Here is a 70,093-nt window from a genome sequence, read left to right on the forward strand (position 1 = left end):
CTGTGACTGGTACCCGCTGCTCCTGAGCCCTGGTGTGCCCTGACAGAATCTCTGAGGTCTGAACTGTGCAGCAGAGATCCTGGCAGCTCTGATCTCCTACCCTGCATTCCAGCACGGAAAATGAAAGTCACCTCGTTTTGATTCTCTTCACAGCCTAAAGCACCACGTGGGTAATGACACTGGTCAGGAAACATCAAGATGAATCACGGTGGGACTGGAGACCTCCTAAGCACAGGACAACGTCACCCTGACTTGTCCCATGGGCCTCTGCTGCAGAGACCCTCAGCTACAGCTGTCTCCTGCGGCACAGGGGCAGGGAAGGGGTTTTGGGAAAGGGACCGATGGGGCACTCTCTGGTAGGGTATCACCAACCCCAGGGTGAGGCTGGGTGACATTTTGCTGAGCTGAAAACCTCCAAAGGTGGAGATCACCGAGAGTCCCTGGGTGTCCTGCTGCAGGTCAGCACCACCCGCCTGGTGTCGCCTGCTTTTCCAGTACCCTGTGCCTCCCCTCAGCAGACTAAAGAGGCCCAGTTGGCTCAGCTGCTCCACAGAGCTCATGTGCCCCTAACCCCACCATGACAGATCTTCCTCTGTACCTTCACCAGTGCCGTGGTTTAACCCGAGCTGGCAATACAACCACGGCAGCCGCTCACTCACCCCCTCCCCGCCCAACAGGGGAGAGAATCAAAAGTGAAGGGAGAAATTTGGAGTGAGAGAAACACAGATTAATAAAATAACAAAATACTACTGGACTACTAGTAAATATACATGAAACTCCCAGCAACTTCTTCTTTGGTAGAAATGGCTTCAGAAGCTGATGGAGTGAGTAGATGTTCAACCTCACGGCTAAAGCTGGAAGGAAGCTTCCTGGACTCTCCCAGGCAAACAGAGCTTCCGTCAGTGCAGTTCCCGTAGGAGTGTTTCTGATATCCAGTTTTATCCAGGATAGAACCACATTTTTCACTTGCAAAGGTCCATGTAGAAGATGCGTGTTAGGAGCAAACTCCCCTGAAGTGAAAAATTGTAGGCTACTGGAAATCTCTGAAAGACGTTCCCTTTAGAAACCCATCATTACAGCTTCCTCATCTCCCAGAGAAGGTGGTTTTCTTTGGTTTGGTTTTTTTTTTTTCTCTTGATTCTGCAAGTATTGCATTAAAAGCCATCCCCGACACATCTGTCTCCCTCCACGTGCTGCTCTGAATCCCGGCGAAAGCCAAAACCACTGGATTTGCTCACTCCCAGCTAGAAACAAGTAAACACCTGGAGTTCCGTCTCTGTCCCAAAGAGCTGATGGTAGAAGTTGCATTCACACCTCCTAGGATGGGAAAAATGGAAAGAGAAATAGGAAGAGCATTCCAGACAAGGGAAGAAATAGAAAAGGAAAAACACTCTAGGAGAAAAAAAAGTTTCCAAGAGGAATCCACCTGTCTTTATTATCATATCAGAATAATATATGCTCAGTGATGATGTTTGCAACACTAGACGTACAATGTGGCATTCTCTGTGCTGATTTAAATCTTTCTATTAAATAGCATTATTAGACAAGTAAGATAATGTAGCTTTTCAACTGGCGTATGTGAGCGTATGTGAGAGATTCTAATATTATTTCCAGAGGAACCAGCGACCAAGTGATCGGCATCTACGAATAAAACGTAGAAATTAACAGGCAGAAAAAAGATCACGTTTAGCAGGAAACTACTGGGGTTTTTGAAAAATTTCTACGTTGGATGTCAAGCAAGAGCACTTTGAGTTCCATGTGCTATCACCCCACTGTGCCCAGGTGGCCAAGAGGCCACCAGCATCCCGGCTGGTCCCAGCACTGGTGTGGCCAGCAGGCCCAGGGCAGCGACCGTCCCTGTGCTGGGCACTGGGGAGGCCAAACCTCGAATCCTGGGGCAGTTCTGGGCCCCTCTCACCAAGAAAGGCCTTGAGGTGCTGGAGCGAGCGGAGAGAAGGGAACGGAGCTGGTGAGGGGCTGGAGCACAAGTGTGATGGAGCGGCTGAGGGACCTGGGGGGTTCAGCTGGAGAACAGGAGCTGAGGGGAGACCTTCTGATCTCTGAACTGCCTGAAAGGAGCTTGGAGCCAGGGGGGTTGGTCTGTCCTGCCAGGTAGCATGTTTACAGAGGAGGGGCCGATTGAAGTCTGGCTGGAGACACTGGTGAGAAATTGTTTAAAAAAACTCCCCAGCCTCCAACCTACATAAAACCTTTAATAATTCCCTTCACCCCAGCAACCTTTCATAAAAACCCCAAACAAACCAAACCAAAAATCTGAACAAAATGAACCAAACACTCCCCCAACAAACAAACAAACAAAACCACACAGACACAAAAACACTCTCTTTTGAAAAACAAAAAAATCCCAGAAATTGCAGAAGCTGGTTGCTTTTAGGCGCTCCATGTGTGCACGTGCACACGCTATTTCACGAACGTATTTCTGTGACAGAATCGAGTAATAACAGTCTGAAGTTCCTCCCCACCTCCTTCCCTTCACAAGTTCTGTGCCTGTGCAGTTAATTTCATGTATTTTATTGAACACTCTGAGCACTCGGCAGCTCCGGCTGCTCCCCAGGAGCTGAACACTCTGCCCGCGGCCCGGAGACAGCGCCGTGTGCGGGCCCAGCTGCGGGCCTGGCTGCACACGGGATGAGCCAGGCTGGGCCCCCGCCCTCCCCCGGGCCTGCGGGGACACGGGGCGGGGGGTCGCGCCTCAGAGTGCCGAGAGAACGGCTGCCCCGGGACTTCTCCTGAGGAACAAGGGACAGGAGGAGAGGAAACGGCCTCACGTTACACGGGGAGGTTCAGCTTGGATCTTGGAAACATTTCCTCACGGAAAGGGCTGTGGGGCACTGGAACAGGCTGCCCAGGGCAGTGGTGGAGTCACCATCCCTGCAGGGCTGAGCAGACCTGAGATGAGGGTCTCAGGACACGGGGCAGTGCCGGGGTGGGGAACGGTTGGACTCCATCATCTTAAAGGTGTTTTTCAACCAAAATGATCCTATGATTCTCTTGCACAGTCTGTTTGTGCATTGTAATAGTGCCCAAAGGTCACAGCCAGGGTTTCTATTGTCTTGTCCTGGTAGTTTTGCAAACGGGCAGAAGTCTGTCTCAAAGAATGTAATGAAAGGAAAATACACGAAGATGGGTAGAGTGAGCAATGGGAAGGACGGGGGGCCAAGTATGAAGGTGAATCCCACCGAGAGCGAGTATTGATAGATCACTAGTGATACGCATCACTTGCAGGCTGTAAATCATTGAAACGTTTTTGTTAGTAATGGAAATGTTGAAATCAGATAGAGTGAATGTAGCGTTAAAGAAAACCAAGAGACACGTAGATAAGCTGAATTCTTGCATCACTGCAATTCTTTCCCTTTTAACCCAATGAAGAGAAGAAAAAAAAGATGACAACACATTTTAGTCAGGTTATTAAAGCCTGTATCTGGGCCAGCATGTTCTGGATCACTTCAGCTTTGTACAGACAAACTAAATGCACAGCTGCCACCAAAGGAGCAAGACGGCTCGGGGTCAGTGAAGCTGGCGCGGTGGCATTTCGGGTGGCTGCTCATGGACTCGGAAGCCTGTTCCAGGGAGCTGAATTCCACACGGATCTTTAGCATGTGAACTTTTATCACTGACCGCTCTCCCTGTTTAGAAAAATCAACCAACCAACCAACCACCAAAGTTGTGTGGCTGGATCATCTGCAATAATCTCTCCTTGTATTGACTCCTTTTCTCGATGTGTAAAAAAGATTTGACCAGTAGCGGCCGTGGGTCAGATGGTACTTAGTGCAGAAATAAGGGTTTAGCTTATGGCCTGAGAAGCTGAACATTGGACGATTATTTCAGACTGGGCTGTGGCTCATTCCTGCTGTTAGGAACCTGCCTCAGGTCTCCCAAACAAGTAGTTGTGGTGTTTTGACTACAAAAGGTCTCTGAAATGTCAGCAGAAACTTGTACAAAACTTCAGTGAACAGAGGTTTGGGTCTTATTTTCGTCTTGCTTTCTCAGCCCAATGAGAAATTAATTGGCTGCATTTCTGCAACAATTACAGCTCTGTTCTGTTTTCCAAAGGTATTTCCAAGCACGAAGGCTTGAGTGGTCAGTGAAATGAGCTGAAATACACAGGCACCTTTGCCAGGCCAAGTCCCCAGCTGATTCAAATGTTCTGACTTCGCTGCAATCAGTGCAGCTGTGGCAGTGTGAGCCAGTTCTGCAGGAGGTGTTTAGAACTTCCACATTGTGTTAGGATGTTTCTACACTTTCTTTGGGATCAAAGGCAATAACATAAGAACTTGCTTTGGTGTAGTGGCCAGGCTGGTATTTTAAAGACTTTGAGAAGCACATTTCCTACCTCTGCCTCCTGTTTTTACCAGGAAAAACATCTGAAAGTATTTTGAGTATTTGAGTATTTTGAGTATTTTTGGGTTGTTTGTATCAATCTCCTTCAAAAATACCATGACATAAAAATTTTTCCCCTTGGCTACGCAAGAGATACAGAGGTGTCTCTTATGTTGCCAGGACTGTTTAGCTGAGAGTTCTTGTAGGGCATCAAGCCTAAAGAATTACGCCACAGTGTGTATTTTAAAGTAAGAGAAACCAAATCTTTTCCTTTAAATACCATACTAGATTTAGATCCAAGTTGTACTGTAAACAAGCATTTCTTCCTGTGGGCAACAGAGATCCAGGCTGATTTGGACACCTGTTTCCCTCTAGACGCTCTTCAGGGAAGTTGTGCCCCACCACTGTCTGGGCTGCGTCTGGTCCCGAAGGGACAGGCAGGAGAACAAGCACCTGGCAGGGAGCATCAGAGCCACCATCTTGCCGTTCAACGCCATCACCAACCGCGTGGTCAGCACCATCCTGGAGAGCAAAGAGCTCGAAACACAGCAAAGAGACAAGATTGTGGAGAAGTGGATTCACATTGCACGTGTAAAGCGTCTGTTGGCGACTGTTCAATGATCCTTGTGCGGCTGCCGTGGAGCTGCGAGGGCAGAGGGGGGTTGTACGTGTTGGGCCAGGCCAGCGAGCAGCTGAGCTGTCGTTCCTTCTGGTTTGGACCGACTGTCTCTGTCACAGCAGGTGCGGTGTTGCCCTTCCTGTCCTCGCAGTTGTGGTTCAGATACATTCTCATCTCCATGCAGCAATCAAATGGGCACGAGCTTTGTGCACCTAAATTTGCGTGTACAGACCCCTGTTTGTGAGAGTTTGTCTGGTTCTCGAGCCACCAGCAGATGTCCAGGAGAGACTTGAAGAGTCACGGGCCAGACTTCCCCCAGCTCCCCTGGCTTTATTTTTAATTGACACTTAGATGGCCAAGGGTTGACATTTTAAATACCACATAAAAGAGGCAAGTGGACGCCCTGCCCCTCCCGGCCTGGGTGGTGGGTCACAGGAGGCCCTTTGTGACCCGCTCTGTGACACCACACGGTGCCATATACAGCCGGCGTGGCCGCGGCCCTGCACTGTCTGACAAGACAGCGACGGGACAGGACAGGAGCGTGGAGCTGGCGAGGAGACCCCGAGCACAGCCCACGACTTTCGCTGCCAGCCCCGGCACTTCAAAGCACAGAGGCCTTTCCCTGAAGTTCCCCCTTGCCCCACAGCACAGAGGCCTTTCCCTTGAGTTCCCGTCCTTCCCCCCCACTTCCCTCCATTTCCACTTTCACACAATGGCAGAGAGGACCCCCCCAACACCCCCAGGGTGGCCTGGGAAGAGGTGGAGGCTTCCCAGGAGAGCAGCTCTCTGCTGGATCCCTGCGAGGCCACCATGGTCCAGCCGATGCAGACCGGTGAGTGCAGGGCCGCCTCGGGGCTGGGCAAGGGTCCGGGCCAGTGAGCGCGACCAGCTCGATGCCGGGATCACGTTTCCTTGGCACAGCGCAGCCCTGCAGGTGGGGGACACGGCGCTGCTTGAACACCAGGGCTGCCCAGAGCAGCTGGGAGCCGGCCCCAGCACCGCCGCCCTCCTCAGCCGTGCTGAGCTTCAAGCTCTTTTCATGCTTGGGGAAGCTTGTTGGCAAAGGTGCCGTGTCCGACTGACTCTTCTGTGTTTCCCCTCTGTGTAGATGAGACTCTGCCAGAGGAGAAACCAGAGCTCCAACCCGAATGGGACGCTGCCAGCACCTGGTCGATTTCTTCACTGGACAGCAGCAACATGGCCAGGGTAACGAGCTCCCGCCCTTTAGGGACTCTTGTCTGTCATGGTCAGGAGACGTGTGCGAGCAAAGGGACCCAGAATCAGTGTGGCTGGCGTGGCCTCACCGTCCCTGGTGAGGGGGTTCCTGCTCTCCCCAAGTAGGGAGTGCACGAGGGTGGCACTGCAGTGTCCCAGCAGCCGCTCCAGCCGTCCTGGACACCAGGGAGCCCTGGTTCCCTGCAGGGCAAACACATGATGCCCCTGCTCCCAACCCTCCTCCCTCCACCTGGGGAGCCTCTGCTCTAGTCCTGCCCCCTGCAGTGACGGCACACCCCGTTTCCAGCTTCCCTGCAGGCACTGCTGACAGCACTGCCGGGCATCTCTGGCCAGAGCTGCTCGTGCTGCTCAGCCAAGCAGCACCAGCACGACGTGTCTTCCCTCCCTTGCTTCCTCCTGTAGGTGTTTGCAGAAAACCACCAGCCTGCTCAGATGACAGACATCTCAGAGCTTTTCACATCCTTCCCAGCAGTTCTTTTCACTTGTCAAAGTGCCATGTCCAATCTCAGTTTAAAAACCTCCACGGACGGCGAGTCCACTACCTCCCTGGGCAGCCATTCCAAGGCCTGATCACTCTCTCTGTAAAGAATTTCTTTCTAATATCCAGCCTAAATTTCCACTGGCAGAGTTGAAGCCCATGCCCCCTTGTCCTATTGCTGGCTGCCTGGGAGAAGAGACCAATCCCCACCTGGCTATAACTTCCCTTCAGGTAGTTCTAGAGAGTGCTGAGCTCAGCTCTAAGCCTCTTCTTCTCCAGACTAAACAAGCCCAGCTCCCTCAGCCTCTCCCCATAGGGCTTGTGTTCAAGTCCCTTCACCAGTCGTGTTGCTCTTCTCTGGACCCGCTCCAGCACTTCAATGTCTTTCCTGAACTGAGGGGCCCAGAACTGAACACAACACTCCAGGTGTGGCCTCCCCAATGCAGAGTACAGGGGAAGGATCACTGCCCTTGTCCTGCTGACCACGCTATTTTTGATGCAGGACAGGATACCGTTGGCCTTCTTGGCCACCTGGGCACACTGTTGGCTCATGTTGAGCTTCCTGTCAATTAGTACCCCCAGGTCCCTTTCTGTCTGACTGCTCTGCAGCCACTCTCTGCCCAGCCTGTAGCGCTGCAGGGGGTTGTTGTGACCAAAGTGGAGCACCCGGCACTTGGCCTTATTGAACTTCATCCCATTGGAATCAGCCCATTTTTCCAGTCTATCCAGATCCCTCTGCAGAGCCCTCCTGCCTTCCAGCAGGTCCACACTCCCTCCCAACTTGGTGTCATCAGCAAATTTGCTGATGATGGTCTCAATCCCCTCATCTAAATCGTCAATAAAGATGTTAAACAGGACTGCACCCAACACTGACCCCTGGGGACACCATTAGTGACTGGCCGCCAGCTGGATGCAGCCCCATTCACCAGCACTCTCTGGGCCCGGCCTGTCTGGGATTGGCTCAAGGAGCACAGACATGAGTCCACCAACCAACTGTACGAGCAGAGCCCATTTTAGTTGACATAAGTAGGCCTTAGTTTGCTTGTCTATTAGGCCGTGGGAAAGGGGGGAACGGAAAAGTACTAACTAAGGCAGGGTTAGGATATTTTTGAAGAGATAAGAGTCAGAAGAATGTGGGATGCGCATAGCTAGCTAAACCCAAGTAGGTGGAGTAAGTAAATGTGCTTAGCCTATTAGATAGAGACAAGTATGCATAATTATGGCATTTGGTATAAATGCACGCTATCTCGGGCAATAAAGTTGAGGTATGCTTATCACTCATATTGGGTCGACCGCATTCCTTCCTCCGTCCGCTCGGGTTTGGAACTCTGATGGAATTTTTCTCTCGGCAATTGGCGCCCGAACCGGCGATCCGAAGCGGCGGATAGAAGCAAAAGGCGCCGGGAGAGCAGCGACCGGCGGGCAAGAGCGACCGAACACTGTGCTGCGGTGTGTCATCTCCGAAGCCTGAACCGACTGAAGTTCGCCAGTGCTGGGCTACAGGAAACAAGGGCTGCAAGAGGTCTCTTAATTTAGCAAGAGGTACCGTACTATAATGATGAATAACGGAGAAATAGATTAAAAATGATGAATAACGGAGAGATAGATAACAGAGAAACGGATTAAAAGTGATACATAACAGAGAAACGGATTAAAAGTGATAGATAACAGAGAAACGGATTAAAAGTGATAGATAACAGAGAAACGGATTAAAAGTGATGAATAACGGAGAAACGGGTTAAAATGATGAATAACAGAGAAATGGATTTAGAAGTAGCCCTAGATTTATTACAAAGCTTTTTAGAAAAGCGGGGGTTTGATTATAGTTGCGTTAAACAGCTAGCTGGTCTAGTAGCAACGGGGAAAACTAAGGGGTGTTTTCAGGATCCTGATTTATTGTTTGATGAAGGAGAGTGGAGGAAATTGGGGGACGTGTTGTGGGATATGGTCATAGACGAGGATAAAACAGCTAAGAAACTGATGAAACTGTGGAGGGAAGTAATTAATAATATTAAGCGTCATAAAGTGAAAAAGAATTTAGCCGCGGTAGCTTCACAGAAACTCGGCAAAATGGAGCCTTCCGCTCCGCCGATGGAAACGGGCATATCTGCGTTATCAGCGAAGAACCTTAAAAGACTATTAACTTGGTGCAGAGGCAATAGGTATCCTGCTGACCTGTCAGGAGTTTTTCAAATAGAGACTTGGAAAAAGATGGGAACTGTGTTGTGGAAGGCAATTAGTCACCATGAAAAATATATTCTCGGCCTTGTAACCATCTGGAAACTGATAAATACTACAGTGAAGCAATTAAAACCTGAAAAGACTGTTACGAGCATTAGTGACTCAAAACTTGAACTTTGGGACAGTATAGAGCAGAAATTATGGGATAAAGTCAGCAATGGAGATACAGAAGCTAAATCATTAGTAACTACATGGAAGCTTGAACGGTCTGCTGCTGCCGGAATTTTTGCAGCGTTGCAGCCTGATGCATTTTAACCCTCTAACTTCCACAAGAGAACAGAAGAAGTCACTGAAAATAGAACTGGACAACAGAACTGTGTGACAGATTAGATCAATTAACAGCAAGTGAATCTGACAGTCGGCAATGTGGTCATGATAATCGTGACGGGAAAGGGGGTGCTCCTGGGGACTCAGGGTATAAAACTTAGAAGTTAAGGAAGCACTGGTTTTGGAATTGGCAGTAGAGAATGCTAAAGTTTGCTATCAACATGTTATTTGCGAGTTTTACAGTGCATATTATGTGCTGCTGTTTATTGCCTCTCTGAAAGTCAAGCAGCTTGTCAGGAATGTGAGTTAATTGTTTTACTGGTTGTTGTTAGAATTGTTTCTTTGTGGTATAAGTGCACCGTAAAACTTTCTCTCCACTTTTCCCACTCACGCTGCAAGCAGCCCTGTGCTTTTCCATGGGGTCAGAAATTACTGTTTTCAGTCGTGTTCATAAAAAATCGGTATTGGGAGGTGTTTCAAAACATAGGAAAGCACTTGGAAATATGAGGAAAGAAGATCTTGTAAAATATTGTAATTAATGGTGGCTGCTGTATAAGTTAAATGATTGGGAAAAGTGTCCGGGGAATAGAATCTTGAAGTATAACACCTTATTGCAATTAATGTTGTTTTTAGGGCGAGAAGAGTAAGACAAAATAAATCCCTACAAGAGATCATTAAATCATTTCAGACAGCTGAGAGAGAGTTAATTGATAACACACAGGTCACAGTAAACTTGCCGAAGTCTGCACAATGTTTTCCTTATTAGCCTGTTTTCTTTGTGGGTATCTGTTTAAGCATGTTGCAATTTTGGTAGGTCTTTGTTATATGGTACAGTAGGTTCACAGAGATTCATGAAAATTGGTTGACTCAAAAGGTGCGTTTTGTGATAGTACAAAAGATCATGAGTAATTTAGTTCCTTACTGCGTGAATGTGATGTTAAGATTTTATGTGTAGTAGCTGTTATATTTTTTTTTTTTCTAGCGTACTAGCTTTATTCCAATATCCAGACTTGCGCAACTCTGTGACAGGCTGTCTCTCATCTCGGTGCACTAAATTTGGCCTTTTTGTATGCACATCAAGTGAAGAATCATGGTTTTAGAATAACAGTTGTAGCACACCAGATGAGACACTAATAAAAGGCCTTGCCCAGTCCAGCTTGCTGCGGGGGGGGGGCGGATGCCAAATGGGCCTCCAGCGCGCACTGACCCATTTTGTCAGGGAGACCCAGAGGTATCTCCACCTGGCTGAGCAGTAAGCGGTTCAAGGTGCAATGCAAAACATTGAAATATTGTCTTAAATTGGTGTAAGTGTGATCCATCTGCTTATTTGAACTTGGTATATGGTTCTCGTATCTGAGCTCAGTATTTTAGTTTGCATATTCATATTCGGTACCAAAAGAATCTTGTTTGGGGAGATAATTACAATGGGAACCGGTTCCACTGCTAAAATTCCACCTTGCTCCCCCTTAGGATGCATCCTTACACATTAAAGTAATCGCTTATATTGTTAGAAAAGCATTTAAATTGTTAAAATACTATGATAGATGTGAACTTGGGGTATTGTATGAAGTTATGAAGTTGTATTTAAAGGTTGCTGGAATGTGAACTGATTTGGATCTAGGAAAATAGAATAATGGATTTATGTTTATTATACTGGTTTATACTCTAAATTGTAAAAGGTAAATGAAGCTAAGGAATGTGACTATTGCTGAGCTACTTGAAATTGCATATAAAGTGTATTATGGCTGGAATGAAATGGGAAAACAAAAGAGCAAAATATCCCAGGCCTATGTGCAGCTCATTGTAACTGAGAAGTTTCCCAGAGCCTCCTACTTCGTACCAGCCAGTGTGCCAGCTGCATGACCTTGGTTATATCTACACTGCACAGAAAGAAAAAACAACTGGAAAAACCTGGCTGCCTGCTTTTAAAGCAGTGAAAGGGGGGTTCTCTCTCCCCCCACTGCAGCGATGTAATACTGAATGGAGCCGTCCGAGGGTGAAGTTTAAAGGCATCCTGAGCAGACCCGTAGTTCTAATGAAACTGGACAATTAAACCAAAAATTTGTTGATGGACTTATCCTATGGTAATTAATTGTACGAGACTTCTTAGTAAATTCACCATGCTAGAGACAACGAAAGAAAGGCCGTTTTTTGAGACAAACGGAATGCCAGATTTGGAACAAAGTTTTAATACATGAATTCTTGTATTTCCCTAAAAGTCCTATACCTCTCTTGGGTCAGGATTTGTTAAGTAAATTGTAAGCTCAAATAACGTTTTCTGAGAATTCTGTTTAGTTGCATATCCTACAAGAAGGTGCTTGGATGGTGCAGATCTGCTTGTGCAAGTGAGAAATCTTCAAGGAACTTTTGAATGCTGTATTTCCACTAGTATTAACAGCCAATGTTTTTGATAAAGCAAATACTACACTGATAGATCTGAAACAGGACTTCAATCCGGTAAGGGAAAACAATATCCAATAAATATGACAGCCAAAATGGAGTTAGAAGCTTTGAGGAATGAATTTATGACAACTTTACAGGATGACTGCATTTGATTGGACTTACAGATTTGTCTATGAAACAACCTGTGGCTATTGTGGGACAGTATGATGAGAATGCTAACAGACTAATATACCAATTGTCACTCTGATCAAGAAAATGCAGGGAATGAATTTAAGGCCATGATCCTTTTGTCATATATGTACCATTTGCGAAATTTAAGGAACCTCTGAATTTGATTTGCGATTTTGAGTACGTAGTCAAGATCCAACACACGTATCTGATTCTGAACTGTGTTTTTGTTTTGTTTTGTTTGTTTTGTTTTGTTTTGTTTTTTAAACAAAAAGGGGAATTGTCAAAAGGATTGTATGTGATGAATCACTTGTATCTAAGTGGTACAGCCTAAATTTGCCCTGTGATGAAACACTTTGTAACTATGACCCAAAACCATGCTAAATCAGAAAGAACCTGCATTAGTTATGGTCAAATCACTAGTTAACGTTCAATGGAAAAGGCCACACCAATTGATAACCTGGGGGAGAGGTTATGCTTATGTTTTTACAGATCAAGAGCTGCAATGGTTGCCAGCATGAAACGTGAAACCTGTGTTATCTTCCTGACAATGATTGTTGCAGCTGCTGTGTTTTGGATGCCTGCACAGACAAAGACTAACATGTGGATTACTTTAGCCAACATGACTGACCATCTATATGCCTAACTACGATGTCTCTGGAAAAAACGTTCCACACATGCTTGGTTGGTGTCTTCCTTGATGACTACAGCAGCATCACATGACTGTTTCAAATAGTGGTTGATGCAGAGGCATTGCAACGAACTGTAATAATACTAACACGGCACTTTGGATTAATTGCCACCTGGAAGCAGACATCGAACCACAGGAACTGGAATTGCTGGCATCTATGCCCATGGATGCTTGTATTCAGCCGGTTTGTGAAAAGTGTCAGAACAGTATACAAGAACATGAATGGACAAAACTACAAAATGTTAATGCTACCCTTGGTGACTACAGAAATGAAACTCGACGGTGTAATGCTTCACAGAAGAATGCAAGGGATGTCATTGACAGCAACCCTAAAACCTCCTGTATGGTGTATTCTTGATCTGTGAAGATAGAGCCTGACCAGGAATTCCTTCTAACGCTGTTGGAGGACTGTGTATTTTGGACTATTAACTCTCTTAACGCCCAATGTATCTATGATAATAGATCACAAAAGAGCAAGACGAGAAAAACACTTTTTGCGTGTATATGAGTCAAAATGTGATGATAATGTAGATTATTGAGGATCAGGGTAAGGGTTTTAGGATCTCTTGTATCTAGTGTTGGCACAATTAAAGCTTTAAATACTTTAGAAAAGTTAGGATGCTGGCTAGTTAAGCAAATAAACAGAACTTCTAAGGCTTTAAGTGGACTTTTGTTAGATGTAGATTCTGTAAGACATGCTACACTGCAGAATACAGTCACAGGAGACTTTTGTTATTAGCCCATGGCCATGGATGTGAGGAATTTGACGGAATGTGCTGTATGGATTTACAGAATAAGTCGAGATCCATCCACGAGGAGATTAAACAACTTACGGACCATTCACAGAAGATCAGAGAGGATGTGGCCCTCTTTGGCTTAGAGGGCCTCACGAACTGGTTTGGACTAGGAGGATGGGTAAAAGGGCTTTTGCAGAGTGCTCTGGCTCTCTTAATCATAGTAGTAGTTGCATTAATATCCTTGAGTTGTGCTATATCATGTATTAAGAAGATTTTAGAGCAGACACTTGGGCAGGCTCTGCTCATTAAAAAAAGAAAAGGGGGGAGATGTCGGGGATTGGCTCAAGGAGCACGGACATGAGTCCACCAAGCAACTGTACGAGCAGAGCCCATTTTAGTTGACATAAGTAAGCCTTAGTTAACTTGTCTATTAGGCCGTGGGAAAGGGGGGAACGGAAAAGTACTAACTAAGGCAGGGTTAGGATATTTTTGAAGAGATAAGAGTCAGAAGAATGTGGGATGCGCATAGCTAGCTAAACCCAAGTAGGTGGAGTAAGTAAATGTGCTTAGCCTATTAGATAGAGACAAGTATGCATAATTATGGTATTTGGTATAAATGCACGCTATCTCGGGCAATAAAGTTGAGGTATGCTTATCACTCATATTGGGTCGACCGCATTCCTTCCTCCGTCCGCTCGGGTTTGGAACTCTGATGGAATTTTTCTCTCGGCACCGGCCCTCCAGCCAGTTCTTAACCCAGCGTAGAGTACACTTGTCCAAGCCATGGGCTACCAGCTTTTGCAAGAGTATATTATGGGAGACAGTGTCAAAGGCCTTGCTGAAGTCCAGATAGACCACATCCACAGCTTTCCCCTCATCCACCAGGTGAGTCACCTGATCATAAAAGGAGATCAGGTTGGTCAGACAGGACCTGCCCCTCCTAAACCCATGCTGGCTGGGTCTGATCCCTTGTCCATCCTGAAGGTGCTGTGTGATTCCATTCAGGATGATCTGCTCCATAACCCTGCCAGGCACCGAGGTCAGGCTGACAGGCCTGGAGTTGCCAGGGTCAGCTCTGCAGCCCTTTTTGTGGACTGGGGTAACATTGGCCAATTTCCAATCATATGGGACCTCCCCAGTGAGCCAGGACTGCTGGAAGATGATGGAGAGCGGCTTGGCAAGTTCTTTTGCTAGCTCCCTCATCACCCTAGGATGGATCTCATCTGGTCCCATAGACTTGTGAGGATCCAGATGGCTCAGTAAATCCCCAACTATTTCCTCCTGGAATACAAGGGGCCTATTTGGCTTCCTATCTCTGTCAACCACCTCCAGAGATGAGTTGTCCTGTGGGCCACCTGTCTTACTGGTAAAAACTGAGGCAAAGTAGGTATTAAGTACCTCAGCTTTCTCCTCATCTTTGTTAACTATATTTCCTTCAGAGTCCAACAGAGAATGGAGGTTTTCCTTGCCCCTCCTTTTGTTATTAACGTATTTGAAGAAGGACTTTTTATTATCCCTGGCAGAATTGGCCAAATTAACTTCAAATTGCACTTTTGTTTCCCTGATTTTTTTTCTGCATGATCTAGCTATTGCCATAAATTCTTCATAAGTAACCAGCCCTTTTCTCCACAGTCAGTAAAGTCTCTTTTTATTTCTGATTTCATTCAGAATCTCCCTGTTTAGCCAAGCCGGTTGTCTCCCCCGCTGGCTAGCCTTTCGGCACACTGGTATAGCCTGTTCCTGTGCACTCAAAACCACCTGCTTGAATCATGTCCAACCCTCCTGGGCCCCCTTGTTTTCAAGCATTGTTTCCCAGGGTATGCTCTGAACTAGACTTCTGAATAGGCAAAAGTCTGCCCTCCGGAAGTCCAGCGTAGAGGTTTTGTTAATGGTTCTCCCTGCATCTCTGAGTATTGAAAAGTCTATTATTTCATGGTCGCTATGCCCCAGGCGGCCTCCAACCACTACATCTCCCACCAGCCCTTCCCTGTTTGTAAACAGTAGGTCTAGCGGGGTCTTGCCCCTGATGGGCTCATTTACCAGCTGATGAAGGAAATTGTCCTCTATACACTCTAGGAACTTCCTAGACTGCCTCTTCTGTGCAGTATTGAGCTCCCAGCAGATATCCGGCAGGTTAAAGTCACCCACAAGAACAAGGGCCGTTGATTTTGAGACATCTGCCAGCTGCTTGTAGAATAATTCATCTCCTTCATCGTCCTGGTTGGGCGGTGTCACAGAGCAACCCACAGGTCAATTTTAGGGACCACAAGGTCCAAAACCAACTTTTATTAGACCAGCGAGGCACAGGGTTTTAGCACTCCGAATGTGACTTAAATACAGGTTCGGATATCAGTGGAGGAAATTATTGAGAGGGGCAGCCACTAATACAACAGGAGGTCCACAGAGTGCATGCACGTGGCTTCACCAAAACAGTGCCGGAGCCGTCCCCGAGTCCCGGAGGAGTACACACTTGCCTAAGCACGGTGTGGGATTATTTTTATAGAGATACACGTACTCGCAGTGAGTACGGAAAGTGTGCACTCGCGATGTCGCGAGAGTAAATTTATAATACGCTCGCAGTCCTGCGAGAGTTATTTCACACGTGCAAATGTGCACGGAATCCTACACGTGCTTATGTGGAAGCACGGGAGGAAAATATACTCGCGATTGTGCGAGGGGCTCTCGGCGGCCACTCGCGATTGTGCGAGGAAATAAAGTACTTGTGCAAATGTGCACGGAAAGAAGATATACTCGCAATCCTGCGAGAAGGTTTACTTACACCGTGGCGGCGAGGCAAGCGGAGTCTCCATCCCGGGGAGGGGGGCTCTCCTGGCGGCAGTGGCTAAGCTCGTGCTCCAAGAGACCCGCGGCAATGGGCGGAGTCTCGACGAGAGTCCCGTTTTGTTATCTGATCAGACCTGACTGTAGGCATTGTATAAGCTTCTCTGCACCCCCCACACTGAGTGTGGGTGCCCCTGAAGCCCTCAAACATCCCCCACACTGGGCGCGGCCCAGTGTGCCTTGGCACTCCCTTCTTCTAATGTCCCAGGAGCCAGGGTGCTCTGGGCCAAACAAAAGAAGCTGTTAGCCTCAAATAGCAGAGGAAGAGAGAGAGAAGTGCCGTGCTGCAAAGGAGGGGGAATTGCAGTCTGTCACAATCCCACCCTGTGACTACAGTCATGGTCTGACAGAACTCTGGAGTGCTATGACAGTTACCTCTTGCCTCCAAAGTAAAAAGAGGACACTTCTGCCAGTGAGCCTTAATGTCCACTGTGGATCACCATATAACATATGTTGACTTACCCCTCCAAACAGTTATTAATAACAATCAAAAATAGAATTGAAGTAATTACAACAATCAACAATTGCCCAAGGTAATTATTGAGTCCCAGCATCAGTCACAGTTCGTTAGTGTTTCCATTCCTGTGGCTGCCTTCCTTCTGAATGGCTTGGTGGTGTTAGCTGGATCCTCTTCCACCCTGTCATTGTTGGTGTTGTTTCCAAGGCATCTGGATGCTCTTCCATCCCTTGCTGGTGTTAGGTGAATCTTATTCCACCCCGTCACACGCATCTGTACTTCTCTTCCACCCTGTCATCTTCCTTCGCCCTGCAAGAAAACACAAAACAGACCTCGGTCCCTTTGGAACCGGGCTTTCATAGTTAACATGTTGAACTAGCTCAGAAGGTTCTGAGCAGAAAATATCTCTTGGACCTTTTGTTCTGGGGGTGGGTCTTTATCGAGTGGTTTCCTGTTATTGACTCTTTATCAAAATCGTTAATGACCTCCATAATGCCCCATTTAGCTGCAGTGGAGTGCCAGTAAATTTTTTTTGATAGCAAGTAATATTAGCAGCTACTTTCAGTAAGCAGCAGTGTTGAGGCACATTGCCGGGTCCTAATGGGAGCTGCTTCTGACCCTCAGAGAGCACTGAGCCGGGGCGGGGTCACTGGTCCCAAGCCTCGGCTTTTTTTTCCCTTTTTTTTTCTTTTCCAGTTCGCAAGAGTGGGGGGGGGCGCTCCCGCCCGCAGCGAGCCGGGGGGAGGCGGCCAACCCGGGGAAGGTGGTTGCCTGCCAGCGCTCGCGAGGCCGGGCTGCCCCGCCCCACACCACCAGGACTTGGATGCCAGGAATGGTGGCGGGGGGGGGGCGGCCAGCCGGGAGGCGACAGAAGTTTTACGGGGGGAGGTTTTGCCTCCGTTTCTCGGGTTATGCCCGTACTGGACATGTGTTTCTAGCAGCTCTCTCAGGCTGCTCCGTCTCGCGCCGCCAGTCCCGGGGCAGAGGCCGGCACTCACGGGGTGGGGCTTTGCTATGCCGGACCGCCCGAGTTGCCGGTACGGGGAGGGGGCCGTCTGGACACCGCGGCTAATTGTTTGTCTTTCTTCAAGATCACTAATAACCTCCGTAGTGCCCCGTTTTGCTGCTTTTGGCAGGGGGTATCGTGGGGTACAGGTTATTGTAGATGTGGGTGGAGCAGGAGCAAGTTGCAAAATCCTAATGTCAGTGGTTCTTTCGGGCTGCAAGGGTGCAGAGGTAAATGGCAATATTCTAATACGGGCTACCTCTGCTCTGTGACTCCCAAAGCTCCAAATCTCTCCATTAGGTAAGCACCACCGTCTACCTGCCAAAATATCAAATCCCAATATGTTCGCCTTATAAGGGCTCAGGGCAACTTCCACAGGCGTTGTCCGCTTTTCCCCAGGCAGCAAAAGGTGGGTTCGAGCTAAAGGACACCTCTCTGCTACACCCGTTACCCCCACTATATTGATGGCTTTCCTTGATGGTTTAATCCCAAGTTTGTCAGCTTGCCGCCTGTTCAAAACACTGATTTGTGCGCCCGTGTCAATTAGAAATCTCACACTTATCCGCCTTGGACCAACGGGGATATGTATGTATGGTTTTTTATCACTGGACCATTGGCAAGAGAATACAGAGCGGGTGGGGCGGTCCCGGTTCCCATCCGCTTTTACTAGTTTTTTGACTCCCTTTGTGAGGATACGAACGGATTAGTGTTTCGCTTGTCCTCAGGGAGGGGGGCGGTTACCGGTGCCTCCTCTTGGTTCTCTGATCTTCCCTCTAAATATTCCACTAGCTCCTGTAAATGCTCAGTGGAAAGCTTATGTAGCAGTGTTCGGGGCACTCCCAAAGCGGCTGCGCGGCGCCACAGGTCGCCCCGCTGCAAGCTGCTACTCTGATTTGAAAAACGCTCCGGTTTCTGTGATGGGGGGGGCGGCCTAGTGGGGGGCGGTCCCTGAAGAGGCTCGGCTCGGCTCATCTTCCGGACCGTCCGGCTTCTACACGGGCTGCCGCTCGGGTCTACCCACCCCATCTCGCGCCCATGTGTAACCACATTGTGTAAAATTTCCGCCCAGGTTAATACATGTTCAGGAGGACTTCGGGGATTTTGCTTATTACGATCAATAGCCCCCTGAATTTTTTCCTTAAGGGACTGGACATATATTTTTAAGGCATCCGGTAGTCCTTTAATAAGCAGCCGAAGGTGGACCGGATCCACCGGCGCCGCCATAGGGGGAGACTGCCGGCCTCTTTCATACATTGCTTGTATACAAGCCGCCTTTTGAACTCCCTCGGCAAGATCTGATAAACCTTTTATAACAATTGCCACTGGCTCCCCACGTTCCCTGGGGTCTATACCACCAGCCCAGTAAGCGACACGAGATGTAATGGACTGATCACCATCTGGACCATCACTTAAAAATACCCCTGGGCCCCAGAAACCTGTGGCCTCATCCTTACTCAATAATATTCTGTCACCCCCAGTAAGCGAAACGCGCCAAAGATATTCAGTCTCTGTTTCGCCCGGCTTCCGTGAGAATCTAGTTTGTAAATCCCCTAGCTCCAGTCCTGAATATGGCGTGCTATGGGTAGCCGTGCGTGGATTTCTGCCTCGTCCATCCGCATGTGTCTCAGTTCTAATAAGAGGACGCACGTCCTTTGTTTCTACCCCCCACACATCAACACTGTTTTCAAAATCAGTACCTTTGTCGAGAAGCGGGGGGGCTGAGGCGCATGCCTGAATGGGGGAGACACTAGAGGCGGTTCTTATATTAAATAACAAAAACTCAAGTTTCTGTTCCAAAAAACCAAGTTTCTGTTCTAACAAGCCAAACCGCTGTTCTAAATAATCTGACCGTATGCTTTGCCGCGAAAAGTCCTGAATAAAAGACTCAAACTGTTCGCTTTGCCGCAAAAGGTTTTGTTTCAAAGAGTCAAACTTTTCGCTCTGCTGCGCAAAGTCCTGCTTAAGAAAGTCAGACTGCTCACTCTGCCACGAAAGGCTTTGCTTTAAAGAATCAAACTGTTTGTTTTGCCACGAAAAATCCTGCCTTAAAGAGTCAAATCGTTCACTCTCCCGTGAAAGGTTTTCCTCCATTCGGTCCTTAAGTTTACACAGATCCTGTGTTACCTTTAAGTAAACACTCAAACTGGCACACACCGCAGACCCTATAACTACAAGGCCACAGATTACTGCAGAGATATTACTCAACCCTCCAAATAATTCCTCCATCTCTGATATCCTGCCGACTACGCCAGAAATGTCACAGAGCAACCCACAGGTCAATTTTAGGGACCACAAGGTCCAAAACCAACTTTTATTAGACCAGCGAGGCACAGGGTTTTAGCACTCCGAATGTGACTTAAATACAGGTTCGGATATCAGTGGAGGAAATTATTGAGAGGGGCAGCCACTAATACAACAGGAGGTCCACAGAGTGCATGCACGTGGCTTCACCAAAACAGTGCCGGAGCCGTCCCCGAGTCCCGGAGGAGTACACACTTGCCTAAGCACGGTGTGGGATTATTTTTATAGAGATACACGTACTCGCAGTGAGTACGGAAAGTGTGCACTCGCGATGTCGCGAGAGTAAATTTATAATACGCTCGCAGTCCTGCGAGAGTTATTTCACACGTGCAAATGTGCACGGAATCCTACACGTGCTTATGTGGAAGCACGGGAGGAAAATATACTCGCGATTGTGCGAGGGGCTCTCGGCGGCCACTCGCGATTGTGCGAGGAAATAAAGTACTTGTGCAAGTGTGCACGGAAAGAAAATATACTCGCAATCCTGCGAGAAGGTTTACTTACACCGTGGCGGCGAGGCAAGCGGAGTCTCCATTCCGGGGAGGGGGTTCTCGTGGCGGCAGTGGCTAAGCTCGTGCTCCAAGAGACCCGCGGCAATGGGCGGAGTCTCGACGAGAGTCCCGTTTTGTTATCTGATCAGACCTGACTGTAGGCATTGTATAAGCTTCTCTGCACCCCCCACACTGAGTGTGGGTGCCCCTGAAGCCCTCAAACATCCCCCACACTGGGCGCGGCCCAGTGTGCCTTGGCACTCCCTTCTTCTAATGTCCCAGGAGCCAGGGTGCTCTGGGCCAAACAAAAGAAGCTGTTAGCCTCAAACAGCAGAGGAAGAGGGAGAAGTGCCGTGCTGCAAAGGAGGGGGAATTGCAGTCTGTCACAGGCGGTCACCCACGAGGATGTCAGCCTTGTTGGACTTCCCCCTAATTCTGGTCCATAGGCACTCAACCTTGTCACTGCTGACCTCAAGTTTAACAGAGTCGAGTGACTCTCTAACATATAAAGCCACCCCTCCACCTCTCCTACCCTGCCTGTCTTTTCTGAAGAGCTTGTAGCCACACATAGCAGCACTGCAGTCATATGAGTCATCCCACCATGTTTCTGTGATGGCAACTATGTCATAGCTTTCCTGCTGCACGATGGCTTCCAGCTCCTCTTGTTTGTTGCCCATACTGCGTGCATTAGTGTACACGCACTTCAATTGGGCTGCTGATTTCCCTCTTATTCGGGCTTTCCATCCTTAGGCTGATCTTTGGATAGCCCGGTTTCAATCCCTTCCCCCTTCAAACCTAGTTTAAAGCCCTCCTGATCAGCCCTGCAAACTTATGGGCTATAGTCCTCTTGCTCTCCCTAGAAGGTTGAAGCCCATCTGATTTGAGGAGACTAGGTACCACGGAGCTTGCCCCGTGGTCAAAAAACCCAAAATTTTGATGGTGACACCAATCCTTAAGCCACCTGTTGATGAGATGGGCTTTTCTGCTCCTCTCTTTATTTAGCTCCTCATCCATCCCAGCTAGCACAGGAACTGAGGCAAATAATGCGCACTAGAACACTTGCTTCTGGGTGTCAGACAAAAGTGTAGCCATTGATGGTAAGAAGTATGTTGCTCTATGAAAAGCTTAATGACCAGTCTTAGGAAGCATTTGGTTGTAATGAGGTTCAGCCCTCCACAGATGCAGTTCACGCAGTAGAATTCGGTGGGTGAAGCTGGCGTCTGTCTCCCCGAGCAGGGAAAGGACAGGACGCCCTCCTGCCCACACTGGGCCCATACGGGCAGGTCCACAGCAGCCAGCGTGGGGCAGGAGCAAGTACGCAGCCAAAGCGGGTGCTGAGGCACACGTGTGCTCTGCACAGAGCTCCGTGTGTCCCGGCTCCTCTCACCTTCTTTGTGGAGAGCAAAGCAACAGAATGATGTTGGGAGTGGCCCCTGGCTCCCGCGGGGCTCAGCTCTTGTGCAGCCAGCGCTCAGGGCCACGGCAAAAACACCTGTAAGGGGGCAAGCGGGACCGGCTGTAGTTCAGCTGAAAGGGTCAGGGTAGGGTGTGATTTCTGCTTCCCTGTTGACTTTTCTCTGGCACAAAAGCACACAAATAATCCAGAGAAGCATTCTGCTGGAAACACAGCCATGAGCAAGGCTAGGGTGAAACCTTTTTCGGTATTTTTGATGAAATCAACATTCTACCTTTTGATCTACCACTACAAAATTTATACTTTGCATAGGATAAGTGGAAGGACAAAACAGAAAATATATATGATGTGGTTGTGATTCTTTTAATTATATTCCTTTCACTGGAAGGGTATGAAATACCTGTAAAAATAAAACTGGATGCAATATAATATGAAGCTAGAGTGGGGACTATGGAAGGGGTTATAATACCCCTATTTGTCAAAAAATAAGACAGGGTCTTGTATTGATTTTTGCTCCAAGAGATGCATTAGGGCTTATTTTCAGGGGATGTCTTCTTTTCCATGAACAACAATCTACATTTATTCTTGAACAAATAATCAACATTTATTCAAATATAGTCATATCATCACATTCTGGAACTCTCCAAACCCTGAATTCCATAATGAATTTCTTGTGACTCTGTTTCGTTTAGAACCATTGGCCCAAATCTCTCACGTCTATCAATAGTGGTTTCCCTAAACACCCTGCTCATAGCGCATTGACAGCGCAACTGTCGTGATTTTATCCCATGAGCTTCACCCTGGTCACCACCTCTCGCAGTCCGGCTTCACAGAGTGTCACAGAGCAACCCACAGGTCAATTTTAGGGACCACAAGGTCCAAAACCAACTTTTATTAGACCAGCAAGGCACAGGGTTTTAGCACTCCGAATGTGACTTAAATACAGGTTCGGATATCAGTGGAGGAAATTATTGAGAGGGGCAGCCACCAATACAACAGGAGGTCCACAGAGTGCATGCACGTGGCTTCACCAAAACAGTGCCCGAGCCGTCCCCGAGTCCCGGAGGAGTACACACTTGCCTAAGCACGGTGTGGGATTATTTTTATAGAGATACACGTACTCGCAGTGAGTACGGAAAGTGTGCACTCGCGATGTCGCGAGAGTAAATTTACAATACGCTCGCTGTCCTGCGAGAGTTATTTTACACGTGCAATGTGCACGGAATCCTACACGTGCTTATGTGGAAGCACGGGAGGAAAATATACTCGCGATTGTGCGAGGGGCTCTCGGCCGCCACTCGCGATTGTGCGAGGGAATAAAGTACTTGTGCAAATGTGCACGGAAAGAAAATATACTCGCAATCCTGCGAGAAGTTTTACTTACACCGTGGCGGCGAGGCAAGTGGAGTCTCCATCCCGGGGAGGGGGCTCTCGTGGCAGCAGTGGCTAAGCTCGTGCTCCAAGAGACCCGCGGCAATGGGCGGAGTCTCGACGAGAGTCCCGTTTTGTTATCTGATCAGACCTGACTGTAGGCATTGTATAAGCTTCTCTGCACCCCCCACACTGAGTGTGGGTGCCCCTGAAGCCCTCAAACATCCCCCACACTGGGCGCGGCCCAGTGTGCCTTGGCACTCCCTTCTTCTAATGTCCCAGGAGCCAGGGTGCTCTGGGCCAGACAAAAGAAGCTGTTAGCCTCAAATAGCAGAGGAAGAGAGAGAAGTGCCGTGCTGCAAAGGAGGGGGAATTGCAGTCTGTCACAATCCCACCCTGTGACTACAGTCATGGTCTGACAGAACTCTGGAGTGGTATCACAGCTACCTCTTGCCTCCAAAGTAAAAGGGGACACTTCTGCCAGTGAGCCTTAATGTCCACTGTGGATCACCATATGACATATGTTGACTTACCCCTGCAAACAGTTATTAATAACAATCAATAATATAATCGAAGTAATTACAACAATCAACAATTGCCCGAGGTAATTATTGAGTCCCAGCATCAGTCACAGTTCGTTAGTGTTTCCATTCCTGTGGCTGCCTTCCTTCTGAATGGCTTGGTGGTGTTAGCTGGATCCTCTTCCACCCTGTCATTGTTGGTGTTGTTTCCAAGGCATCTGGATGCTCTTCCATCCCTTGCTGGTGTTAGGTGAATCTTATTCCACCCCGTCACACGCATCTGTACTTCTCTTCCACCCTGTCATCTTCCTTCGCCCTGCAAGAAAACACAAAGCAGATCTCGGTCCCTTTGGAACCGGGCTTTCATAGTTAGTAGGCGGGAACTATCCACCGAGCACTAATACGGTGGGTTTTCCCATTCTCATCAAGGGCTTCCCAGGCATATAACCCTCTGGGCTTTGCTAGAGTCATGGGCACAATACCAATAGACGGTAACTTCACCATGACAGGCTGGCCCACTTGTGTTTTTGGGGACTGTTCTTCCTCTGTGTTGGTTGTCAAGTTGCTGTCTGTCAATGGCTTTTCAGGACAGAAAGCCCTGATTTTGGGGCTTCCATAGCTTCCCCAGCGGTTATTGACAAGGAAGACAGCTTGTGTTAATCGCTTGTCCCAGTTGGGTCGTGATACGTCTGCGTATTTCTTAATCAAACCATTGGTTCGTTCCACGATCCCATTGGCTTGGGGATAATATGGTGTATGAAACACCCACTTAATACCTTCTCCCTTGGCCCAGTCCTGAACCACAGCAGCTGAGAAGTGTGTGCCATTATCACTCTGGATATTCTCAGGAGTGGGTAGGACACCAAACCACCCACACAGTGCTTGCACGGTTTGATCTCCAGTGGCTGCTTTGACAGCAGTGGCCATTGATAATCCTGATACTACCTCTACCCCCACCAGGATGTATTTCTTTCCATTAGAGGGTTTCAGTGGCCCGATATAGTCAACTTGCCACGTGCTCCAGAGAGTCTTGCCCTGCCTTATATGTAGGGCCGGGGCCTGATTTGGGTGATCAGCTTTAAGTCTGAGCCGGCATTGTGGACAGGCTGTAAGAATTGCTTCACATGTTCTCATGGATACTGGCCAACCCCGGGATCGGCATTCGTAATAAAGATCTGCCTTTCCAGAATGGCCTCGCTTAAGGTGTAACCATTCAGCTAACCGTGCCCACTCCTCTGGTGTGCTTTCAGCTAGTCTGATCTGGGCTAGAAAATCAACTTGTTGATTCCATTTGGCAGCGGGGGTTCCATCCTTCGCATGTCCTTTTACCCAGCCCACACTCAAAGGTCGTGACCTGCCTATTTCTAATAGTCTTTGCCAGTCTTCAGCTCTCCACACTCTGGTGCGATTTACTTCCCACTGATTAGATTCCCATTGGCATATCCATTCAGTTGCACCCTTATAGGTTGCATAGGAATCAGTGTAAATCGTGGAGGCTCCTCCTTCTGCTGCTAATAAGAGAGCACGCAGTTCTCCCACTTGAGCGCTACCTTCCCCCTCCTCTGTTATTCTTTTTCCAGTAGCAATCTCCAATGCTGCTGCCTTGTACTGCCAGTTTGTCCCTATCCGATGGGCTGATGCATCAGTGAACCAGACTCCTTGTGTGTCTGAGTCCTGGGTTAGCTCAGGTGCCTCTTTAATTGGAGAGGGTTTATAAGGCAGGCTCAACAGGACCGGATCAGCATTTACGGGTTGTTGAAGCTTTGAAACCTTTACAGAACCCTCCTTAAGTGGTAACAATTGGCTAACTCCCTCTAAATAAGCATACCATTTTCGTACCGTTGCTTTCTGTGCCACCCCCTCGGGGGGGGGTAGCCCTTTAAGGACTGAATTCAACAGAGGGAAAGGGCCTTGTCTTCTTCCCTCAGGGGAATCATGAAGAACATATCTTTAACATCCAAAGCAGCCATCCATGGGTGGGCTGCTGCTTGTATTGCAGTCACCACCGAGGCTATGTTTGGGACAGCAGCTGTTAGTGGTGTTGTGTTATTATTCAGTTTTCTATAATCAATAGTTAGGCGCCATCGCCCATCAGGCTTGCGAACGGGCCAAACTGGAGAATTATAGGGAGAATGGGTGCGGCTAATTATCTGTCTTTCTTCAAGATCATTAATAACCTCCGTAATCCCCCGTTTTGCTGCATTTGGCAGGGGGTATTGGGGAGTACAGGTTATTGTAGATGTGGGTAGAGCAGGAGCGAGTTGCAAAATCCTAATGTCAGTAGTTCTTTCGGGCTGCAAGGGTGCAGAGGTAAATGGCAATATTCTAATGCGGGCTACCTCTGCTCTGTGACTCCCAAAGCTCCAAATCTCTCCATTAGGTAAGCACCACCATCTACCTGCCAAAATATCGAATCCCAATATGTTTGCCTTATAAGGACTCAGGGCAACTTCCACAGGCGTTGTCCGCTTTTCCCCAGGCAGCAAAAGGTGGGTTCGAGCTAAAGGACACCTCTCTGCTACACCCGTTACCCCCACTATATTGATGGCTTTCCTTGATGGTTTAATCCCAAGTTTGTCAGCTTGCCGCCTGTTCAAAACACTGATTTGTGCGCCCGTGTCAATTAGAAATTTCACACTTATCCGCCTTGGACCCACGGGGATATGTATGTATGGCTCTTTATCACTGGACCATTGGCAAGAAAATACAAAGCGGGTGGGGCGGTCCCGGTTCCCATCCGCTTTTACTAGTTTTTTGACTCCCTTTGTGAGGATACGAAAGGTTTAGTGTTTCGCTTGTCCTCAGGGAGGGGGGCGGTTATCGGTGCCTCCTCTTGGTTCTCTGATATCCTGCACGACTACGCCAAAAATGTCACAGAGCAACCCACAGGTCAATTTTAGGGACCACAAGGTCCAAAACCAACTTTTATTAGACCAGCAAGGCACAGGGTTTTAGCACTCCGAATGTGACTTAAATACAGGTTCGGATATCAGTGGAGGAAATTATTGAGAGGGGCAGCCACTAATACAACAGGAGGTCCACAGAGTGCATGCACGTGGCTTCACCAAAACAGTGCCCGAGCCGTCCCCGAGTCCCGGAGGAGTACACACTTGCCTAAGCACGGTGTGGGATTATTTTTATAGAGATACACGTACTCGCAGTGAGTACGGAAAGTGTGCACTCGCGATGTCGCGAGAGTAAATTTATAATACGCTCGCAGTCCTGCGAGAGTTATTTTACACGTGCAATGTGCACGGAATCCTACACGTGCTTATGTGGAAGCACGGGAGGAAAATATACTCGCGATTGTGCGAGGGGCTCTCGGCTGCCACTCACGATTGTGCGAGGGAATATAGTACTTGTGCAAATGTGCACGGAAAGAAAATATACTCGCAATCCTGCGAGAAGTTTTACTTACACCGTGGCGGCGAGGCAAGTGGAGTCTCCATCCCGGGGAGGGGGGCTCTCCTGGCGGCAGTGGCTAAGCTCGTGCTCCAAGAGACCCGCGGCAATGGGCGGAGTCTCGACGAGAGTCCCGTTTTGTTATCTGATCAGACCTGACTGTAGGCATTGTATAAGCTTCTCTGCACCCCCCACACTGAGTGTGGGTGCCCCTGAAGCCCTCAAACATCCCCCACACTGGGCGCGGCCCAGTGTGCCTTGGCACTCCCTTCTTCTAATGTCCCAGGAGCCAGGGTGCTCTGGGCCAGACAAAAGAAGCTGTTAGCCTCAAATAGCAGAGGAAGAGAGAGAAGTGCCGTGCTGCAAAGGAGGGGGAATTGCAGTCTGTCACACAGAGTTTCCACGCTGATTTCCCTCCATTCTATTTTCAATGTAGTCAATAATTTCCATGGTCCTTGAAGAGCTTGTTTATTGCAATATCAGGAGTCTGGAGATGGGCAGTCATTCCCGCGGGAACCTTTATTTGGTTGTTTTTCTCTTTTGAAGAAGTTCTTTGTGTCCTCAGCTGTCCGTGCTGGCTGGATTCCAGACTAGCAGAGCTCTTCGGCCACCTTGCAAAACAAGCAGCAGCATTAAATCAACCCGGTTCCTTATAACTGCTTGTGTGCACCTTTTTCAGTTTCAAGAATATAAATGCCTGAAACACTTTCAATCTTGTCCTTCTTGCTCTCAGTAATGATGAGAGGTGGGGCTTTATTTCCGTCCAGATGAATTGTCAAAATACGAGTAACACGTGCACTTTCATAACCAGGGGAGGGAATGTAGACTGAGGAGGCACCCGGCTGTCCGACTGTCGTGCGAGATCCTTGGCCCATAAACTCTGCAGTTGCATCCCCAGCAATCCTGGTGGAAGGTTGGTATTTAGAAAAGCCGATGCCATCAACAAAGAACTAGAATGCAAGTGCACGTTTAGTAACTTCAGCATCTTCCAGCTTAGACAGTGTTGCTGATCGGCTTAGAGACAGTTCCCATTGCTGGAGGGACCGTCTGGCCAGTGCTGCGATGCTTTGAGTTCTTCTGGGGATATTTCTAACTGTGGCGCCATTGCAAAGACAAATTCTTGCGCGTCAGCCCTGCACACAGCCAAAGCCTTTGCCAATCTGGGTGTGTTGGCGCTCGCCAGCCTGTATTGTTTTGGTTCTTGTGGCATCTTCCGAGTGCGATTCTTTTGGGGGTGTCTGTTTTTCTTGGTGAAGGTCTGTCTGTCCTGCTGCATTCTATTGCCAATTAATTTTACTTTTTTACATGTGTAGCTACCTGGACACTATTTAAATTGACTTTTTTTATGAAATGTAACCAGGGCTTATTTTTGAGTAGGGCTTGTGTTTCGAACATCCTCAACAATCTCAAAAAATCAGACCAGGGCTTCTTTTCGGTGTAGGTCTCATTTTCATGGAAAAAGGGTAGAGATGGCTACAGCTGTATACAACATAAAATAGATTCTGTATCAAGTGTTTGAACCCGAACCTTTTTCCTTACACTGTCTTCATAATTTTTAAGACAGTTTTGGTATTTTTCCGGGCAAAGGGTTTCAATGTCATGTTTTTGAATGAAATCAAAAGTCCCACATCCAACAACTTCTGCTTCTCCCACTTTCTCAGAGGCTCATGTCTGATGAAGTAATGATCTAATAAGCTCTAAGTGATCAACCTATCTAATAATTATCTTTATGCAAGAGCATTTTTTAAAATACACTTTATGAACCAGAGGAGGTGATTTTCATACTTCTCTCTCACGTCTTTGATGCTGCTCACACCAAACGAAGTGAAAGCTGCTGTCTGGTGGTTTAAGCTTTTGTGTGCTGCTGAATGATGACAAACACCAGCAGATACCCCATGTGTGCTGTGTGAAAACCGTGAAGCTTTTGGTTCTTGGCTGATCTGGAACAGGATCTCACTTTCACGCTGTAGAACTGTCAATAGCGGCTTCTCCAGTCAGAAATGAGTCACATTGCGTGTGCACATTTGCAGGCGGTGGTCGAGCTCCTCGAACACGGGGCTGACCCCAACCTGCCGTTGAGCAGAGCGGTGGGAAGTGCCCTGTGTGCGGCCGTGAGCACAGCGTACGAACAGCAGAGAACAGCAGCGCAGAGGATCGCCTTGGTGAGACTACTTCTGGGGCTTGATGGGGTTTTTTAAGCTTCAGGAAAACAGTGATTTTTGTCAGTGCACTGAATCCCAGTTCTCTTTAATGAGTAAGCCGATTTTTTTCCTAGAACAATGAATTTGTGTCTGTTCCTAATGCTGTTTGTTTCTGTCCTGAGGAGCAGAGGTTTTGTATGGAAATTCATTTTAATGTTTGAGTAAAGAGGATGATAACCTCCGTGTCTAGAAGAAGAAAAACTACATTAAAGTCAGATGGAATGTTTGTAGTGCCCACAACCCCGTCAAATCTGACTGTCGCTTTGTTTAAAAACTCAATCAGCATCCATGTGAAGAGAAACACTCTGTGTTTGGTTGTTGCTGTGGAGTGGTCGATGACAATGCACTTTCTCCTCTCTTGTGAGGCCAGTAGCCGTGTTTGGCCCGTGCAATCCGGTTTCTGTCCTCAGCCCGGGCTGATCTCGGGGGTCAGGACGCTGCAGCTGAGGCTCTGGCGTGGAGCCGGTTCCCCCGCTGGGTTCTGTTCTCCCCCTTCCTCACTAGTTGTCGCGGCTTCATTTGTCACTGCAGGATTGGGAGATGTCTCGAAACAAAAAACAACTGCCTGCAAGAAGGTTTTACCTAAAAAAGAGATATGACAATTTGTCAACAGCCGTAAAGGGACAAAGAAACGTGTGGTTCAGTGCGCAGAACAGTCTCACAAATAGAGATGAGGCTCTGATGCCCGGTCCTGTCTCTTTAGCTCTGGTGTGATCACAGTTTTTTTGGGAAGGTTTTCTTTTTACTTGGATGTACAATGATTTGCTTTCTGCAGGTTGATAAACTGCTTGAAGCTGGCGCCAATATCCTTGCACCGGTTCCTCTTCGGGAAGGACAGACCAAAGCTGTGGGAACAGCTGTTGACTATGCCTATTTTAAATATTATCAGGTATGACTTCAGCAAGTACTGTGCATTCGCATCCATTCAAATACATGGCCTGTTGTGTCCTGATTAATTGTCTAAAGCCTTCTGCAGAGGCTTTCATGGAAATTTGCTTTTTCCCTTCATTTGTTGTGAGACTTGGTTCAGCACCAGGAGCAGCGTTAATCACTTAAGTCTGAACACCTCTAGCAGTTTTGCCTGTGAAGACAATCCTTCCTGTCACACATTATAGAAAGATTCCATCCGTCATTGGATTGGAAAGAGTTAACCGTAATCTCAAACCCAGGCATTAAAACCAAAAGTCACGTGTGTTTCTGTGAGGCTGTAATCAAATCAGGTGAAGTTATTATGGCTTGTGTGGTATGTTGTAAGCGATGACAGGACATTATTGATCAAACTTGAAAATAATGGATTTTCTAAATAAAATATATATTTAAGTAAACATGTATAAAAATATTAATTATATAATATATGCTATACATTGTACATAAAATAACTAATATATATATATTTACTAAATAAATAAATGGACTTACTAAAGTCGTCCTTAATCACTTGTTAATGCCTTAGAAAAAGAATCTTACTATGAAGTATAACTAATAAATTTCTATTTTTTTTTCTGGATATGTTAGTTTAAAAAACATTTTAAAGGCCTGGGATTGTGTGACACTTCTAATCAGAACTAACATAAGGTCGTTTTTAATAGCTGGCTTATTAACAAGAAGGCTTACATGGTAAGCAGATCGCTTACCTCTGGAGTACGAACAGTTGTTCTGAAAAGGACAAAAGTAGCGGTGCACCCTGTTCATGGAGCGGCCTGGCGAGAGCTGAGGGGGGTTTGCATCTCACACCGATCTTCTGCGTAGACATTAAATTGCAATTTCTTTGCTTGCAACCACAGCTGATCGTCAAACAGGAAAATAATTAAATTAAGCTATTTATAGCTGTAATCACAGCTCAGACTTGACCACCATACTTACCTTCCTGCCTTGCTCCGGACTCTTGCTTGTGCTCTCCTTCCTGGCACTTGCTACAGGGTAGTGGTTTGGGCATTGAGGGCCAGAGCCTGCACAATCCATGCCCTCTGGCTGCTCATTCCAATAAATTCTGTGGTGCTTCCTGAGGTGCTGGGGAGGAGCTCTGCACAACGAGGGCAGCATCCCCAGGAGACTTTCAAGGCCAGGCTGGGCGGGGCTCTGAGCAACCCGATCTAGTTGAGATGTCCCTGCCCATTGCAGGGGTTGGACTAGATGACCTTTAAAGGTCTCTTCCAACCCAAAATGTTCTATAGTTCCCCCTTGAACAAACACTTGAAAAGTGTTTAGTTGTTGACCACTCAACAAACTGATAAATGGAACAACTTGAATGTCGGACGTGGACACGTCCTGTGCCCAGTGTCACTGACTGAGCTCCACGCCAGGACCCAGCAGGGATGATGCTGTGCTTTTAGAACAGCTTGGCTTTAACTCGGAAGTACTTGTGTGTTAGTGTCCCCATGCACCGGGGGATTAACTCCTGGCATGTTGCAGGATACGAGAATTGCTCACACACCGTACCACGTACTGTCAGCATCTGAGCAGGAGGTTCTTCAAACACGCCGATCGCTGCTGGAACACATTACAGTGAAGCTCCGTGAGTGTGTCATCCTGAAAGAGAAAGAGTGGGATCAAGAAAAGTTGAGAAGATCCAAGAAATGTGAGTTCAAGTTTCAGAATAGCTCGAGATTAAGTGTACCATCACCTGCTGTGAAGGGGCATTTATTGTTGTCATTCCAGTGTTACTGTCTGAAAAGGTTACTCCTGATAAAATCGGCTCCTACATATGTGGTAGGGGATGCAGAGGTTCTGCAGACATTAACAAGACATTGTGAAGAAAATCTGAGATCAGTGCCTGTCAGCTGCTTCCTGGTAAATCCTTGCGCAAGATCCATTACCATGTGTTAAACAGCGATTGAGGAGCTCGCTCCTCTTTCTTTACATCTTTGTGTTGGGTGTGGGTAGCAGGACATCTATCAGGACTGTGGCCATCTAGTGTATTTTAATTCCTTATGGCAACTTACTCCCATTGTATAATATCAATGCTCTTCTGCTATTAGAGTAGCAACAATGAATACACAAATTAAGATGATTTGAGTTACATTCTCAGTGGCGTTCAAATCTGTGATGGAATCAGGCTCAGCGTCCAAGCTCCCGAATACCAGACTTTGGGGCAGAAGGTGTTTCACTTGGGAAGTGAACCCTGAATATAAGATCGTTACCCTTGCAGTTTGACATCACCAGTGACTCTGCGGCTTGGCAGGAGCAGGAAGTAAATTGTCTGTATAATTCCTTTCTCTTGGCTGTGATGTAGCAACTTGTCTCCTTTTTCCTTGGCTTCTGAAGCTTGTTGGTGGAAGACGCATTTTATTCTGTAGATTCAAATGTTACACGGTGGACAGAGCCAAGCAGACTTTTAATGAAGGAGGAGAATACTGATTTTTGTTTTCCCTCTGCCCTCTCGTGCTGGTGTAGTGGATTCAGCTGTTCACACACGTGTTTCAAAGAAGAAAGGAGGCAGCCTTTGTGTGGAAGAAGTGAGGTAGGGCAAAGATACTGCACCATGCATTGTCTGTTCTTAGTCAAAAATACTATGCCCTGTTGTTTTTTTGTTTTTTTCTTTTTCCTCATTGTAACTATTGTCACTGTGCCTTTGTCTCCTTTCTCATTTTCCTCTCTCATCTATGCAGACTCACCAGCTGCAGTTTGCTTCTTTCTCTGCTCTGATCACATCGCTCCTTTCCAGCTCCGCACTTTGCCGTGAGAGCCTGCACAATATTCAGTCTTCCTGTGGGACGCAGTGTGTCCTTGTGCTTTAAACCAATTAATGACATCAGTAGCTTTGAGTAGCGTGCAAATGATGAGAAATAGACCCACACAAATTTTGTGGCTTACAATTCTCCAGAAACTGCAGGAACAACTTGTACAATTTGGGTGTAATTTTGAGGTAGCATTTTTGCTGAATTGAGATGGATCAATAATAGCATAAGATGCAGAAATAGCCAGAAGAACAGAAAGTGAACTAAAATAAAACCTGAAAGGTTAAAGTCACGCACAAAGATTTTACAAATAGATCTCAGGGATGACGCACAGAGACTGATGAAACCTTGGTGAAACTTGCCAGCTATTGGGAAAGGATTTGTAAATGCTTTTTAAAAGGCTGTAAATGCACAGCCCAGCTTGCACTTCACTCTGACATTGAGTTTCCCAGACCTGCTGGACACGTCAGCCCAAGCACTGGGTTTGACGTTCCAGCTTTGGAATAACTGTTGCAGTGCAGTGGTCTGTGGGTGTCCCTGTTTGTCTCTGCAGGATTCCAGGGGGTTCTGTGAGGGCTTTTTTAGGTTCACCAGCATGGCTTTGTTGTCTCTGGCCGTATGTAGTCTGGTCTGCCTCTCAGTTTGAAAGGGCCACGTCCAGACCCAGCGTCAGGAGCGCACTGAAGCACGGCGAGCGTCGCTGCTCGGTGTCAGCGCGGGGCTGTTGGTTTGGCTGTGTTCCTCACTAGGACACTTGGCTTTTCCGGGGCTGTTTCTGGGGCTGGTTTAGCAGCGGGTGTGCAGCCCGTTCCTCACGGACTCCTGTGCTAAACTACAGCATCCTGTTTCTTTATTGTTGAATATTATTTATATATTGTAACCATTTTGATTTAGTTTTACCGTGATCTGCAAACATGCTTGAGGAAAACCCTAAACAAACAGTAATGTGCTTTCATTTTACAACCACCTTTGCTCTAGACTACCATTCTTCAAGTACTGCTACCAGTGTGGCCGCTCGGTCGGTGTTCAGCTGTTGCCGTGCACGCGTTGTCACGAAGTCTTCACCTGCAGTGAGACCTGCAGAAGGAACGCCTGGAGCCAGCGGCACAGGCAGGAGTGCTCGGGGTCGCTGGGTAAGTCCCGTGTGGTTCCTGTGTGGGTGCAGTGGTCCGTGTGTGTGCACTGACCTGATGTGTCTTCCGTGTAACAGACCAGTAAAAGGTGTTTTATGGAGGAATATAAATGAAAAAGTTGAGTTCATTCACTGGAATAGCTGTGTTTTTTGTAAACCCACCAGCTTTAGGAGAGATGCTACTGTGTCGTTACTCTCAGTTTCAAGGGAGAAGAATCTCTGGGGTGAATACAGGTCAAAGGAAACACGCCTAGTTACCATCGACATCAATAGATGACATTGCAGGGCGAAGGATCACAAGAGATCGCAGAAGCTAGGCAGAGTGGAGTTTTCTGTACAAACTCCTTAATCATCTCTGTGTGTATATTAGAAGATAAACCAATGAGATTTCTGACTTTTATGCATTAAATTGTTGATAACACACTACTGTGATTCTTGGAAACCACACTTGTGCTGCTAAAAATGAAGCCACATTACACACACAACACACTACATAGCAGAAGACTAGTGTGGTAGAAATTATACAGTTTTAATTCTATAACAGATTGAATGAGAAATCTGTCCCATGTGGAGAGGGGTGCAGAACTGCTGAAAAGCACAGGCTGCCTGGAGCTTTTAAATTGGAATACATGTAAAACCTTGTGTGTTGGGGACAGTGAGGTCTCTCCCACTGGAGACAAGTTATATCAAGCATACGTGCTGACCGGTAGGGGCTCTGAATAGAATCACGCTACTTAGAATAGAATAGAATAGAATAGAATAGAATAGAATAGAATAGAATAGAATAGAATAGAATACAACACAATACAATACAATACAATACAATACAATAGGACTAGAAATAAAACTACAAGGACAAATGGTTGGTAATATGGCAGCTGTACACTGGAAGACTTAAACATGCAAAAATTACATTCATTCAGAATGCAGCATTTTACTATCTTGTCTTTAAAAAGACAGGGTAGGGATGCAGGTGGGTTATACTAGGATGCTAATTAGTAATTACTTAAGTCACTGCTTATTTTGGTAGCAATTCCTTTCCTGTATGGCAAACGCCAAATTTCATTCAATTCAGATTCAGTGAATTAAATTCAGAACAAGTGTGAATGTCTTTCTGTAGACACATTTTTTCTCAGCAATGAAGACATTTCTTTTTAAGTAGTGTCTTCTTTTCCAGTTAATTTTGAGGTAGAAAGGTGCTTTGGTGGTTTTTGTTGTAGCTTGGTTGGTTCGTTTTGTCTTTTCTCTGCCATGTTTATTGTTAATTTAAAAGGACCCGAAAACCCCTGACTCAGACCAGCTGGAGCAACTCGGTCTGTTGCTCTGGGAGCCTCTGGTGCCCTCTGCCCTGTTTCCTCATTCCTGTGCTTTTCACTCTATGGAAATGCAATTAACATTTATTTCATAGCTTATGAGCAAAACTCTCCATGTTTGAGCCCTGGTGGGATTAATAAATTCTCAGACATGTTTACTAGAAGAAACAAGTGTCATTTGCACTCCCGTGCGTGGTCATTGTTCGTTAGGAGGTTCATAGTTGAGCCATAACTACCTGAGAGTCGTGTCTGGTGAGGTTGTATTTGATAAACTGTGTCAAAATGGGAACTTTCTCAAGTCTTGTACCGGCTTCCAGTTCATTATTCCAGAGAAAGCAAAGGTCACCCACAGAAATATGGGCAGGTTTGTTGTTCCTTTTATTTTATTTTGTTTTCCAGAGAAGCGTACAAGTCAAGCAGCTCCGGACGCGAGCAGGGCAGGATTGAAAAAGAATGTCACTGGCAAAAAGGGGGAAAAGGGAAGAGAAGGAAAAGAGGACAGAAGAGGTGGAACAAAGAGTAAAGCTGGTACTGGAGGAAGAGAGCGGCACAGGAAGAACAACTGACTTGTTTCATGTTGCTCCTGCTGTTGTGAGGACAGGTTTTAATACCGCTGCACTTTGTGTGTTGTACTCCACTTCTACTGAAGTTAAGTGATCTGATGTGTTTTGAGAAACTAAACCCAAAGCATCTCCCTAAGATACCATGTGGCTCGAGGATGAAAATGCCATCAAAAAGCAGTGTGTGCTACGTATTTAAGTAAATGTCTTCAGTTAGAAGTACAGTGAACCTCAGATTGATTTTAATTGTATAATGCTACATATATGTTTTAAAAAGCAATATTGCCCATTATTAAACTTCATTACGACTATTCCCTCCTGTGGGAAACACAGGGCCTGTTTGGCAACTGGACTTGCTCTCTAGGGAGTTATTTTGCTTCATGGGGGGCTCAGATCTGGGATCCTGGGGAGAGTTTGCTGAGGACTGTTCAACCCTTAGACTGTTACCCCTTGATTTAGCCCACATGGGCACTGACAATCCTGCCAGGAAAGTCTCCGAGCATATAAAATGTGACCATGTGGCTCTGGGGGTGAGAGTCAAGGTCAAGGGGGCCCAGATGGTTTTCTCCTTGATCCAAGTGGAAAGGCTTAAGGAAGAGTGGCTGGGTCTTGAAGTTCAGCACCTTGTTGTGCAGCTGTGTCACTGACCATGGTTTGACTTTAAAACCGCAGGACCACACAGGGGGTCAAGGACCGGTGGGGAGGGGTGGAATCCATCTGACAAAGTCACCAGCTGGCCAGCTTGAGGAGACTAAGAATAATAGGAGGGAAATGATGGCCCACATTCACGTGAGAAAGTGGTGGACTGGCCTGGTAAGCAAAGGTGTAGATTGATGCGGTTGAGAGTCCTCCAGGTGAACAGAGCGAGCGGAATGGGGCCCACCTGTCAGCGACGTGCTGAGAGGACACCGGGGGTAGCTCGTCTTGAGAAACCAGCGCGACTGTTACACCCCGTGGAACCCCCGCCCACAGCAAAAGCCACACGCTCCCCCAGCGGGACGGGGCAGGATCGGGAAACTAAAGGCAACCTGGGCTGAGGTAAGAACAGTTCAATGGAACAGCGGAAAAAGAAACAAAGCAAACCAAACCAAACCCACCAAACAAAAAACCCCACCACAGTAACAACAACAATGATGAAAGAATAGACAAAGCAATGGATATACAGCACAACCTCTTGAAGAGAAGCTGCCAAATTCATGTATACTATGATTAAAAAACGTACCCATCATTAACCAATTGATACGAGATCAATGCTTTCTGACCACCTGCAAAACGAGGGGATATTTTTCAAGTTTTAGATCCTTCTGCAAGACAAGAGGGAGACAGAAGATTAAGTGACACCTTGTTTAGAAGCAGAGTGCTTAGTTTGTATTTAACTAATAATTAATGGACGTATTTTAAGAAAAAACAACTATAACTAACATCATCAATTATTTCTTAGTATAGATGTATGTCAAATTTTTCAAAAATTGTAATGCATATGTAATAATTATGTGAATATAAGCAATACAAGAGCATCCAGTCGCTGGAGCACTGATGGAGGATGATCCCCAGCGCTGACAAAATAAAGAACGCTGCTTCACAGTGTAACTGACTCTGCTGTTCAGTCTATTTCTTCGTTTTGCTCTCCCCACGTGGCGATCCTGCCGCTGCCTCCTCCAGAGCTGCAGGTGGATTCCTGCCTGCGGCCTGTGCTGGAACCAGCACCAAACCACACGGGCCAGAGAGGAGCGAGAGCGTCCGGACTCCCCTGCTCCGAGAGAGCCCCCCCGGGCAGCCCCAGCACCGGCACGACCCACGACCCACTCAGGTACCGAACGGCCCTCGGCTAGTTCTGGGGCTGCTGTTGCGGCTGCGTCACCCCAAGGTGCTTGTGGAAATGAACCCTCTCGGGTGACCCAGCAGAATTCTGAACAGCCAGATCCTCGTTTTTGAGTCACAACCGTCATGTTTAGGGCACAACACTACTCAATTTTTATTGTCCTCTAAATTTTTGCATTGCACGTACCGTATTTTACCTGTATGTTCGGCACATTTTTAGAGTGCACGTCCCATTTTCACCTGTATATTCACCACATTTTTATCAGTGCATGTACCGTATTTTACCTGTATATTCACCACATTTTTAGTGGTGCACGTCCCATATTTTACCTGTATATTCACAACATTTTTAGCAGTGCATTTACCGTATTTTACTTCTGTAGTCAACAGATTTTTTGTGGTGCAGCTAGCGTATTTTACCTGTGTATTCTTAAAGGCACAAAACCCTATTTAAGGGTCCCAGAGCCTCAGTTTTGAGCCTAAATAGTCACTTTCAGAGTCCAATTTTTAATTGACACTTAGATGGCCGAGGGTTGACATTTTAAATACCACATAAAAGAGGCAAGTGGACGCCCTGCCCCTCCCAGCCTGGGTGGTGGGTCACAGGAGGCCCTTTGTGACCCGCTCTGTGACACCACACGGTGCCATATACAGCCGGCGTGGCCGCGGCCCTGCACTGTCTGACAAGACAGCGACGGGACAGGACAGGAGCGCGGAGCTGGCGAGGAGACCCCGAGCACAGCCCACGACTTCCGCTGCCAGCCCCGGCACTTCAAAGCACAGAGGCCTTTCCCTGAAGTTCCCCCTTGCCCCACAGCACAGAGGCCTTTCCCTTGAGTTCCCGTCCTTCCCCCCCACTTCCCTCCATTTCCAGTTTCACACAATGGCAGAGAGGACCCCCCCCAACACCCCCAGGGTGGCCTGGGAAGAGGTGGAGGCTTCCCAGGAGAGCAGCTCTCTGCTGGATCCCTGCGAGGCCACCATGGTCCAGCCGATGCAGACCGGTGAGTGCGGGGCCGCCTCGGGGCTGGGCAAGGGTCCGGGCCAGTGAGCGCGACCAGCTCGATGCCGGGATCACGTTTCCTTGGCACAGCGCAGCCCTGCAGGTGGGGGACACGGCGCTGCTTGAACACCAGGGCTGCCCAGAGCAGCTGGGAGCCGGCCCCAGCACCGCCGCCCTCCTCAGCCGTGCTGAGCTTCAAGCTCTTTTCATGCTTGGGGAAGCTTGTTGGCAAAGGTGCCGTGTCCGACTGACTCTTCTGTGTTTCCCCTCTGTGTAGATGAGACTCTGCCAGAGGAGAAACCAGAGCTCCAACCCGAATGGGACGCTGCCAGCACCTGGTCGATTTCTTCACTGGACAGCAGCAACATGGCCAGGGTAACGAGCTCCCGCCCTTTAGGGACTCTTGTCTGTCATGGTCAGGAGACGTGTGCGAGCAAAGGGACCCAGAATCAGTGTGGCTGGCGTGGCCTCACCGTCCCTGGTGAGGGGGTTCCTGCTCTCCCCAAGTAGGGAGTGCGCGAGGGTGGCACTGCAGTGTCCCAGCAGCCGCTCCAGCCATCCTGGACACCAGGGAGCCCTGGTTCCCTGCAGGGCAAACACATGATGCCCCTGCTCCCAACCCTCCTCCCTCCACCTGGGGAGCCTCTGCTCTAGTCCTGCCCCCTGCAGTGACGGCACACCCCGTTTCCAGCTTCCCTGCAGGCACTGCTGACAGCACTGCCGGGCATCTCTGGCCAGAGCTGCTCGTGCTGCTCAGCCAAGCAGCACCAGCACGACGTGTCTTCCCTCCCTTGCTTCCTCCTGTAGGTGTTTGCAGAAAACCACCAGCCTGCTCAGATGACAGACATCCTCATGGTGGCCATTGAGGCCTTGACAGCACAGGACATCTGTGACAGGCAGATGGGCAGCAGGGTCCTGGACAGGGCCATGGGAGACCCGGCCTCCTGGCTGACGGATGTAAGTGCCCGGTGGCTGGATTGTCCTGCCCGTGAGCCCTGTCAGGCCTTGTCCTTCCCTCCTTCCCTAAAGCAGCTCTCTCGGGCACCTGAAGCCATTTCAAGGCAGCGGAGAAGGATGGGGAGGGCAGCAGTTTCAGTGGCAGCTTGGGGAATGGCTGCAGCAGCACCAGGGGCTGCAGCATCCTCACCCGTGTCACATCCAGGTGCCAAAGCTCATGAGGTACATCCACAAAAACATGGAGTGCGTGTCCACGGAGCCAGCCCGGCACAGCCTGGCCTCACTCCTCCTCCTGCTGACCGAGCGGTGCCCCAGGGAAGTGGTGAGGAGCCTGTTGGAGATCTCTCCAACATGTGACAGGTACTGGCCCTGACAGCCTTGGGGGCTTGTTCCCTGTGGGGAGGAGGGCGCAGGGATTCTCTGGCTGCCAGACCCATGGAAAAGTGCAGGACATCCCCGAGGAGCAGGGCCTCCATGCCACCGCGCGTCCCAGCCCCAGTGGGTCAGCCAGGCTCGCAGCAGCCAAAACCCGCCAACCTGGAGCCCAAAGCCGCCATGCTCCTCCCTGCCCAAAGGGGAACACCACCTCAGGCTCCCTCCTGCCTGCCCGGGGAGGGCCCCCGGACACACCGAGCAAAAATGGTGTGCAGGGCCAGGGCTGCAGCACCGCCTGGCTCTGGAGGACCTGGCTTGGACATGCAGCCGTGGCCGAGGCAGCCCCGCTGACGGGCGCTCTGGGTCTGCAGCGCTGCCCTGGCCATGTGGGAGGTGATGATCTCCATGCCTGGGACTTTGTGGAGCGTCTTGACGGAGCTGCACAGCGTGCTCCAGGACCTGCGTCTGAACAAGGTGTTCAGCTGTGCCACGGAGGACGCCTGCATCTGTCTCTTGGCTGTGAGTGTCCAGCTCATCTTCAGGGCTGTGCCTGTCTCCGTGGGGAACCAGGCACAGCCCCCTCCCCGTCTGTGGGCCTCCGAGTGGCCAGCTCCCCCCGGACATATGGACACGGCCTCTCAGGGTCAGCAGGGTCCTGCCCAGCACCACCAGACCCTGTGCCAGACGCTTGGGTCTGCCCCGTGTGGTTTCAGCCCTGGTGAAAACACAGCAAGTCTGCCCCTGCTCAGGCAGCGCTGTGCTCACCCCCGCCTGCATTGCCCTGCCCGGCTGTGCCCCCTGGAAACCTGGGCCAGGGGCAGAGAAAGGAGCAGAAGCCAGAGACAGGCCGGTTGCTGGGCCTGGGGCAGAGGAATGGTCTCTGCACGGGCTGAGGGCCTTCAGCTCTGGGGAGAGGAGACACTTGCCACTGCCCGTGTCGTGCCTCCTTCGTGCCAACGCAGTGGAGGGAGCCCCGCCGGCTCTGCTGGTCTCTCACTGCTGCCTTCACTTTAGCTGCTGCTGCGCACGGACTTTGCAAGAGAGAAGTTTGCTGCCCTGTACAAAGGCCAGAGTGTCCTGAGCCATCCGATGCGGGCGATGCTCTCGCTGGTGCTCGAGAGCCTCATCACGCTTTCAGAGGCACCTGGGATGGTGAGTGAGGCACAATCAGCTGGAGCCACGTTGTCAACTGGGGGCTGGAGCAGCGGGCAATGCGTTGGCTTGGCCTTGGTGGGAGTCCCCATGTGGAATAATGGCTCCAGTCCCCCTCCGTGCTATGGAGGGGGCTGGTGGGTTCCTGGGGAGCCCTCCAGGCACCGAGGGTTTCCCATCCCTCTGCCCCTTCAGGCTTGTCAGGCAAGGACGGGGCTGAGCAGGGGACACTGCTCTCCTGCACCCCCTTCCCTGCTCCATGCTCTCCCCACATCCCCATCAGTGGCCGCTGCCTGTCAGGAGGCTGCTGCAGCGACTCCTGTGCCAGCTGCTGGGAAGCCGGACGGGAGGCTGGGCCTCAGTGGCCAGAGCCTTTTTTGCAGGGTGGTCTTTCAGCGCTTCACAATGAGGAAAGTGTGTTTCTTACAGGCCAGGAAAATACTGGTCCTGCTGCCAGACATCATGGACACCGTGCAGTATGCCAGCAGTGATGTCAAGAGGAAGGCCCTGGTAGTCTGCAGGAACATGACGGGTCACCTGGGCAGGGAGGAGGCGAGCCCCATCACTCTGCAGCTGGCGGAGAGCCTCCTGCGCCTCTTTGATGATGTAAGGCTGCCGTGGGAGCCCCTGCCCCAGCCCTACAGATGGGCACTCGGCAAAGACAGCTGCCCCTCAGCCCAGCCCTGTGGGCAGCCCTCGGGCAGGGCTCCCCTCGTGCTCCTCTTGCGTGGCCTTTCAGGGCTCTGGGGCCATTCAGCCTCAGCTGCGGCTCTGGCCCACGGCTCCTGTGGTGGGGATCCGACCCCTCACATCAGCCACGCTGACGCCCTTGCTCACCGTGGGCTGGGAGTGGCTGTTGCTGAAGTTCCCCATCCTCCTCCCTACCAGGAGTCCAGCCTGGTGCGGGAGCTCTCCATCAGCCTCTTCAGAGATGTGCTGGAGACTGTGGTGGGGAGAAACAAGAAGATGATGAGGAGGACAGTGAAGCTGGTCCTGCTCCCGCTGTTCCTCCGTATGCAGGACCAGAGCAAGAGCGTGGCCAAGGTGCAGTGACCAGAGTTGTTGGGAAGGGTCAAGAGGAGGGAGGGTGCCAGGTGTCCTCCCCTGGGCTGTGGTGCCATCTCCCAGCCTCTGCTTCTCTGCAGGCCTCTAGGGACACCCTGCTGGCCTGTGCAGAGTTCCTGGGCTGGAGGAAGCTCAGCACCCTGGTCCAGACGCATCAGACACATCGCATTGGAGAGTGTTTGGTGAGAACACCCCCCCGGCCCCAGCGCCGGGCTGGACGAGGGCTGCCCCAGGTGCCTGTGGGGAGGGCTGTGCAGCTGAGCCTCAGCTGCCCTGTTCCAGCCCGGAGCCCACAGCCTGCAGCCACATCCTCCTTCCCTGCCTTGAAGCACAGACCCGCCAAGGGCTCTTCTCCAGGCCCCTCTCCCCTCCCTGCCCCCAGGTGCTAAACAAGACCCTGGCACATGTTGGCCCTGGCAGTGGGACAGAGGGGTCTCAGCACTGCCAGGCCCCCCGTGCCCTCTGCTCTCTCTGAACCTCAGCCCCACGGGGCTCCTGTCTGGGAGGGAAGAGGCCACTGGTAGGAAGGACTGGTCCCGGTGGCTGGGCAGTGTCTGGATCAGACCCATGCCCTTGTGCTCTCGCCAGCTCCAGCAGGACAGGGACGGGCCGGAACTACAGCTGTGTCAGAGCGTGCTGTACGTGAAGGACGCTCAGGCCACCGTGCGACTGGAGGCCGTCCGGTTCATCGGTGAGACACAGCCCCCGGGGACCCTCTGCTGGCAGCCTGGCCCACGTCCCCACGTCCCCACCACTGCATGGGCAGCAGGGGCCGGGGCCCTGGGGCTGCCAGAGCCCCGGCTGCCTCCAGGAGGGCCCGGCACGCAGGGTGCTCGTTCGCTGGGAGCCTTGCTCAGCCCCAGCAGCCTCGGGTCCCGTCCTGCCCTGGGCCAGCCCTGCCCAGGGGTGCAGGGTGTGCAGCCGAGCCGGCAGGGCCGGGGCCGTGCTGCCGGGAGCGTGCTGGGGAGCAGAGGCCTGACAGGAGCTCTGTGCACAGGGCTTGGCGCACGGTACCTGAGGAACAACAGCTATAGGGAGCGGAAGCTGGACGACATCAGGAGATGTGAGTGGGGGCCATGCTGTGCTGGTGGGCAGGGGACAGGGCCTGGGCAGGGCGCTGCCATGCCTGGTCCTCCTCCAGGAAAACGCTTCAGGGGCAGAGGACATGTCAGGGGCACCTGGCGCGTCCCGGAGCAGCAGCTTCCAGCTGGTCTGTTGGTCTCATCTGCTCCTCCTGGCCAGGGGAAGAGACGCGTGGGACTGGCATAGTCTGGAGGGGACTCCTGGGGGGTCTCTGCAGGCAGTGGGGGTTCATCTCTGCTCTGCGTCCCTCTCTTGCAGACCTCCAGCCCTTGACAGAAGACCCTGATCCCTGCGTCAAGTGCTTGGCAACTCAGACGCTCTACAACCTGCTAACAGAGTTTCGAAGACCAGAACGGAGCAGGTGGTGGCTGGGCTGCTGGATCTGTGGGAGCCGAAGAGAATAAATTCTCTCTCCAAAATGGCCATAGTTGAATATCTTTTGTTTCACTAAAGCTGGAAGACAAAGCCCAGTCCCACGGTGCCCCTCCCACGGGGACCATCCTGAGCGGGCCGAGCAGTGTCACTCCTGGCCTCTGCCGCTGCCCGCACACTTGCTGCTGTGGTCTGTGGGGAAAAGAAACGGCCTTGGCGCTCTGTAAGCTCTGCTCAACAGTGACTAAAACATCCGTGTGTTACTAACACTGTTCTCATCCCAAGGGCAATCCGTAGCATCATACAAGCATGAAGAAGTTTAACTCTATCGCAGATGAAACCGGCACACGTACGTACAGAACCAGTCTTCGTGCATAAATAAAGAACCCAGAATTAAATAATTTGTCTGAGCTCCCATCTCTTCCAATCTTCTCTGGAGCTGGGGATACAGCCCCATCAGGAAGAAAGGGTTAAGGAGCCAAAATCCCAGCTGCCACATGGAGGAGCTGCCGTGGGACCCAGAGGCTGCATCCTGCTGACTCAAGCAGGTGCTGCCTCTCTGCCGCCTGATTGTCATCAGAGCTGCTGCTTCCCTGGAGCCACGGACATGCAGGACATGGCCTCTTCAGTGCTGGTCTCTCCTCACTTCCACTGTCCTCTTGTGCTCCTGCATTTGTGCTGCGGCTAAGGTCTTGTGTACCTTGTGACAGTCCTGTTGTCGCTACAGTGGCATCCCTGTGGCTGTGGACAGGAGCAGGCCATGGGAAGCACTGTGTGAGATCTGGCCTCACTGCTGGCACCAGCGTGAGCACAGGGGCTCCTCAGGGCAGGGCCAGAAGGCTGGGTACCCTTCCAAAGCTGGTGTCAGGAATACACCCGAGAAGCTGCTCCCTCAGAGGGACTTTTGCTCTCTTGGGATGCCTAATGGAGTCACAGCAACAAGCTCAGAGTGCCAGGGTGATGTGTTAGGAACCAAAGGATGGGAAAATGCTTCTCTTTGTGGTGACACATGTCCATGCAGACAGCACCTGCCTTGGGTCTTATGGCAAATGCTATCCTGGAGAAGAACCAGAAGCTGCCAGGTGATGTCAGGAGATTTCCGTGGACAGCATATGAGTCCCAGCTGGCAGTGACTGGCATCTCATAAAATGAGTGACCAGCCAAGGAGGAGCCTCCCAGACAAAAAGGTGAACCTCAGGAGGTCATGGGCTAATGAGAAGAGAGGCTGTGAGGAGCCAGCAGACAAAGGAACATAAGACTGGAGAGTGTTTCAGGACACCCTCTGGGAAAGGCCCTGGCTGGATCTAGTGCAGCCCTGTCCTGCCCTTTGTGCCATTAGAGACGCCCCACGGTCCTGTCCTTGGCTACTGAGCCAGCTGGGAAGACGCAAAGGGCTCAGCAGCGGTGATGCTCATCCAGCTGGGTCTGCTTCCCACCCCAACCAGCGTGGCCAGTGCAGAGTCACCCCACGACCCCAGGGCACCACAGCCCCTCGCTCTGCAGAGCAGCATCGCCAGATCAGGGCCCTGCGGGGAGCACGGGGAGGGAACCAGGACCAGCCAGAGCAGCCTGGACACCCTCACCTGGGGAAAGGGATGTCCCTGGAGAAGAGCAAGGGAGCGTTTCTGTGTCTGAAGGCTGGAATGCCGGAGAAAGAGAAACCTGTTTCCGCAGACGCTCATTTGGGGCTGGCTGCTCTGCTGCTGGACCAGCACTCTTGTTCTGGCCTGGGGAGAGGGGCTGGCACTGAGGGGCACAGGCCGTCTGTGCTGGGCATCTCCTGGAGCTGACACCAACAGTCCTGGATTTCCAGTGGTCTCCATGTCCTTGTGCCATGTCCAGGTCCAGCCCTGGTGCTGTGGGGGAGGCTGAGACCCGTCTGTGCCTCCAGCAGCTGCTGTGCCCTTCAGAGGGGCTGGGGCTGTGGGCTGAGTGCCCAGAGCTCTGCAGCCCCTGCGCTGGGCACAGCCGTGGGGCCAGCCCAGCCTGGGCTGCTCTGCTGGGCTGGGCTGGAGAGAAAGCCGGGGCTGTGGGGAGAGCTGGGCAGGGGCTGGGCTGAGCTGGAAAGTGCTGGGAGAGGACACTCAGAGGACACAGCTGGCTGAGCTGCGTGACCATACAGGGGGAGGACGCGCTCCAGCGGGGTGAACTGCAGAGCCAGGACAGGCAAAGGCAGGAGGGAGGAGGCCGCTCTGTGCCCTTGGTGCACGGGCAGACTGGGAGGGTGCCCAGGACATTTGTCTCTCCCGTCGCCATTTCCGGCACTGCACGCCAGGTGCTGGGTCAGGTTTGCTCTCTGTCCATCTCCCTCCTCCCGCGGGACTCGGTGCCTGTGTCAGGGAACAGCCAGCCCTGCCAGAGCAACTCAGGCCTGGCACCAACACAAGGGATCAGAAGGAGAGTGCGGCAGTGGAACGAGAACAGCTCTGGAAGACCAAGCGCTGGTGCTCCCTGGCACTGCTGCCGTTCCGGGACTGTGTTCCCCTCTACCCACGCACACGAACTGTCCCTGCAGCTCCACAAAGGCCGTTGAGAAAGGATCTCAGGGAAAAAAATTGTCTTGGAAAGTCCTTTATTTCATTTAAAGACCCAGAGAGCAGGGCTCCTCATTTGCCCAGCCATTAGGTATGAAAAGAAAAGCAGACAGTGAATCAGTAAAGGATGAAAACATGAACACAATTTTAAAATTGCACCATCACAACAGATAAAGAAGACAGGTCGAGCCTGCAGTGAGTTACATTAAGACTGCTATGCAGCAGATAAGGGGCAGTTTATTGCTTCAGAACAACATCCAGTCATCAGTTTCCACATGGAGCCGCACATAATATGAGGCCATATAGCTGAAATCAGCACGGAGAGAAGACTTTTGTAGGGAAGACTTTGAAGGGAGCAGCCTGACTTCATGCAGCTGAAAAGCAGAGAGCTGTCAGTGTGCTGAAGGGACGGGGAGAAGTGTCCTGGGGCGAACAGAAACCTGTGGATGACAGAAGGTGGGAGAGATGGGGTTTGCAGAGACTGGCAGGAGTCCTTCCCAGGGCTGAGCGGGATGAGCTTTGGACAGAAGGGAAAATAAAGCAGCTCTCAAGCATGTTTTGGAGTTAGCGCCACTGTCACTAACAAGAGAAAGAGGACCGTGCTGTAAGGGAACTCCCTGTTCTTCAGGAGAAAAACCGAAGCTTTTCACATCCTTCCCAGCAGTTCTTTTCACTTGTCAAAGCAGGTGTAATTTTTCAGTAGTTTGCCTCTGGCATGAAGTTCTTCGAGCAGCGGTTTTGCTCTCAGGGCTATCCCTTTGTTTTAATGATATCTCAGGGGTATTTAAAGGTTACACCTCTTAGACAGAATTGCCTTTTTATGATGCCTGATCAATATATTTTCTCCCTGGTTTTGGTAAGAGGCTGAGAGGTGGAATATGGTGGTTGTTTCTCTTTTAGCCAAAGAAGGTACAGATACCAGATTTCTGAAAAGGCACAAAGGAAGGCAAAATTAGAACGTGGTGCTGTGACTGGTACCCGCTGCTCCTGAGCCCTGGTGTGCCCTGACAGAATCTCTGAGGTCTGAACTGTGCAGCAGAGATCCTGGCAGCTCTGATCTCCTACCCTGCATTCCAGCACGGAAAATGAAAGTCACCTCGTTTTGATTCTCTTCACAGCCTAAAGCACCACGTGGGTAATGACACTGGTCAGGAAACATCAAGATGAATCACGGTGGGACTGGAGACCTCCTAAGCACAGGACAACGTCACCCTGACTTGTCCCATGGGCCTCTGCTGCAGAGACCCTCAGCTACAGCTGTCTCCTGCGGCACAGGGGCAGGGAAGGGGTTTTGGGAAAGGGACCGATGGGGCACTCTCTGGTAGGGTATCACCAACCCCAGGGTGAGGCTGGGTGACATTTTGCTGAGCTGAAAACCTCCAAAGGTGGAGATCACTGAGAGTCCTTGGGTGTCCTGCTGCAGGTCAGCACCACCCGCCTGGTGTCGCCTGCTTTTCCAGTACCCTGTGCCTCCCCTCAGCAGACTAAAGAGGCCCAGTTGGCTCAGCTGCTCCACAGAGCTCATGTGCCCCTAACCCCACCATGACAGATGTTCCTCTGTACCTTCACCAGTGCCGTGGTTTAACCCGAGCTGGCAATACAACCACGGCAGCCGCTCACTCACCCCCTCCCCGCCCAACAGGGGAGAGAATCAAAAGTGAAGGGAGAAATTTGGAGTGAGAGAAACACAGATTAATAAAATAACAAAATACTACTGGACTACTAGTAAATATACATAAAACTCCCAGCAACTTCTTCTTTGGTAGAAATGGCTTCAGAAGCTGATGGAGTAAGTAGATGTTCAACCTCACGGCTAAAGCTGGAAGGAAGCTTCCTGGACTCTCCCAGGCAAACAGAGCTTCCGTCAGTGCAGTTCCCGTAGGAGTGTTTCTGATATCCAGTTTTATCCAGGATAGAACCACATTTTTCACTTGCAAAGGTCCATGTAGAAGATGCGTGTTAGGAGCAAACTCCCCTGAAGTGAAAAATTGTAGGCTACTGGAAATCTCTGAAAGATGTTCCCTTCAGAAACCCGTCATTACAGCTTCCTCATCTCCCAGAGAAGGTGGTTTTCTTTTGTTTGTATTTTTTTTTTCTCTTGATTCTGCAAGTATTGCATTAAAAGCCATCCCCGACACATCTGTCTCCCTCCACGTGCTGCTCTGAATCCCGGCGAAAGCCAAAACCACTGGATTTGCTCACTCCCAGCTAGAAACAAGTAAACACCTGGAGTTCCGTCTATGTCCCAAAGAGCTGATGGTAGAAGTTGCATTCACACCTCCTAGGATGGGAAAAATGGAAAGAGGAATAGGAAGAGCATTCCAGACAAGGGAAGAAATAGAAAAGGAAAAACACTCTAGGAGAAAAAAAAGTTTCCAAGAGGAATCCACCTGTCTTTATTATCATATCAGAATAATATATGCTCAGTGATGATGTTTGCAACACTAGATGTACAATGTGGCATTCTCTGTGCTGATTTAAATCTTTCTATTAAATAGCATTAGTAGACAAGTAAGATAATGTAGCTTTTCAACTGGCGTATGTGAGCGTATGTGAGAGATTCTAAGATTGTTTCCAGAGGAACCAGCGACCAAGCGATCGGCATCTACGAATAAAACGTAGAAATTAACAGGCAGAAAAAAGATCATGTTTAGCAGGAAACTACTGGGGTTTTTGAAAAATTTCTACGTTGGATGTCAAGCAAGAGCACTTTGAGTTCCATGTGCTATCACCCCACTGTGCCCAGGTGGCCAAGAGGCCACCAGCATCCCGGCTGGTCCCAGCACTGGTGTGGCCAGCAGGCCCAGGGCAGCGACCGTCCCTGTGCTGGGCACTGGGGAGGCCAAACCTCGAATCCTGGGGCAGTTCTGGGCCCCTCTCACCAAGAAAGGCCTTGAGGTGCTGGAGCGAGCGGAGAGAAGGGAACGGAGCTGGTGAGGGGCTGGAGCACAAGTGTGATGGAGCGGCTGAGGGACCTGGGGGGTTCAGCTGGAGAACAGGAGCTGAGGGGAGACCTTCTGATCTCTGAACTGCCTGAAAGGAGCTTGGAGCCAGGGGGTTGGTCTGTCCTGCCAGGTAGCATGTTTACAGAGGAGGGGCCGATTGAAGTCTGGCTGGAGACACTGGTGAGAAATTGTTTAAAAAAACTCCCCAGCCTCCAACCTACATAAAACCTTTAATAATTCCCTTCACCCCAGAACCTTTCATAAAAACCCCAAACAAACCAAACCAAAAATCTAAACAAAATGAACCAAGCACTCCCCCAACAAACAAACAAACAAAACCACACAGACACAAAAACACTCTCTCTTGAAAAACAAAAAAATCCCAGAAATTGCAGAAGCTGGTTGCTTTTAGGCGCTCCATGTGTGCACGTGCACACGCTATTTCGCGAACGTATTTCTGTGACAGAATCGAGTAATAACAGTCTGAAGTTCCTCCCCACCTCCTTCCCTTCACAAGTTCTGTGCCTGTGCAGTTAATTTCACGTATTTTATTGAACACTCTGAGCACTCGGCAGCTCCGGCTGCTCCCCAGGAGCTGAACACTCTGCCCGCGGCCCGGAGACAGCGCCGTGTGCGGGCCCAGCTGCGGGCCTGGCTGCACACGGGATGAGCCAGGCTGGGCCCCCGCCCTCCCCCGGGCCTGCAGGGACACGGGGCGGGGGGTCGCGCCTCAGAGTGCCGAGAGAACGGCTGCCCCGGGACTTCTCCTGAGGAACAAGGGACAGGACGAGAGGAAACGGCCTCACGTTACACGGGGAGGTTCAGCTTGGATCTTGGAAACATTTCCTCACGGAAAGGGCTGTGGGGCACTGGAACAGGCTGCCCAGGGCAGTGGTGGAGTCACCATCCCTGCAGGGCTGAGCAGACCTGAGATGAGGGTCTCAGGACACGGGGCAGTGCCGGGGTGGGGAACGGTTGGACTCCATCATCTTAAAGGTGTTTTTCAACCAAAATGATCCTATGATTCTCTTGCACAGTCTGTTTGTGCATTGTAATAGTGCCCAAAGGTCACAGCCAGGGTTTCTATTGTCTTGTCCTGGTAGTTTTGCAAACGGGCAGAAGTCTGTCTCAAAGAATGTAATGAAAGGAAAATACACGAAGATGGGTAGAGTGAGCAATGGGGAGGAGGGGGGGCCAAGTATGAAGGTGAATCCCACCGAGAGCGAGTATTGATAGATCACTAGTGATACGCATCACTTGCAGGCTGTAAATCATTGAAACGTTTTTGTTAGTAATGGAAATGTTGAAATCAGATAGAATGAATGTAGCGTTAAAGAAAACCAAGAGACGCGTAGATAAGCTGAATTCTTGCATCACTGCAATTCTTTCCCTTTTAACCCAATGAAGAGAAGAAAAAAAGATGACAACACATTTTAGTCAGGTTATTAAAGCCTGTATCTGGGCCAGCATGTTCTGGATCACTTCAGCTTTGTACAGACAAACTAAATGCACAGCTGCCACCAAAGGAGCAAGACGGCTCGGGGTCAGTGAAGCTGGCGCGGTGGCATTTCGGGCGGCTGCTCATGGACTCGGAAGCCTGTTCCAGGGAGCTGAATTCCACACGGATCTTTTGCACGTGAACTTTTATCACTGACCGCTCTCCCTGTTTAGAAAAATCAACCAACCAACCAACCACCACAGTTGTGTGGCTGGATCATCTGCAATAATCTCTCCTTGTATTGACTCCTCTTCTTTTCTCGATGTGTAAAAAAGGTTTGACCAGTAGCGGCCGTGGGTCAGATGGTAATTAGTGCAGAAATAAGGGTTTAGCTTATGGCCTGAGAAGCTGAACATTGGACAATTATTTCAGACTGGGCTGTGGCTCATTCCTGCTGTTAGGAACCTGCCTCAGGTCTCCCAAACAAGTAGTTGTGGTGTTTTGACTACCAAAGGTCTCTGAAAAGTCAGCAGAAACTTGTACAAAACTTCAGTGAACAGAGGTTTGGGTCTTATTTTCGTCTTGCTTTCTCAGCCCAATGAGAAATTAATTGGCTGCATTTCTGCAACAATTACAGCTCTGTTCTGTTTTCCAAAGGTATTTCCAAGCACGAAGGCTTGAGTGGTCAGTGAAATGAGCTGAAATGCACAGGCACCTTTGCCAGGCCAAGTCCCCAGCTGATTCAAATGTCCTGACTTCGCTGCAATCAGTGCAGCTGTGGCAGTGTGAGCCAGTTCTGCAGGAGGTGTTTAGAACTTCCACGTTGTGTTAGGATGTTTCTACACTTTCTTTGGGATCAAAGGCAATAACATAAGAACTTGCTTTGGTGTAGTGGCCAGGCTGGTATTTTAAAGACTTTGAGAAGCACATTTCCCACCTCTGCCTCCTGTTTTTACCAGGAAAAACATTTGAAAGTGTTTTGAGTATTTGAGTATTTTGAGTATTTTTGGGTTGTTTGTATCGATCTCCTTCAAAAATACCATGACATAAAAATTTTCCCCCTTGGTTACGCAAGAGATACAGAGGTGTCTCTTATGTTGCCAGGTCTGTTTAGCTGAGAGTTCTTGTAGGGCATCAAGCCTAAAGAATTACGCCATAGTGTGTATTTTAAAGTAAGAGAAACCAAATCTTTCCCTTTAAATACCATATTAGATTTAGATCCAAGTTGTACTGTAAACAAGCGTTTCTTCCTGTGGGCAACAGAGATCCAGGCTGACTTGGACACCTGTTTCCCTCTAGACGCTCTTCAGGGAAGTTGTGCCCCACCACTGTCTGGGCTGCGTCTGGTCCCGAAGGGACAGGCAGGAGAACAAGCACCTGGCAGGGAGCATCAGAGCCACCATCTTGCTGTTCAACGCCGTCACCAACCGCGTGGTCAGCACCATCCTGGAGAGCAAAGAGCTCGAAACACAGCAAAGAGACAAGATTGTGGAGAAGTGGATTCACACTGCACGTGTAGAGCGTCTGTTGGCGACTGTTCAATGTTCCTTGTGCGGCTGCCGTGGAGCTGCGAGGGCAGAGGGGGGTTGTACGTGTTGGGCCAGGCCAGGGAGCAGCTGAGCTGTCGTTCCTTCTGGTTTGGACCGACTGTCTCTGTCACAGCAGGTGCGGTGTTGCCCTTCCTGTCCTCGCAGTTGTGGTTCAGATACATTCTCATCTCCATGCAGCAATCAAATGGGCACGAGCTTTGTGCACCTAAATTTGCGTGTTCAGACCCCTGTTTGTGAGAGTTTGTCTGGTTCTCGAGCCACCAGCAGATGTCCAGGAGAGACTTGAAGAGTCACGGGCCAGACTTCCCCCAGCTCCCCTGGCTTTATTTTTAATTGACACTTAGATGGCCGAGGGTTGACATTTTAAATACCACATAAAAGAGGCAAGTGGACGCCCTGCCCCTCCCGGCCTGGGTGGTGGGTCACAGGAGGCCCTTTGTGACCCGCTCTGTGACACCACACGGTGCCATATACAGCCGGCGTGGCCGCGGCCCTGCACTGTCTGACAAGACAGCGACGGGACAGGACAGGAGCGCGGAGCTGGCGAGGAGACCCCGAGCACAGCCCACGACTTTCGCTGCCAGCCCCGGCACTTCAAAGCACAGAGGCCTTTCCCTGAAGTTCCCCCTTGCCCCACAGCACAGAGGCCTTTCCCTTGAGTTCCCGTCCTTCCCCCCCACTTCCCTCCATTCCCAGTTTCACACAATGGCAGAGAGGACCCCCCCCAACACCCCCAGGGTGGCCTGGGAAGAGGTGGAGGCTTCCCAGGAGAGCAGCTCTCTGCTGGATCCCTGCGAGGCCACCATGGTCCAGCCGATGCAGACCGGTGAGTGCGGGGCCGCCTCGGGGCTGGGCAAGGGTCCGGGCCAGTGAGCGCGACCAGCTCGATGCCGGGATCACGTTTCCTTGGCACAGCGCAGCCCTGCAGGTGGGGGACACGGCGCTGCTTGAACACCAGGGCTGCCCAGAGCAGCTGGGAGCCGGCCCCAGCACCGCCGCCCTCCTCAGCCGTGCTGAGCTTCAAGCTCTTTTCATGCTTGGGGAAGCTTGTTGGCAAAGGTGCCGTGTCCGACTGACTCTTCTGTGTTTCCCCTCTGTGTAGATGAGACTCTGCCAGAGGAGAAACCAGAGCTCCAACCCGAATGGGACGCTGCCAGCACCTGGTCGATTTCTTCACTGGACAGCAGCAACATGGCCAGGGTAACGAGCTCCCGCCCTTTAGGGACTCTTGTCTGTCATGGTCAGGAGACGTGTGCGAGCAAAGGGACCCAGAATCAGTGTGGCTGGCGTGGCCTCACCGTCCCTGGTGAGGGGGTTCCTGCTCTCCCCAAGTAGGGAGTGCGCGAGGGTGGCACTGCAGTGTCCCAGCAGCCGCTCCAGCCGTCCTGGACACCAGGGAGCCCTGGTTCCCTGCAGGGCAAACACATGATGCCCCTGCTCCCAAGCCTCCTCCCTCCACCTGGGGAGCCTCTGCTCTAGTCCTGCCCCCTGCAGTGACGGCACACCCCGTTTCCAGCTTCCCTGCAGGCACTGCTGACAGCACTGCCGGGCATCTCTGGCCAGAGCTGCTCGTGCTGCTCAGCCAAGCAGCACCAGCACGACGTGTCTTCCCTCCCTTGCTTCCTCCTGTAGGTGTTTGCAGAAAACCACCAGCCTGCTCAGATGACAGACATCCTCATGGTGGCCATTGAGGCCTTGACAGCACAGGACATCTGTGACAGGCAGATGGGCAGCAGGGTCCTGGACAGGGCCATGGGAGACCCGGCCTCCTGGCTGACGGATGTAAGTGCCCGGTGGCTGGATTGTCCTGCCCGTGAGCCCTGTCAGGCCTTGTCCTTCCCTCCTTCCCTAAAGCAGCTCTCTCGGGCACCTGAAGCCATTTCAAGGCAGCGGAGAAGGATGGGGAGGGCAGCATTTTCAGTGGCAGCTTGGGGAATGGCTGCAGCAGCACCAGGGGCTGCAGCATCCTCACCCGTGTCACATCCAGGTGCCAAAGCTCATGAGGTACATCCACAAAAACATGGAGTGCGTGTCCACGGAGCCAGCCCGGCACAGCCTGGCCTCACTCCTCCTCCTGCTGACCGAGCGGTGCCCCAGGGAAGTGGTGAGGAGCCTGTTGGAGATCTCTCCAACATGTGACAGGTACTGGCCCTGACAGCCTTGGGGGCTTGTTCCCTGTGGGGAGGAGGGCACAGGGATTCTCTGGCTGCTAGACCCATGGAAAAGTGCAGGACATCCCCGAGGAGCAGGGCCTCCATGCCACCGCGCGTCCCAGCCCCAGTGGGTCAGCCAGGCTCGCAGCAGCCAAAACCCGCCAACCTGGAGCCCAAAGCCGCCATGCTCCTCCCTGCCCGAAGGGGAACACCACCTCAGGCTCCCTCCTGCCTGCCCGGGGAGGGCCCCCGGACACACCGAGCAAAAATGGTGTGCAGGGCCAGGGCTGCAGCACCGCCTGGCTCTGGAGGACCTGGCTTGGACATGCTGCCGTGGCCGAGGCAGCCCCGCTGACGGGCGCTCTGGGTCTGCAGCGCTGCCCTGGCCATGTGGGAGGTGATGATCTCCATGCCTGGGACTTTGTGGAGCGTCTTGACGGAGCTGCACAGCGTGCTCCAGGACCTGCGTCTGAGCAAGGTGTTCAGCTGTGCCACGGAGGACTCCTGCATCTGTCTCTTGGCTGTGAGTGTCCAGCTCATCTTCAGGGCTGTGCCTGCCTCCGCGGGGAACCAGGCACCGCCCCCTCCCCGTCTGTGGGCCTCCGAGTGGCCAGCTCCCCCAGGCCATATGGACACGGCCTCTCAGGGTCAGCAGGGTCCTGCCCAGCACCACCAGACCCTGTGCCAGATGCTTGGGGCTGCCCCGTGTGGTTTCAGCCCTGGTGAAAACACAGCAAGTCTGCCCCTGCCCAGGCAGCGCTGTGCTCACCCCCGCCTGCATTGCCCTGCCCGGCTGTGCCCCCTGGAAACCTGGGCCAGGGGCAGAGAAAGGAGCAGAAGCCAGAGACAGGCCGGTTGCTGGGCCTGGGGCAGAGGAATGGTCTCTGCACGGGCTGAGGGCCTTCAGCTCTGGGGAGAGGAGACACTTGCCACTGTCCGTGTCGTGCCTCCTTCGTGCCAACGCAGTGGAGGGAGCCCCGCCGGCTCTGCTGGTCTCTCACTGCTGCCTTCACTTTAGCTGCTGCTGCGCACGGACTTTGCAAGAGAGAAGTTTGCTGCCCTGTACAAAGGCCAGAGTGTCCTGAGCCATCCGATGCTGGCGATGCTCTCGCTGGTGCTCGAGAGCCTCATCACGCTTTCAGAGGCACCTGGGATGGTGAGTGAGGCACAATCAGCTGGAGCCACGTTGTCAACTGGGGGCTGGAGCAGCGGGCAATGCGTTGGCTTGGCCTTGGTGGGAGTCCCCATGTGGAATAATGGCTCCAGTCCCCCTCCGTGCTATGGAGGGGGCTGGTGGGTGCCTGGGGAGCCCTCCAGGCACCGAGGGTTTCCCATCCCTCTGCCCCTTCAGGCTTGTCAGGCAAGGACGGGGCTGAGCAGGGGACACTGCTCTCCTGCACCCCCTTCCCTGCTCCATGCTCTCCCCACATCCCCATCAGTGGCCGCTGCCTGTCAGGAGGCTGCTGCAGCGACTCCTGTGCCAGCTGCTGGGAAGCCGGACGGGAGGCTGGGCCTCAGTGGCCAGAGCCTTTTTTGCAGGGTGGTCTTTCAGCGCTTCACAATGAGGAAAGTGTGTTTCTTACAGGCCAGGAAAATACTGGTCCTGCTGCCAGACATCATGGACACCGTGCAGTATGCCAGCAGTGATGTCAAGAGGAAGGCCCTGGTAGTCTGCAGGAACATGACGGGTCACCTGGGCAGGGAGGAGGCGAGCCCCATCACTCTGCAGCTGGCGGAGAGCCTCCTGCGCCTCTTTGATGATGTAAGGCTGCCGTGGGAGCCCCTGCCCCAGCCCTACAGATGGGCACTCGGCAAAGACAGCTGCCCCTCAGCCCAGCCCTGTGGGCAGCCCTCGGGCAGGGCTCCCCTCGTGCTCCTCTTGCGTGGCCTTTCAGGGCTCTGGGGCCATTCAGCCTCAGCTGCGGCTCTGGCCCACGGCTCCTGTGGTGGGGATCCGACCCCTCACATCAGCCACGCTGACGCCCTTGCTCACCGTGGGCTGGGAGTGGCTGTTGCTGAAGTTCCCCATCCTCCTCCCTACCAGGAGTCCAGCCTGGTGCGGGAGCTCTCCATCAGCCTCTTCAGAGATGTGCTGGAGACTGTGGTGGGGAGAAACAAGAAGATGATGAGGAGGACAGTGAAGCTGGTCCTGCTCCCGCTGTTCCTCCGTATGCAGGACCAGAGCAAGAGCGTGGCCAAGGTGCAGTGACCAGAGTTGTTGGGAAGGGTCAAGAGGAGGGAGGGTGCCAGGTGTCCTCCCCTGGGCTGTGGTGCCATCTCCCAGCCTCTGCTTCTCTGCAGGCCTCTAGGGACACCCTGCTGGCCTGTGCAGAGTTCCTGGGCTGGAGGAAGCTCAGCACCCTGGTCCAGACGCATCAGACACATCGCATTGGAGAGTGTTTGGTGAGAACACCCCCCCGGCCCCAGCGCCGGGCTGGACGAGGGCTGCCCCAGGTGCCTGTGGGGAGGGCTGTGCAGCTGAGCCTCAGCTGCCCTGTTCCAGCCCGGAGCCCACAGCCTGCAGCCACATCCTCCTTCCCTGCCTTGAAGCACAGACCCGCCAAGGGCTCTTCTCCAGGCCCCTCTCCCCTCCCTGCCCCCAGGTGCTAAACAAGACCCTGGCACATGTTGGCCCTGGCAGTGGGACAGAGGGGTCTCAGCACTGCCAGGCCCCCCGTGCCCTCTGCTCTCTCTGAACCTCAGCCCCACGGGGCTCCTGTCTGGGAGGGAAGAGGCCACTGGTAGGAAGGACTGGTCCCGGTGGCTGGGCAGTGTCTGGATCAGACCCATGCCCTTGTGCTCTCGCCAGCTCCAGCAGGACAGGGACGGGCCGGAACTACAGCTGTGTCAGAGCCTGCTGTACGTGAAGGACGCTCAGGCCACCGTGCGACTGGAGGCCGTCCGGTTCATCGGTGAGACACAGCCCCCGGGGACCCTCTGCTGGCAGCCTGGCCCGCGTCCCCACCACTGCACGGGCAGAAGGGGCCGACAGAGCCCCGGCTGCCTCCAGGAGGGCCCGGCACGCAGGGGGCTCGTTCGCTGGGAGCCTTGCTCAGCCCCAGCGGCCTCGGGTCCCGTCCTGCCCTGGGCCAGCCCTGCCCAGGGGTGCAGGGTGTGCAGCCGAGCCGGCAGGGCCGGGGCCGTGCTGCCGGGAGCGTGCTGGGGAGCAGAGGCCTGACAGGAGCTCTGTGCACAGGGCTTGGCGCACGGTACCTGAGGAACAACAGCTATAGGGAGCGGAAGCTGGACGACATCAGGAGATGTGAGTGGGGGCCATGCTGTGCTGGTGGGCAGGGGACAGGGCCTGGGCAGGGCGCTGCCATGCCTGGTCCTCCTCCAGGAAAACGCTTCAGGGGCAGAGGACATGTCAGGGGCACCTGGCGCGTCCCGGAGCAGCAGCTTCCAGCTGGTCTGTTGGTCTCATCTGCTCCTCCTGGCCAGGGGAAGAGACGCGTGGGGCTGGCATAGTCTGGAGGGGACTCCTAGGGGGTCTCTGCAGGCAGTGGGGGTTCATCTCTGCTCTGCGTCCCTCTCTTGCAGACCTCCAGCCCTTGACAGAAGACCCTGATCCCTGCGTCAAGTGCTTGGCAACTCAGACGCTCTACAACCTGCTAACAGAGTTTCGAAGACCAGAACGGAGCAGGTGGTGGCTGGGCTGCTGGATCTGTGGGAGCCGAAGAGAATAAATTCTCTCTCCAAAATGTCCATAGTTGAATATCTTTTGTTTCACTAAAGCTGGAAGACAAAGCCCAGTCCCACGGTGCCCCTCCCACGGGGACCATCCTGAGCGGGCCGAGCAGTGTCACTCCTGGCCTCTGCCGCTGCCCGCACACTTGCTGCTGTGGTCTGTGGGGAAAAGAAACGGCCTTGGCGCTCTGTAAGCTCTGCTCAACAGTGACTAAAACATCCGTGTGTTACTAACACTGTTCTCATCCCAAGGGCAATCCGTAGCATCATACAAGCATGAAGAAGTTTAACTCTATCGCAGATGAAACCGGCACACGTACGTACAGAACCAGTCTTCGTGCATAAATAAAGAACCCAGAATTAAATAATTTGTCTGAGCTCCCATCTCTTCCAATCTTCTCTGGAGCTGGGGATACAGCCCCATCAGGAAGAAAGGGTTAAGGAGCCAAAATCCCAGCTGCCACATGGAGGAGCTGCCGTGGGACCCAGAGGCTGCATCCTGCTGACTCAAGCAGGTGCTGCCTCTCTGCCGCCTGATTGTCATCAGAGCTGCTGCTTCCCTGGAGCCACGGACATGCAGGACATGGCCTCTTCAGTGCTGGTCTCTCCTCACTTCCACTGTCCTCTTGTGCTCCTGCATTTGTGCTGCGGCTAAGGTCTTGTGTACCTTGTGACAGTCCTGTTGTCGCTACAGTGGCATCCCTGTGGCTGTGGACAGGAGCAGGCCATGGGAAGCACTGTGTGAGATCTGGCCTCACTGCTGGCACCAGCGTGAGCACAGGGGCTCCTCAGGGCAGGGCCAGAAGGCTGGGTACCCTTCCAAAGCTGGTGTCAGGAATACACCCGAGAAGCTGCTCCCTCAGAGGGACTTTTGCTCTCTTGGGATGCCTAATGGAGTCACAGCAACAAGCTCAGAGTGCCAGGGTGATGTGTTAGGAACCAAAGGATGGGAAAATGCTTCTCTTTGTGGTGACACATGTCCATGCAGACAGCACCTGCCTTGGGTCTTATGGCAAATGCTATCCTGGAGAAGAACCAGAAGCTGCCAGGTGATGTCAGGAGATTTCCGTGGACAGCATATGAGTCCCAACTGGCAGTGACTGGCATCTCATAAAATGAGTGACCAGCCAAGGAGGAGCCTCCCAGACAAAAAGGTGAACCTCAGGAGGTCATGGGCTAATGAGAAGAGAGGCTGTGAGGAGCCAGCAGGCAAAGGAACATAAGACTGGAGAGTGTTTCAGGACACCCTCTGGGAAAGGCCCTGGCTGGATCTAGTGCAGCCCTGTCCTGCCCTTTGTGCCATTAGAGACGCCCCACGGTCCTGTCCTTGGCTACTGAGCCAGCTGGGAAGACGCAAAGGGCTCAGCAGCGGTGATGCTCATCCAGCTGGGTCTGCTTCCCACCCCAACCAGCGTGGCCAGTGCAGAGTCACCCCACGACCCCAGGGCACCACAGCCCCTCGCTCTGCAGAGCAGCATCGCCAGATCAGGGCCCTGCGGGGAGCACGGGGAGGGAACCAGGACCAGCCAGAGCAGCCTGGACACCCTCACCTGGGGAAAGGGATGTCCCTGGAGAAGAGCAAGGGAGCGTTTCTGTGTCTGAAGGCTGGAATGCCGGAGAAAGAGAAACCTGTTTCCGCAGACGCTCATTTGGGGCTGGCTGCTCTGCTGCTGGACCAGCACTCTCGTTCTGGCCTGGGGAGAGGGGCTGGCACTGAGGGGCACAGGCCGTCTGTGCTGGGCATCTCCTGGAGCTGACACCAGCAGTCCTGGATTTCCAGTGGTCTCCATGTCCTTGTGCCATGTCCAGGTCCAGCCCTGGTGCTGTGGGGGAGGCTGAGACCCGTCTGTGCCTCCAGCAGCTGCTGTGCCCTTCAGAGGGGCTGGGGCTGTGGGCTGAGTGCCCAGAGCTCTGCAGCCCCTGCGCTGGGCACAGCCGTGGGGCCAGCCCAGCCTGGGCTGCTCTGCTGGGCTGGGCTGGAGAGAAAGCCGGGGCTGTGGGAGAGCTGGGCAGGGGCTGGGCTGAGCTGGAAAGTGCTGGGAGAGGACACTCAGAGGACACAGCTGGCTGAGCTGCGTGACCATACAGGGGGAGGACGCGCTCCAGCGGGGTGAACTGCAGAGCCAGGACAGGCAAAGGCAGGAGGGAGGAGGCCGCTCTGTGCCCTTGGTGCACGGGCAGACTGGGAAGGTGCCCAGGACATTTGTCTCTCCCGTCGCCATTTCCGGCACTGCACGCCAGGTGCTGGGTCAGGTTTGCTCTCTGTCCATCTCCCTCCTCCCGCGGGACTCGGTGCCTGTGTCAGGGAACAGCCAGCCCTGCCAGAGCAACTCAGGCCTGGCACCAACACAAGGGATCAGAAGGAGAGTGCGGCAGTGGAACGAGAACAGCTCTGGAAGACCAAGCGCTGGTGCTCCCTGGCACTGCTGCCGTTCCCCGACTGTGTTCCCCTCTACCCACGCACACGAACTGTCCCTGCAGCTCCACAAAGGCCTTTGAGAAAGGATCTCAGGGAAAAAAATTGTCTTGGAAAGTCCTTTATTTCATTTAAAGACCCAGAGAGCAGGGCTCCTCATTTGCCCAGCCATTAGGTACGAAAAGAAAAGCAGACAGTGAATCAGTAAAGGATGAAAACATGAACACAATTTTAAAATCGCACCATCACAACAAATAAAGAAGACAGGTCGAGCCTGCAGTGAGTTACATTAAGACTGCTGTGCAGCCCATAAGGGGCAGTTTATTGCTTCAGAACAACATCCAGTCATCAGTTTCCACATGGAGCCGCACATAATATGAGGCCATATAGCTGAAATCAGCACGGAGAGAAGACTTTTGTAGGGAAGACATTGAAGGGAGCAGCCTGACTTCATGCAGCTGAAAAGCAGAGAGCTGTCAGTGTGCTGAAGGGACGGGGAGAAGTGTCCTGGGGCGAACAGAAACCTGTGGATGACAGAAGGTGGGAGAGATGGGGTTTGCAGAGACTGGCAGGAGTCCTTCCCAGGGCTGAGCGGGATGAGCTTTGGACAGAAGGGAAAATAAAGCAGCTCTCAAGCGTGTTTTGGAGTTAGCGCCACTGTCACTAACAGGAGAAAGAGGACCGTGCTGTAAGGGAACTCCCTGTTCTTCAGGAGAAAAACCAAAGCTTTTCACATCCTTCCCAGCAGTTCTTTTCACTTGTCAAAGCAGGTGTAATTTTTCAGTAGTTTGCCTCTGGCATGAAGTTCTTTGAGCAGCGGTTTTGCTCTCAGGGCTATCCCTTTGTTTTAATGATATCTCAGGGGTATTTAAAGGTTACACCTCTTAGACAGAATTGCCTTTTTATGATGCCTGATCAATATATTTTCTCCCTGGTTTTGGTAAGAGGCTGAGAGGTGGAATATGGTGGTTGTTTCTCTTTTAGCCAAAGAAGGTACAGATACCAGATTTCTGAAAAGGCACAAAGGAAGGCAAAATTAGAACGTGGTGCTGTGACTGGTTCCCGCTGCTCCTGAGCCCTGGTGTGCCCTGACAGAATCTCTGAGGTCTGAACTGTGCAGCAGAGATCCTGGCAGCTCTGATCTCCTACCCTGCATTCCAGCACGGAAAATGAAAGTCACCTCGTTTTGATTCTCTTCACAGCCTAAAGCACCACGTGGGTAATGACACTGGTCAGGAAACATCAAGATGAATCACGGTGGGACTGGAGACCTCCTAAGCACAGGACAACGTCACCCTGACTTGTCCCATGGGCCTCTGCTGCAGAGACCCTCAGCTACAGCTGTCTCCTGCGGCACAGGGGCAGGGAAGGGGTTTTGGGAAAGGGACCGATGGGGCACTCTCTGGTAGGGTATCACCAACCCCAGGGTGAGGCTGGGTGACATTTTGCTGAGCTGAAAACCTCCAAAGGTGGAGATCACTGAGAGTCCTTGGGTGTCCTGCTGCAGGTCAGCACCACGCGCCTGGTGTCGCCTGCTTTTCCAGTACCCTGTGCCTCCCCTCAGCAGACTAAAGAGGCCCAGTTGGCTCAGCTGCTCCACAGAGCTCATGTGCCCCTAACCCCACCATGACAGATGTTCCTCTGTACCTTCACCAGTGCCGTGGTTTAACCCGAGCTGGCAATACAACCACGGCAGCCGCTCACTCACCCCCTCCCCGCCCAACAGGGGAGAGAATCAAAAGTGAAGGGAGAAATTTGGAGTGAGAGAAACACAGATTCATAAAATAACAAAATACTACTGGACTACTAGTAAATATACATAAAACTCCCAGCAACTTCTTCTTTGGTAGAAATGGCTTCAGAAGCTGATGGAGTAAGTAGATGTTCAACCTCACGGCTAAAGCTGGAAGGAAGCTTCCTGGACTCTCCCAGGCAAACAGAGCTTCCGTCAGTGCAGTTCCCGTAGGAGTGTTTCTGATATCCAGTTTTATCCAGGATAGAACCACATTTTTCACTTGCAAAGGTCCATGTAGAAGATGCGTGTTAGGAGCAAACTCCCCTGAAGTGAAAAATTGTAGGCTACTGGAAATCTCTGAAAGATGTTCCCTTCAGAAACCGTTATTACAGCTTCCTCATCTCCCAGAGAAGGTGGTTTTCTTTTGTTTGTATTATTTTTTTCTCTTGATTCTGCAAGTATTGCATTAAAAGCCATCCCCGACACATCTGTCTCCCTCCACGTGCTGCTCTGAATCCCGGCAAAAGCCAAAACCACTGGATTTGCTCACTCCCAGCTAGAAACAAGTAAACACCTGGAGTTCCGTCTCTGTCCCAAAGAGCTGATGGTAGAAGTTGCATTCACACCTCCTAGGATGGGAAAAATGGAAAGAGAAATAGGAAGAGCATTCCAGACAATGGAAGAAATAGAAAAGGGAAAACATTCTAGGAAGAAACAAAAGTTTCCAAGAGGAATCCACCTGTCTTTATTATCATATCAGAATAATATATGCTCAGTGATGATGTTTGCAACACTAGATGTACAATGTGGCATTCTCTGTGCTGATTTAAATCTCTCTATTAAATAGCATTAGTAGACAAGTAAGATAATGTAGCTTTTCAACTGGCGTATGTGAGCGTATGTGAGAGATTCTAATATTATTTCCAGAGGAACCAGCGACCAAGCGATCGGCATCTACGAATAAAACGTAGAAATTAACAGGCAGAAAAAAGGTCATGTTTAGCAGGAAACTACTGGGGTTTTTGAAAAATTTCTACGTTGGATGTCAAGCAAGAGCACTTTGAGTTCCATGTGCTATCACCCCACTGTGCCCAGGTGGCCAAGAGGCCACCAGCATCCTGGCTGGTCCCAGCACTGGTGTGGCCAGCAGGCCCAGGGCAGCGACCGTCCCTGTGCTGGGCACTGGGGAGGCCAAACCTCGAATCCTGGGGCAGTTCTGGGCCCCTCTCACCAAGAAAGGCCTTGAGGTGCTGGAGCGAGCGGAGAGAAGGGAACGGAGCTGGTGAGGGGCTGGAGCACAAGTGTGATGGAGCGGCTGAGGGACCTGGGGGGTTCAGCTGGAGAACAGGAGCTGAGGGGAGACCTTCTGATCTCTGAACTGCCTGAAAGGAGCTTGGAGCCAGGGGGTTGGTCTGTCCTGCCAGGTAGCATGTTTACAGAGGAGGGGCCGATTGAAGTCTGGCTGGAGACACTGGTGAGAAATTGTTTAAAAAAACTCCCCAGCCTCCAACCTACATAAAACCTTTAATAATTCCCTTCACCCCAGAACCTTTCATAAAAACCCCAAACAAACCAAACCAAAAATCTAAACAAAATGAACCAAGCACTCCCCCAACAAACAAACAAACAAAACCACACAGACACAAAAACACTCTCTCTTGAAAAACAAAAAAATCCCAGAAATTGCAGAAGCTGGTTGCTTTTAGGCGCTCCATGTGTGCACGTGCACACGCTATTTCGTGAACGTATTTCTGTGACAGAATCGAGTAATAACAGTCTGAAGTTCCTCCCCACCTCCTTCCCTTCACAAGTTCTTTGCCTGTGCAGTTAATTTCACGTATTTTATTGAACACTCTGAGCACTCGGCAGCTCCGGCTGCTCCCCAGGAGCTGAACACTCTGCCCGCGGCCCGGAGACAGCGCCGTGTGCGGGCCCAGCTGCGGGCCTGGCTGCACACGGGATGAGCCAGGCTGGGCCCCCGCCCTCCCCCGGGCCTGCGGGGACACGGGGCGGGGGGTCGCGCCTCAGAGTGCCGAGAGAACGGCTGCCCCGGGACTTCTCCTGAGGAACAAGGGACAGGAGGAGAGGAAACGGCCTCACGTTACACGGGGAGGTTCAGCTTGGATCTTGGAAACATTTCCTCACGGAAAGGGCTGTGGGGCACTGGAACAGGCTGCCCAGGGCAGTGGTGGAGTCACCATCCCTGCAGGGCTGAGCAGACCTGAGATGAGGGTCTCAGGACACGGGGCAGTGCCGGGGTGGGGAACGGTTGGACTCCATCATCTTAAAGGTGTTTTTCAACCAAAATGATCCTATGATTCTCTTGCACAGTCTGTTTGTGCATTGTAATAGTGCCCAAAGGTCACAGCCAGGGTTTCTATTGTCTTGTCCTGGTAGTTTTGCAAACGGGCAGAAGTCTGTCTCAAAGAATGTAATGAAAGGAAAATACACGAAGATGGGTAGAGTGAGCAATGGGGAGGAGGGGGGGCCAAGTATGAAGGTGAATCCCACCGAGAGCGAGTATTGATAGATCACTAGTGATACGCATCACTTGCAGGCTGTAAATCATTGAAACGTTTTTGTTAGTAATGGAAATGTTGAAATCAGATAGAATGAATGTAGCGTTAAAGAAAACCAAGAGACGCGTAGATGAGCTGAATTCTTGCATCACTGCAATTCTTTCCCTTTTAACCCAATGAAGAGAAGAAAAAAAGATGACAACACATTTTAGTCAGGTTATTAAAGCCTGTATCTGGGCCAGCATGTTCTGGATCACTTCAGCTTTGTACAGACAAACTAAATGCACAGCTGCCACCAAAGGAGCAAGACGGCTCGGGGTCAGTGAAGCTGGCGCGGTGGCATTTCGGGCGGCTGCTCATGGACTCGGAAGCCTGTTCCAGGGAGCTGAATTCCACACGGATCTTTAGCACGTGAACTTTTATCACTGACCGCTCTCCCTGTTTAGAAAAATCAACCAACCAACCAACCACCACAGTTGTGTGGCTGGATCATCTGCAATAATCTCTCCTTGTATTGACTCCTCTTCTTTTCTCGATGTGTAAAAAAGGTTTGACTTTGAGAAGCACATTTCCCACCTCTGCCTCCTGTTTTTACCAGGAAAAACATTTGAAAGTGTTTTGAGTATTTGAGTATTTTGAGTATTTTTGGGTTGTTTGTATCGATCTCCTTCAAAAATACCATGACATAAAAATTTTTCCCCTTGGTTACGCAAGAGATACAGAGGTGTCTCTTATGTTGCCAGGACTGTTTAGCTGAGAGTTCTTGTAGGGCATCAAGCCTAAAGAATTACGCCATAGTGTGTATTTTAAAGTAAGAGAAACCAAATCTTTCCCTTTAAATACCATATTAGATTTAGATCCAAGTTGTACTGTAAGCAAGCGTTTCTTCCTGTGGGCAATAGAGATCCAGGCTGATTTGGACACCTGTTTCCCTCTAGACGCTCTTCAGGGAAGTTGTGCCCCACCACTGTCTGGGCTGCGTCTGGTCCCGAAGGGACAGGCAGGAGAACAAGCACCTGGCAGGGAGCATCAGAGCCACCATCTTGCCGTTCAACGCCATCACCAACCGCGTGGTCAGCACCATCCTGGAGAGCAAAGAGCTCGAAACACAGCAAAGAGACAAGACTGTGGAGAAGTGGATTCACATTGCACGTGTAAAGCGTCTGTTGGCGACTGTTCAATGTTCCTTGTGCGGCTGCCGTGGAGCTGCGAGGGCAGAGGGGGGTTGTACGTGTTGGGCCAGGCCAGGGAGCAGCTGAGCTGTCGTTCCTTCTGGTTTGGACTGACTGTCTCTGTCACAGCAGGTGCGGTGTTGCCCTTCCTGTCCTCGCAGTTGTGGTTCAGATACATTCTCATCTCCATGCAGCAATCAAATGGGCACGAGCTTTGTGCACCTAAATTTGCGTGTTCAGACCCCTGTTTGTGAGAGTTTGTCTGGTTCTCGAGCCACCAGCAGATGTCCAGGAGAGACTTGAAGAGTCACGGGCCAGACTTCCCCCAGCTCCCCTGGCTTTATTTTTAATTGACACTTAGATGGCCGAGGGTTGACATTTTAAATACCACATAAAAGAGGCAAGTGGACGCCCTGCCCCTCCCGGCCTGGGTGGTGGGTCACAGGAGGCCCTTTGTGACCCGCTCTGTGACACCACACGGTGCCATATACAGCCGGCGTGGCCGCGGCCCTGCACTGTCTGACAAGACAGCGACGGGACAGGACAGGAGCGCGGAGCTGGCGAGGAGACCCCGAGCACAGCCCACGACTTTCGCCTCCAGCCCCGGCACTTCAAAGCACAGAGGCCTTTCCCTGAAGTTCCCCCTTGCCCCACAGCACAGAGGCCTTTCCCTTGAGTTCCCGTCCTTCCCCCCCACTTCCCTCCATTTCCAGTTTCACACAATGGCAGAGAGGACCCCCCCCAACACCCCCAGGGTGGCCTGGGAAGAGGTGGAGGCTTCCCAGGAGAGCAGCTCTCTGCTGGATCCCTGCGAGGCCACCATGGTCCAGCCGATGCAGACCGGTGAGTGCGGGGCCGCCTCGGGGCTGGGCAAGGGTCCGGGCCAGTGAGCGCGACCAGCTCGATGCCGGGATCACGTTTCCTTGGCACAGCGCAGCCCTGCAGGTGGGGGACACGGCGCTGCTTGAACACCAGGGCTGCCCAGAGCAGCTGGGAGCCGGCCCCAGCACCGCCGCCCTCCTCAGCCGTGCTGAGCTTCAAGCTCTTTTCATGCTTGGCGAAGCTTGTTGGCAAAGGTGCCGTGTCCGACTGACTCTTCTGTGTTTCCCCTCTGTGTAGATGAGACTCTGCCAGAGGAGAAACCAGAGCTCCAACCCGAATGGGACGCTGCCAGCACCTGGTCGATTTCTTCACTGGACAGCAGCAACATGGCCAGGGTAACGAGCTCCCGCCCTTTAGGGACTCTTGTCTGTCATGGTCAGGAGACGTGTGCGAGCAAAGGGACCCAGAATCAGTGTGGCTGGCGTGGCCTCACCGTCCCTGGTGAGGGGGTTCCTGCTCTCCCCAAGTAGGGAGTGCGCGAGGGTGGCACTGCAGTGTCCCAGCAGCCGCTCCAGCCGTCCTGGACACCAGGGAGCCCTGGTTCCCTGCAGGGCAAACACATGATGCCCCTGCTCCCAAGCCTCCTCCCTCCACCTGGGGAGCCTCTGCTCTAGTCCTGCCCCCTGCAGTGACGGCACACCCCGTTTCCAGCTTCCCTGCAGGCACTGCTGACAGCACTGCCGGGCATCTCTGGCCAGAGCTGCTCGTGCTGCTCAGCCAAGCAGCACCAGCACGACGTGTCTTCCCTCCCTTGCTTCCTCCTGTAGGTGTTTGCAGAAAACCACCAGCCTGCTCAGATGACAGACATCCTCATGGTGGCCATTGAGGCCTTGACAGCACAGGACATCTGTGACAGGCAGATGGGCAGCAGGGTCCTGGACAGGGCCATGGGAGACCCGGCCTCCTGGCTGACGGATGTAAGTGCCCGGTGGCTGGATTGTCCTGCCCGTGAGCCCTGTCAGGCCTTGTCCTTCCCTCCTTCCCTAAAGCAGCTCTCTCGGGCACCTGAAGCCATTTCAAGGCAGCGGAGAAGGATGGGGAGGGCAGCATTTTCAGTGGCAGCTTGGGGAATGGCTGCAGCAGCACCAGGGGCTGCAGCATCCTCACCCGTGTCACATCCAGGTGCCAAAGCTCATGAGGTACATCCACAAAAACATGGAGTGCGTGTCCACGGAGCCAGCCCGGCACAGCCTGGCCTCACTCCTCCTCCTGCTGACCGAGCGGTGCCCCAGGGAAGTGGTGAGGAGCCTGTTGGAGATCTCTCCAACATGTGACAGGTACTGGCCCTGACAGCCTTGGGGGCTTGTTCCCTGTGGGGAGGAGGGCACAGGGATTCTCTGGCTGCCAGACCCATGGAAAAGTGCAGGACATCCCCGAGGAGCAGGGCCTCCATGCCACCGCGCGTCCCAGCCCCAGTGGGTCAGCCAGGTTCGCAGCAGCCAAAACCCGCCAACCTGGAGCCCAAAGCCGCCATGCTCCTCCCTGCCCGAAGGGGAACACCACCTCAGGCTCCCTCCTGCCTGCCCGGGGAGGGCCCCCGGACACACCGAGCAAAAATGGTGTGCAGGGCCAGGGCTGCAGCACCGCCTGGCTCTGGAGGACCTGGCTTGGACATGCTGCCGTGGCCGAGGCAGCCCCGCTGACGGGCGCTCTGGGTCTGCAGCGCTGCCCTGGCCATGTGGGAGGTGATGATCTCCATGCCTGGGACTTTGTGGAGCGTCTTGACGGAGCTGCACAGCGTGCTCCAGGACCTGCGTCTGAACAAGGTGTTCAGCTGTGCCACGGAGGACGCCTGCATCTGTCTCTTGGCTGTGAGTGTCCAGCTCATCTTCAGGGCTGTGCCTGCCTCCGCGGGGAACCAGGCACCGCCCCCTCCCCGTCTGTGGGCCTCCGAGTGGCCAGCTCCCACAGGCCATATGGACACGGCCTCTCAGGGTCAGCAGGGTCCTGCCCAGCACCACCAGACCCTGTGCCAGACGCTTGGGGCTGCCCCGTGTGGTTTCAGCCCTGGTGAAAACACAGCAAGTCTGCCCCTGCCCAGGCAGCGCTGTGCTCACCCCCGCCTGCATTGCCCTGCCCGGCTGTGCCCCCTGGAAACCTGGGCCAGGGGCAGAGAAAGGAGCAGAAGCCAGAGACAGGCCGGTTGCTGGGCCTGGGTCAGAGGAATGGTCTCTGCACGGGCTGAGGGCCTTCAGCTCTGGGGAGAGGAGACACTTGCCACTGCCCGTGTCGTGCCTCCTTCGTGCCAACGCAGTGGAGGGAGCCCCGCCGGCTCTGCTGGTCTCTCACTGCTGCCTTCACTTTAGCTGCTGCTGCGCACGGACTTTGCAAGAGAGAAGTTTGCTGCCCTGTACAAAGGCCAGAGTGTCCTGAGCCATCCGATGCGGGCGATGCTCTCGCTGGTGCTCGAGAGCCTCATCACGCTTTCAGAGGCACCTGGGATGGTGAGTGAGGCACAATCAGCTGGACCCACGTTGTCAACTGGGGGCTGGAGCAGCGGGCAATGCGTTGGCTTGGCCTTGGTGGGAGTCCCCATGTGGAGTAATGGCTCCAGTCCCCCTCCGTGCTATGGAGGGGGCTGGTGGGTGCCTGGGGAGCCCTCCAGGCACCGAGGGTTTCCCATCCCTCTGCCCCTTCAGGCTTGTCAGGCAAGGGCGGGGCTGAGCAGGGGACACTGCTCTCCTGCACCCCCTTCCCTGCTCCATGCTCTCCCCACATCCCCATCAGTGGCCGCTGCCTGTCAGGAGGCTGCTGCAGCGACTCCTGTGCCAGCTGCTGGGAAGCCGGATGGGAGGCTGGGCCTCAGTGGCCAGAGCCTTTTTTGCAGGGTGGTCTTTCAGCGCTTCACAATGAGGAAAGTGTGTTTCTTACAGGCCAGGAAAATACTGGTCCTGCTGCCAGACATCATGGACACCGTGCAGTATGCCAGCAGTGATGTCAAGAGGAAGGCCCTGGTAGTCTGCAGGAACATGACGGGTCACCTGGGCAGGGAGGAGGCGAGCCCCATCACTCTGCAGCTGGCGGAGAGCCTCCTGCGCCTCTTTGATGATGTAAGGCTGCCGTGGGAGCCCCTGCCCCAGCCCTACAGATGGGCACTCGGCAAAGACAGCTGCCCCTCAGCCCAGCCCTGTGGGCAGCCCTCGGGCAGGGCTCCCCTCGTGCTCCTCTTGCGTGGCCTTTCAGGGCTCTGGGGCCATTCAGCCTCAGCTGCGGCTCTGGCCCACGGCTCCTGTGGTGGGGATCCGACCCCTCACATCAGCCACGCTGACGCCCTTGCTCACCGTGGGCTGGGAGTGGCTGTTGCTGAAGTTCCCCATCCTCCTCCCTACCAGGAGTCCAGCCTGGTGCGGGAGCTCTCCATCAGCC

At 51.8% G+C, this 70,093-nt stretch overlaps 1 protein-coding gene and 2 long non-coding RNA genes across 3 annotated transcripts; 1 reads left to right on the forward strand and 2 right to left on the reverse strand.

Moving 5' to 3' along the window:
* Positions 1-15,431: 15,431 nt before the first annotated feature.
* LOC135575873 (uncharacterized) lies at positions 15,432-20,599 on the reverse strand. Its single transcript, XR_010467233.1, has 2 exons — positions 20,291-20,599; positions 15,432-16,788 (listed from the first exon to the last, which is right to left on the reverse strand). It is a non-coding gene; the product is annotated as an uncharacterized LOC135575873 (long non-coding RNA).
* Positions 20,600-22,903: 2,304 nt separating this feature from the next.
* LOC135575872 (uncharacterized) lies at positions 22,904-27,581 on the reverse strand. The gene is made up of 2 exons (XR_010467232.1): positions 27,002-27,581; positions 22,904-23,899 (listed from the first exon to the last, which is right to left on the reverse strand). It is a non-coding gene; the product is annotated as an uncharacterized LOC135575872 (long non-coding RNA).
* A 1,327-nt stretch (positions 27,582-28,908) lies between these two features.
* On the forward strand, positions 28,909-37,134 carry LOC135575871 (ankyrin repeat and MYND domain-containing protein 1-like). The gene is made up of 6 exons (XM_065036256.1): positions 28,909-29,147; positions 29,962-30,075; positions 31,599-31,764; positions 32,580-32,646; positions 33,842-33,996; positions 35,708-37,134. The coding sequence occupies exons 1-6, from the start codon at positions 28,986-28,988 to the stop codon at positions 35,872-35,874; spliced, it is 831 nt and encodes a 276-aa protein (XP_064892328.1). The 5' UTR covers positions 28,909-28,985; the 3' UTR covers positions 35,875-37,134.
* The last annotated feature ends 32,959 nt before the right edge of the window (positions 37,135-70,093 follow it).

The sequence above is a fragment of the Columba livia genome, chromosome 19 (assembly GCF_036013475.1).
Source record: "Columba livia isolate bColLiv1 breed racing homer chromosome 19, bColLiv1.pat.W.v2, whole genome shotgun sequence".
NCBI classification, from domain to species: domain Eukaryota; kingdom Metazoa; phylum Chordata; class Aves; order Columbiformes; family Columbidae; genus Columba; species Columba livia.

What these genes read in the sequence shown, in the direction of transcription:
- LOC135575871 (XM_065036256.1), top strand. Translation starts at nt 28,986, where the DNA reads ATGAGTCACATTGCGTGTGCACATTTGCAGGCGGTGGTCGAGCTCCTC. An exon ending in CAGCGCAGAGGATCGCCTTG is followed by an intron (nt 29,148 to 29,961) that starts GTGAGACTACTT and finishes TGCTTTCTGCAG; the next exon opens with GTTGATAAACTGCTTGAAGC. An exon ending in CCTATTTTAAATATTATCAG is followed by an intron (nt 30,076 to 31,598) that starts GTATGACTTCAG and finishes GGCATGTTGCAG; the next exon opens with GATACGAGAATTGCTCACAC.